We start from the raw sequence: 72,089 nt of genomic DNA, 5'->3' as shown, positions 1-72,089 counted from the left end.
TTGCACAGATAAAACTAATACAATGCTATATGTCAATTATATCTCAATAAAACTGGGAAAGGGGGGAAGTAACTGGTGCCTACAAATGTGCTTTGCAAACAGCACAACTTGTTCACAACTATTATTGTCATGATCCAGGGAAATATTACTTAAACTTTCTGTGTCTTTGTCTTCTCATCTGAGAAATTAGGAAAATAACAACTACCCCATAGGGTTATTGTGAGAATGAAATTATGTAACACAAATACAGCCATTAAAACAGTGGCTGGCATTGTAAAAGTGCTAAATCAGTGTGTTATCCTGATTATCTCCGTTTGACAGATAATGAAATGGAAGCTGCCTGCTGCTCATGAATGCAAAGGGATAAGGCCATTTTTATCCCAGCCTGCCTGCTTCAAATCTCATCTTCTTCCTCCCTGGAATCAAGGGCGAGACCCAATACTAGGGACTAAACCCACATGTGCAGTCTATTAGTTGGGGAATCTGAATGGGCATTCAACTAATTTTGAGAAATAAATTAGATATGATCATTTAAACAGTTGGAAATTCGACACACAACTCTAGACAGAGGACTTCTCTGTAAAAATGTGAAGTAGTCAGCCCACCTTTGGGGATGAAAACTGCCAGAAGAAGCTAAGTAATTGCTGCTTTTCTGGAATGTGGCCTCCAGCTCTCCACAGTGCATCCACGGTGTCCGCCACGCTTTGCTTTGTTACTTTACCAGCTTGGACCCTGCCAACACCGCGTTCGTGCTCCACACCCTTACCATAGCTCACCCAAGTATGCATCCCACACTTAACGTGATTTAACTGCATAATTAGCACATCTTTCCTTTACAAGATGCAGTGGAAACTTCAAGAGACCCCATTGAGCCGACTCTGTGCTGCCACAATAACAAAATGCACCAAATTCCTTCTATACCAGAATCTTTAACAGCTGTTCCAGAATTGCCTTGCTCCTTGCCCTGGCCACCATCAAGTAAACCGAAATGAAGGACCCTCCACAATTGCTCAGGTCATTTCTTCTGATAGCTTGAAGGAGGTTCTGAAAGTTCTCTAAACATATCCATGACACAGGTTTGGACACAGCTAAGGAGTCTGTGGTCATATTCATGACAGGTCTGCTTAAGACATTTTCCAGAATGTATTTCCTCGCTGCAGCAGGATGCTAACCAGCCTCCCCACCGCCAATTCCCACGGCTTCAATTCATCCTGGATTCAACTGACAGAATAATCTGCCTCCAACATCGATCTTATTACAACCTCACCTGCCCAAGACCTTACAGAGACTCCCTAGTGCTGTCTGCATCCAACACCCCCTTTCCAGTCCAGCATTCAAGACCCTCGTCAATTATGCTGTCCTGGGTGGAACACGGCCAGCCTTATCTCACAGTTCTCCTTGCCATGTCCCCTCTGCTCCAGATAAACCAGTCTGTGAGTCGTTTGTACTTCTGGCTTCCATTCCTGTTTCACCTGCCAGACGTCATCCTGGAATTTCCCCTCAGTCTCATCACACTTTTTATTTTCTGTGTTCCCTCATCCTGTACATATTTAATAAAGATTCTGTTCCTGAAATTGGCTCAATTTTCATGTTTTACCCATGGTTGTTTACCCATACAACCTACCCATACTCAAATTTCAAACTTTACCCATTTCATGTTATACCGCAACACATACCCATGCTTTGTGTCATTGACATGTCTTATTTACAGAGAAAATCTATACCAGCATGCACCATCCCCCACTCTTGTGCTCATAACAGACATTACTAATCCATCAAGGCACATTTTCCCACTAAGCTACTCACAGCTTCTGTATCTTTCTCCACACTAAGCTCCCGTTAACCACCACATGTCGATTGGAGTTGGATATTACTTGTGACCAATTTGCTGTCCCTGTTCCATTTTAGAGCATCACCATAGTTCTAGATGGTACAAACGGAAAGGTAGAGCAAGAGAACAGGGTCAAAGGAGATAGCCTGTCTATGTGAGATGAGTTGGTCATGATCTATAGAATCATTGTCCTCAAGATGGGTGGCTGCCCCTCACCAAGACATCTCAAGGCTTCTCAGACTCCTCATAGTGACCAAATGATTATAGCAGACCTGGCCCCTTTCATGTTTTGTTAGCTTCAAGTTCAATGGGAAAGAGCAATGGTGTTCTTTTCCCACAAGTCAGAGAAATTTTGTCACATTTCATCTATTCTGATTGAGTCACATGATCATCCTTGATCCAATTCATTTCGTGTGTGTTCCGGGCTGGGGTGTGGAGGGAGTGATGCAAAATGACGTCATTGGTCAGGTCTGAGTCTCATGTTCCACCCTGAAAGCTGTCAGAATCACACAAAAGAAAGTTGAGGCTGCTGGAAGACTTGAAGGGTACTGGGTAATAATTACCTAAGAAATGATGTGCTCAGATGCCACCAGAAGAGACCTCAGTCTAGGCTCTGAGGATACAGTAGTGAGCAAAACCAAGTTTCACCTGGAGCTTATTCTCACCTGTTAAGGTGACATTTGAAAATGAGGGAGCAAATTAGACGCAGGATACCTGAGGGAAGAGTAGTCCACACAGAGGGAACAGCAAGGATAGATGTGCTGAGGTAGAAGCATACTCGGAGAGTCTGAGGACCATCGCGGAGGTCAACAAGGCTGGAACAGAGGGCACAAGCAGAAGAGAGGCAGGTGATGAGGTCAGATGTTAAATGGTAGGAAATGGGACAGGGAACTGTTTTGGGGGTGGGGGGAATTTTTTAAGCCATTGTGAAAATTTTGACTTTGAGATGGGAAGCAATTGGAGAGTGTTGAGCCGATGGTCATATAACCTACTTTATGTCTTAAAAGAATCTTTTTTATTTCTCTGTGCAACCAGGGCAGGGGTGGAAGGGGTGAAGTGGAAGTGGACTGACCAGCTAGGAACCTACTACAATTTTTAGCCAGAAAGTTGTGGTGGCTTGTGCCAGGGTGGTAGTGATATAAATGTTAAGAATAAAAGGTTGGAACTGAGGGACATTCTGAAGGTGGCATAAATGATAAATGCTGATAGATTAGAAGTGAGGATGTGGAAAGAGAGGAGGCAAGGATGTTGCCAAGGTTTGTGGCCTAAGCAAAGGATAGGATGATGTTTCCATAGGGAAGACTGAGGGGAGAGTAAGGTTTAGGTTGAACTGGATTTGCATGTTTTGGATATTAAGAGATAGCAAGTCATTAATTGATATAGAAGTTTTTGTAAAAGATTTTTTTAAAAGATTTTTTGATGCAGACTATTTTTAAAGTCTTTATTGAATTTGTTGCAACACTGCTTCTGTTTTATGTTTTGGATTTTTGGCCCCGAGCCATGTGAAATCTTAGCTCCCCAATCAGCGATTGAACCTGCACCCCCTGCATTGGAAGATGAAGTCATTACCGTCGGACCACCAGGGAAGTCTCAGTGTACAAGACTATGAAGAGAGAGGTATGGGATGAAATTTAAGCTTGGAGGATTGGCAAGATGGTATTTAACGCTGTGAGAAGAAATATGGAAACCACGTTGTTTGTGTAGACAGATGAGAGAACACATTCCAGGCTGAGCCGTGCAGCACCCACCCCCCAGCAGGAACTGGGGCAAAAACCCCCATCCGCACAAATGGCTTTGTGTCTCTGAGTGCTAACAGCTCCCCTTCCCAGAGCTGCCCAGCTAGAATCATTTTTACCACTAGTTTGACTTTTTGCTGAACTCCAGGTTTCCTTTTTGAATAAGACTTTTCTATATCATTTTAAACTTTGTGAATGTTTTCCACGCTTAGTCCCCTAAATGTTGACACATCGGGAAGGTCAGCCTCAATTGAACTGCCAAGGCAAATGCTGAGATAGCCAAGAACAGAACTCTGGTTTATCTTGGAAGGCAGGACCACAAGGTCTTAGCTTTCAAGGCCAGACCGACTTGCACAAAAGAAAGAAGGCTATTGGCCCAGGATGGACAATGCCATAGCCAGGTCCTACCCCTGTCTGGACTCTTGCATGGGGCATGAGAAGGTCAGCTGGGACAGGGGTCCTCTCCCGGGGCCTCCAGGAATCTGGGTCAGCCTCCTGGTGCCTGTTTCCCAGGAGAGCAAAGAGGTTGCTCCATCCTCATTGGCCGGTCGGATTAATCTGGCGCCTAATCAGGCCCCTTTGAAGAGGAGGAGGAGTGATAAAAGAGCTACACACCTGTTTTCACTTGACTCCAATCCTGAAATAATTCCATGGCTCCTACAAGATTTGAAACAAATTAAATTTGAAAGGGCAGAGAGGGCAGCTTTGAATGGTTGGCTCTGTCAAGAACTGTGGGTTTTCGCTCCAGGAAATGGCTTAACTGAGAGATTGCGTCCTCAAGCCACAGTGGCTGTGGTGGCTGTTAGTACAGGACCATGACTCGGGCTTTGTGTGGCGGGTGTCCTTGCTCTGTTCTCTCCAGCATCCAGCTTCTGCTTTCTGGACACTGACAGTGTCAGAGAAAGGGTAAAATAGTCGTGGCGTGAAAGACGGTTGTCAAGAAGGGAAGGTATTCTACACTGTTTAGGGCAGGGGTCCCCAACCTCCGAGATCTAATGCCTGATGATCTGAGGTGGAACTGATGTAATAATAATAGAAATAAAGTAGACATTAAATACAATGCACTTGAATCATCCCCAAACCATCCCCCCACCCCAGTCCATGGAAAAATTGTCTTCCATGAAGCTGGTCCCTGGTGCTAAAAAGGTTGGGGGCCACTAGTTTAGGGAATCTGCATGTTGAGACACGTTTTGCCATGCAGGATGACAGTTACAGAGAAATCTTCAGCCCAACACAGGAAGGTTACTGTTAGAGTTATTTGGTTCAGGACTTCATGGTGGTCTAGTGATTAAGACTTCAGCTTCCAATGCATGGGCTGAAGGTTCAATCCTTGTTGGGAGACCTAAGATCCCACACACCTTGTGGCCAAAAAACCAAAACATAAAACAGAAGCAATATTGTAACAAATTCAATAAAACCTTTAGAAAATGGTCCACAAAATATATTTAAAAAGAATTATTTGGTTCATTCTTTCTTTTCACAAATGGAGAGACTAATGCCTGAAGGAGTTACTGTTATAGGCAAAGTTGGGAAATTGAAGATAGTGATTCCAGGCTAATCTACCTATACTTATGTTTCAGGTGGTCCCCAGGATAAATGATGAGAAGTATTGTCAGGAGAGTCCCAGACCTCCACCTGCCTCCATGAGAACTTGTACTTTATTCACTGGAACATGTACCTTATTGAGGATACTGGGAATGAAGAAGCAGGAGTAGAGTGGGAGAAAATTCTTCCCTCTGGGCCAAAGGCATGATGAGAAAGAGAAGACTTTTCCTCCAGCTTCTGGATGGTCTCTCCCGTCTTCTATTGCTCAGACTTTTACCCACAAGCACTCTTCTGAGCATCCCCACGTGCCAAGCAATGGGCTGCTAAATGGAAACTGACATGTGGGGCTCTGTCATACTTACAGGCCTGTCAGTTTGATCTTTGTCATAGACACAGCCAGATGTGACCAGCCTGGCCACCTGCCTCCTTGATCTGTTGCCAACAAGGGGTTTGACAGAAAAGTTGAGAGGTATGAGGTCACCGCCTTTTATGGTCTCTGTCATTAATACCTCTTTGGCAGCGGTCAGAATTTTCCTGCCTGGGACCTAGGGCAGCTGATTAAGCACTCCTGCTAGCCCAGGGTCTGGTCCTGTCTGATTTTAAGGCCTCCCTTCATCCCTTCCACAGAAAGAGAAGCTAGGAGACCTGATTGCAAGGCCACTCTGACCTTTGCTTCGGGATCCTTGCAGTCTGAAACATTTCAATCAGGCCAAAGCACAGAGCCCTCTCTAATGAGGATTTGTCAAGACCTTCTGTTTGATAAGGGGTGGATTCTGTCTCTGTGTCAATTTTCCTTCTCATTGATGTTCCTGTGGCCTTTGATAGCGCAAGATCACACACACATAGTTGTGTCTTTCATGCTCTGGAGCCTCGTGGGCAGGGGTCTGCCAAGCCATCATTAATATGCACCTCAGTGCAGCTGGTGGGGAAAGTGAGAGATATAAAGGAGCTTAGGTTCCCTTTTATGTGAACTCTGGAAACCCATTGTACACATGTGTTAAAATAGAGCTAGTTCTCCAGAGAAAAAGAGACCCACAGAGCAAGTTATAGTGACTTGTGTCAGTGGCATTTCAAAATTAAAACTATTTACTCTTTTCTTAAACATAAAGAATTCTCCTAAACATTACCCAGTCCTGTACCCTCTCTTCTCATCAGTCACTGTATTGTTGAGAGTTTTTTTGGTTGTGAACAAGAGAGGCCAATTCTGGAAAATTTAAGAGAGAATTTGTTTTTGGAGGCCAGAGATTAGATTTAGAAATAGGACAGAAACTAGTGGAGTTAGGTACAGACAGAACTATTCAGCCAGTTACACTAAGCACTGCTTCTAGAATAAATGTCCTTTATCAGTTTTCCCATCCTTGAATTTTTATGCAAGGAAAGAGAGACCCAACGACCCAGCTCAGGTGATGTGGGTACACTTTGGGTAGCGAGGGCTGGTACATATGATGGACAGGAGAGTAATTCTTCATAGGATACTGTGATGCTGTTCCCTAGAAGGACTGGTTATCAGACAATCCTAAAAGTCCACACCTGTGCCAGCATCAGTAACCCCACTTTCTTCTGAAGTCTCTACCTTCCTGCCCAGTCCGACTGTCTCTATTGTATTAAGGTCTACCTCAATAGGGTAGCTATAAGGGGCATAGGAAATATCCTAAGAAATTTCTTAGTGTAATGTCTAGCATTAGCTGAAGGATATTATTAATTGCTTTTGATTTTGTTTTTTTTTCCACTTATTTTTTCCATTATTTTTATGCAATAATTATCTTATTTATATTTTTCTAAGGACCAAGATTTAATCCACAATTACAAATATCAGCTTCTAGGCAGTGCCAGTGGTAAAGAATCCACTTGCCATTGCAGGAGATGCAAGAGACCCAGGTTTGATTCCTGGGTTGGGAAGATCCCCTGGAGAAGGAAATAATAACCCACTCCAGTATTCTTGCCTGGAAAATCCCATGGACAGAGGAACCTGGAGAGCTTCCATCCTTGGGGTCTCAGAGTTGGACACAACTGAGCAACTGACCACTATTAATATCAGCTTGAACAAACAGTGTATTTTCTTTATAGAAAGATTCTTTAAATTGCATTATGCTTTACAATTTTCAAAAGATATATATATGTATACATGTAATAAAAAGTTTTATTGGAGTGCAGTTGATTTAAAATGTTGTGATAGAAATAGACTCACAGATTTTGAGAATGAGTTTATGGTTGCTAGGGGGGAAGGATGTGGGGAAGAAATGGTTAAGACATTTGGAATGGGCATGTACACACTGCTATATTTAAAATGGATAACCAACAAGGACCTACTGGATAGCACGGGGAACTCTGCTCAATGTTATGTGGCAGCCTGGCTGGGAGGGGGGTTGAGGGAGAATGGATACGTGTGTATGTATGGCTGAGTCCCTTCGTTATTTACCTGAAACTGTCACATTGTTTGTTAACAGACTATACCCCAACACAAAATAAAAAAGCTTTTTATAAAAAATAAAAATGTTTTATGTTTTTAAAAATGTTTAAAAAATAAAGATAAAATTGTGTTAATTTCTGCAGTACAGCTAAGTGACTCAATTATACACATACATAGATCCACTCTTTTTTAGGTTCTTTTCCCATATCGGTCATTACAGAGTATTGAGAAGAGTTCCTGGTGCTATACAGTGCTTTTGAATTTGAATAGACTTTGTCAGTGACCTCTTCCTCTCATCTCCTCCTACCCTCAATCTATCCTTCATATCCCTTCTGGAATGAACTTTCTGAAACGCAAATCCAATCATGTCATGCCCATCTTCAAACCTCCCTGATGGCCCCCATTGCCTGCACAATAGTCTCAAATTATTAGCCTGATATAAGGCTATATATTTACTTCTGTATTCTGTAGTATCCTGGTAAATGTTTAATGACCAGTGCTTTGGGGGTGGGAGAGCAGGAGATACATATACATACCTTTGGGGTTTCCCTGATAGTTCAGTGGTAAAGAATCTGCCTGCAATGCAGGAGACCTGGGTTCGATCCCTGGTTTGGGAAGATTCCCTGGAGGAGGGCAAGGTAACCCTCTCCAGTATTCTTACCTGGGGAATTCCATGGACAGAGGAACCTGGTGGGCTACACAGAGTCAGACACGACTGACGTGATTAAGCAGCAGCAGCATACATACATTAATTTCTTACAAATTTTACTGATATGATAAATAGGTAGTATGCATGCACGCTAAGACGCTTCAGTCATGTCCAACTCTGCAACCATATGGACTGCAGCCTGCTGGGCTCCTCTGTCCATGGGATTCTCCAGGCAAGAATACTGGAGTGAATTGCCATGCCCTCCTCCAGGAGATCTTCCTGACCCAGGCATTGAACCCGTCTCTTGTGTCTCCTGCATTGGTAGGTGGGTGCCTTACCACTAGACAGGAAGAGTACTCTTTACAATTAGTAAAATAGGAAACTACTCAAAGGTGTGAATACCAGGAGGAGAAGATCAGGTGGGGCTGTCTTGGAGTCTGGTGACCACAGCTCCCTTCATTTTCCTTGTCTTTGGACCACTGTAGGAGAAGGTGAGAACTTTCAAGTTGCTTCAGATTTGGCCTTTGTAAATTAAATTTCCTGGTATGAATGAATGACTCTTAGAAACCTTGGTGCTATAACAGAAAAATACTAGTTGCTAAAAATTCAGATATGAAGAAGAGGTTTGCAAATGATGCAGCTGAAACTTTCTCCTTGGTCTCTAGACACACACACACTGTCACAGTTCTCTTGCTGCCTGTCAAATTTCCACATGGAAAACATTCTTCCTGAGCTCAAGTGAATTAACTTTTACTGGGTAATCTCACAGCTCTCCTGATCTAATAATATACATATATCCTTACAACAAGTGCATATTCTACAAAAGTAAGCACAGCTCAAGGGGCCCAGTTCTCTCTTGGGGAAGTTGGCGGGACCGACATCATTTTCTTCTTGCGTCCTGCGGGTATTTCTACTTGGTGAGACCAAGTGCCAACTTCTTTGCTCCCAGTCATGACAGCACTTGGACACCGGGAATGGTCTCATTAAATTGGAAAAGGCTGAGGTTGGAATCTGTGATCATGTCTCTGGCCAGCTCCCTTTACTCATCAAACTATTTATCTTCTTGCTTCCTTTCACTCTATACAAAGCTAGGGAGAACATATGATACAGATAAATTAAGAGCATGCAGGAATAGGGCAGCTCTCTAGGCTCTGGAAAGCTGCCGCATTCCTAACTGGACTGAGAGCCCCGCTGAGTTTCTTTCACCTCCTATGGGGCCAGCCATGAATCTCAGGCAAGAAGGTTCAAGACTGTCAACATTTAGAGCAAAATGCCGAGTTGGATTGTAGGCACTGGGCATGCCTTCATTTTGTGTTATTGTTTTATTTTGCTTCAGAAGACTTGATTCAAGATTTTCTTACAACGTTTAGTAAGCATCTCTTCTTTTCTGGGTAGATTCCCTGGTGGCTCAGATGGTAAAGAGTCTGCCTGCAATGTGGGAGACCTGGGTTTGATCCCTGGGTCAGGAAGATACCCAGGGGAAGGAAATGGCAACTCACTCCAGTATCCTTGCCTGGAAAATCCCATGGATGGAGGAGCCTGGCAGGCTACGGTCCGAGGGGTCTCAAAGAGTCGGACACAACTGAGCCACTTCACTTTCACTTCTCCGGCTAGCATCATCACTGTATTTTAATAAGCATTTACTCAGCATGCACCGTGTCAGCAGGAGTGAGAGGCACTGACAACATGAAGTTCATGTTCCAGTGGGATAGACATCTAAGTCGTAGGTGCTAAACCTGTGATAAACGCCGATGTCAGTGGAAGGTTAGTGGGAGACTTCACTGAGGAGATGATACCTGAGTTGAATGTTTGAAGAGAATAGTTCACAAAAGATGAGAATGCGATTGATAGGATCCCCACCACCTCCAGCATGTCCGAAAACAGAGACATATGGACCCCAGGGGAGTTTGGCGGCAAAGGTAAGAAGTGAGGCTTACTTTATGGTCAACCAAGAAAGGATTTGCAGCACCCTTTTGACTGAATTGCCCTACCTCTATCCTCCCACCTCATAGGAAGCCACCAAATTATGCTGTAGGGCCCAACAGCCACCTAGGAGAGAATTTAAGAACAACTACTGCGCACATTGGGACGCTCTGGAGGTTTTCATGTAGAAAAGTAAAACTATCATGTGTGTGTGAGAGAGAGAAGTAACTGGCGTTTAGCAGTTTGAGGTTTGAGAGCAAAACCAGCTAGAATGTAATACTCTATTAATATATAATATATACCACATAATATATAACTGAAATTTATTGCAGGATTTGGCTCACATGAAAATTAAGAAGTCTCATGATGCGCCATTTGCAAGCTCCAGAACTAGGAAAGTTGACAGTATAATTCAATCCAAGTCCAAAAACCTGACAAATAGGAGCACTAGTGTCCAAGAGCAGGAGATGGGTGTCCCAGGCAAGCAGAGAGAGAATTTTCCTTTTTGCTCTGTTCTGACCCTCAATGGATCAGATGGTGTCATCCACATTGGTGAAGGGAATCTTTATTCAGTCTCCTGATTCAAATGCTCATCTTTCCCAGAAACACCCTCACAGCCACATCCAGTTTTACCAGGTAGCTGGGCATCACTTTGTCCAGACAAATGCACATATAAAATTAACCATTAAGGAGGCTGGTGTGATAGCCCAGGCAAGACTCATGGGGGCCTTAGCAGTGGAAATCAGAGTCTATTCAGAATCTTATCTGTGTTCCCAGCTAAACCTGGGACCCCTTCATAACCTCTTCTTTGATGTCACTGCCCAGACTTGCTTGAAGACTGGGGGTAACAAAGGATCCAGTAAAGAAAGATAAAAAGTGAAGTCGCTCAGTCATGGCCAACTCTTTGTGACCCTATGGACTATAGCTCACCAGGCTCCTCTGTCCATGGGGATTCTCCAGGCAAGAATACTGGAGTTGGTTGCCATTTCCTTCTCCAGGGGATCTTCCCGACCCAGGGATCCAATATTTGCTGTTAGTTTGCTCCACCTTTATTTTCTACTCCTAATGAGATAACTATGACTCGGGGCAGCTTCCATCTGTTGTTTTTCTCACTGCTTGCGCTGAGCAACAAATGTAAATCCTTGTTTAGTAGCAGTCTTTTCATGTTTCCCTGTTTTCTCAGCTCAACATGTGTGAGGTTGTCAGCATGTGTCAGGCTCTGTGCTGTGTGGTAGGATTGTAAAATAAATAAGCCCGAACACTTGCAGAAAGTACTGCCTTGGTGGTGGTATTGGTGGGGGTGGGGTGGGGTGGGGGGCGCACAGTTGATAAGAAGTCAGGCTTATAGTAACACCGTTACTATGTACCTGTGAGGACACTGATTAAGGAGTCATAAATTCAGCCTGATGTTGGTGGTAGTGGGGAGGTAGCAGAAGTCGAAGGGAGATTACATTTTCTTGTGACTAAATAAATGAGTTGAATTTAGTTTGATGAACACAAGGGAGAAAATGGAAGGGGAAAATAAAAGGCAGAGGGAGCAAGGCTGCGGGGGCAAATGGAAGGCATGAGTGCTTACAAGGGAAGCCCATTTGCAGTTCCATGGCCCCTTCCTCCCACCCTCAGCCTGTGACATGGCAGGGAGCATAGCAGTTCAGCGTGTCCTCCTGACCCTGGTAGAAGGCAGGGCAAAAACCTTTGAAAGTATGACAGAGGCCAAGGACATGACATAAACTGATTAGAACCAACTAGGACCAAGATGGCAGATGAGTTGTCTTCCATTAGACCTTCCGTCTTGGGAAGGTTACCTAAATTTTCTCTGGCTTGGTTTCCTCATCTGTAAAATGAGGATATGACTATTGCCTTTGCAAGGCTGTTGTAAAAGTTGAACAAGTTAATGCATGTAGAACAATTAAAACAGTGCCTGCCACACAATGAGGGAACCATAAAGGTTCTTCTGGAATCTGGCATGCTTTAAATGTGTGGCTTATAAACAGCACGGTATAGAGTCTACTGGAATTTAATAAACAGTTCTGATGGAAGTGGGGGCTGATAGGATGCTGAAGGTGAAAGAGAGAGAACTGAAATTCACCCTGGTGACCATCCCCACCCCAGAAGGGTTATTACGACTTTGGTGTAAGCTGGTGAACATTTGGTGGTGGTTCATGAGGTCAACTCAGCCTAGATTCCATCATCCTGGTTTCCCAGGAGCTTTCCCAAAGATGCCTTAGGAGAGGCCCAGGAGCAAGCCGTTCTTCTGATGGCAGGTGGAGTTCCTGGCACAGGGAGTGTGGATTCCAGGAGAAGCCACGGAGAGCTGGAGCCTCTGGTGTTGGCATGTCTTTGAAGTTAAAACCTCTGGGCATCTGTGCACTTAGGCGGAGGCCAGAGGCCACTGAGCTGAGCAAGGTCAATGTTATCCCAGGCATGGGGACAGCATGCCCTTCTGGCCCAGGAGCCAGCCTTGCCTGAGACAGAACCTCAGCCATCAAGTAAAGCCACAGTGATTTTCACTGTGACATGGGAAAATGAACATTGAATTTGGAATCAGGAGCCCCTGGCAAATGTGATGTGAACCAGGCATTTGAACTCAGTGAGTCTGGGTCTCCCTTGCCTTCCCTGTAAAGTAGTCATACAGTTAACCTGGCCCCACCCTCAACGTGCTGTCTCTCCTAGAGTGGCTACAGGGATCCAGTGAGATAAGGAAAATGAAAGTCCTCGTGAAAATGGGAGACCATGCAGTCTCTGTAGGTACTCTTGCTCCCCAGCCTTACCTCAGTAATATTTTCCTACCATGTTGATCTACCTGTTAACATACCTGTTAATCTCCAGAAGTTTCTGTTCTTTCCTTCTCCTTTCTTCCCATCCTTCTCTCTTTTCCTCAGTCTTTGGAATCTCAGTTTAGTTTGTTTGGTTGTTTTGTTAAATATTTATTTATTTATTTGACTGAGCTGGGTCTTAGTTTCAGCACATGGAATCTTTAGTTGCAGCATGTGGGATCTAGTTCCCTGACCAGAGATCGAACCTGGGCCCCCCTGCACTGGGACCCCAGAGTCTTGGCCACTGGACCACCAGAGGAGCCCCTCAGCTTAGTTATTGCTTCTTGGTCCCTAAGATTGAGCTGGGTGTTGTTTCCAGGTCCTTCCACACAAAGTCCCCTATATTTTCATTATCTTAATACTTTTTACAGTCTATTGGAATTGTCTTTTAATTCACTCTCTCAGTGACAGGATTACCTTAGTTCCTCAAGGGTGGGATGACACCATGATTCCTGTAGTAATCCCAGAATTAGAACAGTCCGGGGGATCCATATTTCAATGATTGAATGAGTGAACCACTAAATTGTTATACAGATGTAAATAGTTTATCATAGTATTGTTCAACCAACATTTAGAGTGTGACTCTCTTGTTCCAAGTTCTGAATTAGGGGCTGGGGATACAAAGAAGCACAGGCAAAAACCTTCTTTTCCCTTCCCACTCACAATAAAGTAGGGAAGTTTGGTGTATAAGTGGATAGTTACCACAGAGTGCAGATCAATGGACCACAAGAGAATTACAGACCAGACTCCGTGAGCCTTTGGAATGCTCTGGAGACACGTGTGCGGTAAAGGTATGAGGTGTTGGCACTGCTTCTGGTTGTTGTTCAGTCACTAAGTTGTGTTCAACTCTTTGCAACCTCATGGACTGCAGCACAAAAGGCTTCCCTGTCCTTCACTCTCTCCCGGAATTTGCTCAGATGCCTTAAAGCATGTGATAGTGAAAACATCATAAAATGATTTTAAGCAGCGGAGACAACGTTGGTGTGTTGAGATGAAAATGCCTCCTGTCCAATTCTCCCAACATTCCCCTCCTCTCTTAAAAGTTTTCTTGTTCCTGCTCCTCCTCATAGAATAGACTCCAGGAAAAATGATGACATTGATCTATTTTAGGAAGAATGCCAAGGTTCCAGCATCCTCCCAAAGACCTGTTTTCAATTATGAAAATCTTCTTGATCAATCTTGCTTTCTCCACAACTCCATTGAGTTTTTTTACCCATTTTTTCTGTGGAGATGGAATGAACAGGCTCTGTATTGGGAGCCAGGGAACCTATTCTCTAAGCCAAATTATAATTCACTCTGTGACCTTCCACAAGTCACTTAATATCCCAAGAAGATTTTTTCATATACAAGCAAGGTTTTTGATTCTAGGTGTGGTTATAAGATCCCAGTGTGAGGCCTAGAGCCATCTTTAAGGTCTGATTTCCTAGTCATTACCATTCCCCCTTCACAGATACCATATAAAATTCTTGTTAATTTTTCACTTACAACATTTTCTGTAGTCACGGCCTTTTTTCTATCTCCAAATTTAAGATTTTACAAGTACCAATCCATCATTTTGAGGATCCTCTCAGTTAAGATAGGCCCTCAGTTAAGATAAAGAAAGGAAGATTCAGAGTCCAAAACAACATACAAAAAGAGTGTCCTTAAAGAAGTGTAGGCATATAGGATTGATCTGAGAGCCAAGAATATCTGGGGGTCCATGTAAGTGGCAAAAATTGCGATCCCTCTGAATCTCAGGAGAGTCCAAATTCAGACAAGTCTTAGTTCAACCCTGGCCCTGAGGGGTAATATATTGAAAGAAAGAAAGTGAAACAGAAAATGAAGATCAAAGCAGAGAAGGAAAATCACAAATATTCCGGCGTCACGCCTTCATACTCTTTGATCCAGTAAGACCTCACAGTTCCCTAGGAGACATGGATCTTTTTTTTTTTTTTTTTAAACAGTGACATCAATAGTTTAATGGGTGGATGGACGGGTTTACACTTCTGAAGCAAGGTCCTAGAGAGACACACCACCATGTTCTATGCACAGCAGGCTGGACCGGGTGGCAGTCTTTGCTTCCTGGAGGAGGTGAGACAGTGATAGGGGGAGTTGACATCTGGTTGGCTCATTGGTTACCAAGAAAACCAACAGACCAGCAAGCCCCTCACTGCCACCCTAGTGAGGGGCAAGCCCCTCGCTGCCCCTTGGATGAGAATAGTCACTAGCCGGGGCCTGGGGCAAGTACCCAGGAAGCTCAGTTATGTGAGGAGGGTGTAGGTGAAGCCGGCACGTAAGCAGGGGATGTACAGAGGGAGAGAGCAGCCATCCTGAGTGGCCTGACCATAACTTCCCCACAACGTACCCTGCACAACCCTTACAACTTCAATATGACCCTCTTCTCTGATGTCCCTGGAGTCAGGTACGTAGATGGGCCCCGGAACCAGATCCCACAAATACAATACAGACAGCTACCTTTGGTTTTCACAAACCCTGGGCCACCCCATGAGGAGGGGTGGGCCCCAGCTCTGAAAGAAGCATTCTGGTGGCCTAGCTAGGAGTCAGCAGTCACAATACAGGTCTGCCACTCCATGTTATGTTGGGTGCCATTAGGGGTGGGCCCATTAAGTGTTTGCAAAGAAAAAAATAGTCCCACTGGTTGGACTCGTGTGTCCAAAAGCCAGCCTAGTCCATTCAACACAGGACAGCCCAGAGTTGCTCACGGGCAGTCAGTTGCACGGTGACATTCACCGACAGGAGTCCTTCTAACGCGGAGATGTGGATTAGTATCTTCTTCATGCACTTGGCCCACGGCCATAGAGCTCCAGAGTGACAGGCAAGACTTGAATCCATGCCTTTAAACTCAGGGTTCTTTGTGACAGGTACACAAGCAGCATGACAAACACTAGAGACTCTTCTCCACATTCTGGCATCGTAAGAATTTTTTTCCCAATCTTCTTTCAGGAGGGTGCTGGACCTTTGTTGACTCAAGCTGACATAGTCCCATCTTTCTTTTCTCCCTTTTTAGAACGACAGGTCTGTGATCCTGGCATGGGTAGAAAGGCTGTATATTTCTGAGTCATATTCAATCAGGTGTTCCTCCTACATGCTTTTGTTTTTCATCAGATCTCTTGCTCCTGCTATGCCAGCTTTAACCTTATACTAATCTATGCTTCATTCCCTTAGGCCAGACAGATACATCTGATGAACTCTACCTGCATTTCAGATTGAAGCTAAATTAGGCATTGAAATATGGTTACATACGTAAGAGCACCTGCCTTTAGTCATCTTCCCGTTTTCAAATGCTAGCCTGAAGTCTTGGCTCTTATTTATATTTAAAACTGACATTGTTAAATGCATAAGCACATCTGAATTATTTATATTTAGGTTTATACAGTCTCCAGCTGCAACCGTATATTTCAATATCTTTAAATTCTGCGTTGCCATCTGGACCAGATTGCTGCTAAATCAAATCAGATAAACGTTACCTTTCCACTACCTCTGATTTATATCAACCATTCATTTCCAAGAGCACAGCCCTGTTAAATCCAATCTACTTTCAAAAAGCTTATGAAATTAGCTCAGTTTTGAGGATTTGATATTCGTTCTTTGCAGTTTCAGTTTTTAAAAGGCTATTTGGATAGATAGAAAAGCATGGTGAAATCAGCAGAGCTAGAAGCACTAGATTTCATTGATTATTGGGCAAATCTTCTGAGCCTGACTTCATCCAATTACTTGAGACTTTCTGTAATCAAGTTATTGTGAGCCAGTTTATAGACCACAGAAATAGAATATGCAGGTTTTAAAGTGTTAGGATGTTCCCTATAATTTAATCTGGCACCTCTCTGAGAGGGAGGAGGGTTTTAGCCAAATACTTAAAAGGTGGATGGAGAGATTGAACTCTTAGAATTGTATTTTTGTAGTTTGCTTTACATGGATACTTCCTCTCCTGGAGATAAAAAGGTGATGTTAGATGCTAAACAAATTAGTGTCAATCACTTTCCACTTTTCCTAATTAGAGTCCAGGTCTGAGATCCTTTCTATTGGTTAAAACAATGATGGCCTATAAGTTTGTCAATAAACAAAATTGACCGACCAATACCTCAGGTAAAGCATCAGAGTATTTCATACAGAAGGAAAGCGAGAAAAGAAGGAAGGAAAGAGGGAAGGAAGAAAGAGAAGGAGGGAGAGAGGAGGCTAAGTACAAAATATATTAAAGCAAAAAGGTAATAGTTAGGAACCTGGACGATGTGCTCGCATTACATATATTTATATATGGCTGCCTACAGATATTACCTTCCTCTTTCTCAACTCATATAATTCCAAGTCTGAACCCATTTAGCAAGTCTAATGACCAGAACATGAAATATTTTCCAAGTGGCTCCACTGAATGGATCTGTAGTCCATCAGCATACAGTTGGAATGATGTCATAAATGGTTACATTTAAATCCTTCCTGTATTTTCTAAATGGGAATGGTGGAGGGGGGTGGCAAGCCAAGAGAAATGGGCTGGCATATGATATTCTTAGCTTGAATAGCTGAATGTGAATCCTAAATGTAAGAATAGAGAACCTGTTCTTTTTCAGTATGACCTAATGCTAATTTTTCTTGCACACACCAAAAAGAAATATGCCAGTCTTTAATGGTAAATTACCATTTATTGTAAATGTGCCATGTGAAGGAAGCCATAAGTCATTAATATTGACCTATTGTGATTCATTCTGCTTTACCCTGAATTAAGTAAAAGTGTGCACTTTAGGATAGATAATACACTTTTAGTTCGAGTGTTCTTTTGCTCTCGTGTCTGCTCGGTTTTTCAATCACACAGTTCCGGGGGCAGACACTTGACTTGCAGAGCAGACACCTTATCATAATCCCCAGTCATCCTTTATTTCTGTCCCAAGCACAGGAGAGGGTTTGTAGTCTCTGATGCAATGGCCTCTCATTGTGATGTATGAAATTAAAACTTTCATCCAGACTAGAAGGAAAGCTGAGTCCCCAGGCATGTTAGCTTAGTGTGGAGTGTAGAATTAAGAAAGGAAAAACCAAGGAGAGAGGCTCATTTGGCTTAAATGGAAGGGGGATAAATTCAGACAATTTGGGAGAAAGATATTCTTGAAGAAAAGGTAAAAATTAGACTTCTTAGCTGAAAGTCAAAGCTAAGACACACTAAAACCTTTTGAGAAAGCAATAAGCCTTATACCAGGAGAGAGGATATAAACTCAAAAGTAGAAAAGTCGAGAAAAGGACTTAGTTAAAGAGAAGTTTATTAAAAATATTCAAGAATGTTAGTTATCTCTGGGTAGGGGTAACACAGATAGTTTTATTTTTATTTTCTTATCTGTGTTGTCTGAAATATTTGTGTTTAATATATATCTGCAGTTTAATGAAGTGTAGATATTTAAAGAGTTTTACAGTTTTTAAAGGGGCATGTTCTGGTGATGCACATCAGTTCAGTTCAGTCGCTCAGTTGTGTCCGACTCTTTGTGATCCCATGAATCGCAGCACACCAGGCCTCCCTGTCCATCACCAACTCCCAGAGCTTACTCAAACTCATGTCCATCGAGTCAGAGATGCCATCCAGCCATCTCATCCTCTGTCTTCCCCTTCTCCTCCTGCCCCCAATCCCTCCCAGCATCAGGGTCTTTTCCAGTGAGTCAACTGTTCGCATCAGGTGACCAAAGTTTTGGAGTTTCAGCTTTAGCATCAGTCCTTCTAATGAACACCCAGGACTGATCTCATTTAGGATGGACTGGTTGGATCTCCTTGCAGTCCAAGGGACTCTCAAGAGTCTTCTCCAACACCACAGTTCAAAAGCATCAATTCTTCGGCACTCAGCTTTCCTCACAGTCCAACTCTCACATCCATACATGACCACTGGAAAAACCATAGCTTTGACTAGACGGACCATTGTTGGCAAAGTAATGTCTCTGCTTTTTAATATACTATAAAGGTTGGTCATAACTTTCCTTCTAAGGAGTAAGCGAATTTAAATTTCATGTCTGCAATCACCATCTGCAGTGATTTTGGAGCCCCAAAAAATAAAGTCTGACACTGTTTCCACTGTTTCCCCATCTATTTCCCATTATGCACATACAACAGGTTAATTTCTTATACATATCTAACAATGTGACAAGTACCATGTGGAGGTCCAGTGTCTACACACAGGAAGAAGTGATTGGCAGCCTAAACTTGAAAAGAGATGACATTTTTGAGACTGGCTGCAAATGCACATTTCATTTCAGTTCATTTCAGTTGCTTAGTCGTGTCCAACTCTTTGCAACCCCATGGATTGCAGGCACCCCAGGCCTCCCTCTCCATCACCAACTCCTGGAGTCCACCCAAACCCATGTCCATTGAGTCGGTGATGCCATCCAATCACCTCATCCTCTGTCGTCCCCTTTTCCACCCACCTTCAAACTTTCCCAGTTTCAGGGTCTTTTCCAGTGGGTCAGTACTTCACATCAGGTGGCCAAAGTATTGGAGCTTCAGTTTCAGCATCAGTCCTTCCAATGAATATTCAGGGTTGATTTCCCTTAGAATTGACTGGAATTTGATCTCCTTGGAGTCTGAGGGACTCTCAAGAGTCTTCAGCACTACAGTTCAAAGCATCAATTCTTTGGTGCTCAGCTTTCTTTATAGTCCAACTCTCACATCCATACATGACCACTGGAAAAACCATAGCTGTGACTAGATGGACCTTTGTTGGCAAAGTAATGTCTCTGCTTTTTAATATGCTGCCTAGGGAAGTGGTATAAATGGTGCTGCCTGTCCAAAGCCACAAATTCTCTGTTCCAAGGCCAGAATGAGAATTGAAAAATATTTAAACGGTAAAAGCATCAAAACCAAGTAGCAACAGATAGAAAGAGCATAGGGTTCTGGTTACAAGGATCGACAATGATATTTCTATGAAAAAAAAAAAGTAGGGGGAAGGGAAAGTGGCAACCATTTTAGAAGCATAAAGTATTATTAATAAATGAAGAGCAAGAACTCAAACTATGTTCAGGGAAAATGAACAGTATGCCGCCCCTCCCAAGAACTAAATTCAAGTATTACCAAAGAGGAGGGAATGTTTCTAGGAGAAACAGAGGGTAAATAAAGGGCAGACTAGAAAAGTTATTAGTAGTATAAAAGTGTGTGTGTGCCAATTAGTAATAAATATTGTAGGAATAAAAATAGCCTTCAGCATGAAGAAAGAAGGTTACTTGTTAATTAAGGAAATTGAGAGGCTTATTGGACATCTAAAATATCGGGAAGGAGGATAATGAAAGCATAATTGCAGATAAAAATTATGAGTGTCAAAAATAACTGAAAAGCTCTGAAGTTGCAAATAAAATGGAAATATCAAAGCCAGGGAGATAACAGATTACTTGTGTCTTAATTACTGTAGGTAAAAAGCTAGGAGGAGCGTGATGACAGGAGAGGACAAGAAGCAGGGGTCAGACTTGCCTTTGAGAGGTCCTTGTAAGGGCAGAGCTCAGAGTGACAGCCCTGGATGGTGAGAAAGTATTCAAAGGTATTCACTCTCAAGATAGTTCATTTTTAAAAAACTGGGACAGTCTGAATGTGGTCATTTTTTAATCTCTCCCAGATGATAGGAGGTTGAAAATGAAAGTATTAGTTGCTTAGTGTCTGACTCTTTGTGACCCCATGGACTGTAGCCTGCTAGGCTCTTTCCTCTGATCATGGAATTCTTCAGGCAAGAATACTGGAGTGGGTTGCCATTTCCTTCTCCAGGGGATCTTCCAGACCCAGGGATTGAACCCAGGTCTCCTGCATTGCAGGCAGATCCTTTACCTGCTGGTATTCAACAGTTACTGAATCAGCTATTTCGAATGGCTCATTTAATAAAATGTTCAGAGTAACAACCGCTTCAAGTTAAGATTACTTGTTTGTAGAATATTTCTTGGAATCTCTTATGCAAAACATAATTTTGGAATTAAGGGAAAATAAATCATTTATAGCCCAAAGCTAAATTTTTAGCATATGTTCATTTCTCTGTCAACTCCTGAGGGAGGCTCTCTGTCTTTCCCATTGTATGTCCCAGGTACACAGACACACAAAAAACTTGTTTGTCCCTGAAAGATAATTAGATATAAGATCCCAAATAGAGTTTTTGCTGAGTTGTAAGGTGAACTATTTCTCTAAATGAAAACAAAATGCGAGCTTTGGGGGCAGAACCTGCAGTGTCCTGGCACACCTTTCTGGATGGCAATTGTGTGCAATGTTAACAGCCTTGCCCTGACATTCTCCCCATGTTGGAAGTTCCGTAATAATAAATAAAATAAACCACCAATACTGAGAATCATTAAATGAGTCTAATTCTCCTTGATGGATATTAACAAATATTTACATTAAGGGGAACATTTCGATATCCCTCAAGGGGTTATTCTAGAGACTAACAAGACAAGACAGTTATTTTCAGCAACAGCCAAATAATTGGTATTTGATAGAGTTGTCTGATTCACTGATAATTAAAATTATAAATGGGTCTTGTTTGGCCTGAGTGATTATGTTCATGCTCTGGTGAATCTGCCCTTTAAGTACTGGGGCATGTAATTAGACCCCTCTCTGACCTTTGAATATCATGGTGACCACATCTAGGCTGTGACATCCATGGCCTAGATAAGCGCTTAGAACCAGATGGTGTTTTCAGACAGAATTAACACAGGCTCCTATTACCATTCCTTGGCTCACCAGACACTACAGAGAAAATGACTTGGGAGTGTCACATCTCCGACACATTTATGCTACTGTATCAGAACCTACTTTAATATCATGAAAAATTTACTGATACACAGATGACTCAGAATACATTTTCTAAAATTTTCCTTTTTTCCTTCCTTAATTTTCTACTGTGTCCTGTATAATAAACTTTAATATTATATTAAGCTACTGTAGTGTGTGTGTGTGTTTAATAAGTCATTGTCTGGATTCCTCTAGGTTCTATTAGATTTAACCATGTGAGATTACCAACATTCAACTTGTATTTGTACTGCCCACCCACCCATTGTACTCCCTGTATGCATCTAGATTTAGAATCACAGGACTGTAGAAATTAATACCTGGTTATGAGAGCATATCTATTATGGAGAGCTTATCTACCCCAGCCCTTTGATTCTGTAGACGAAGAAATCAAAGTATACAGAGTTTAGATGTTAAAAGAAGACAAATGACATGCTGAAGAACACCCTCTGCTGAGTGGGATCAGGACTCAAATTCATCTCTTGCTTTCAACTTTTTAACTTGCTTTTTTCTGAAGATGGCCCATAGATGATCAGAGTGTTCTCCACAAAGTAACCTGAATAGCTCCTTCTACTCTGTTTCCTTAACTTGATTGAGTACAGTACTCTGTGAAGCTCTGGCTTCTGCATTCTTTCTCAGAGGTATTTACACACAAGATTACTTAGGGGTAAAATTCAGGACCATCTTAAGCTCCAACGTTTTAATGCTATAGGGTTTTAGGGGACTTCCCTGGGGGGCTCAGATGATAAAGAATCTGCCTACAATGTGAGAGACCCGGGTTCAGTCCCGGGAGGTGGAGGATCCCCTGGAGAAGGGAATGGCAACTTACTCCAGTATTCTTGTCTAGAGAATTCCATAGACAGAGGAGCCTGGTGGGCTACAATCTATGGGGTTGCAAAGAGTCGGACACAACCGAGTGACTTTGACTTCACTTTTTCACTTCCCTGGCTGTCCAGTGGTTAAGATTCCATGTTTCCAATGCAGGGGACATGGGTTGGATCCATTGCTGGGAAACTAAGATCCCACATGCCATGGGGTGTGGCCAGAAAAGAAAAGTGAGAGAGGGCTTTAGGGCATTAAGCAGTTTGGTAGGAAGGTGGTGGTTGGGTGTGTAGGAAGGAGGGGATCCATCTTCCTTCAAACCAGAACAGTTTCACTTTTATCTCCTTTGAAGATAAGGGGCTTCCCTCGTAGCTCAGTTGGTAAAGAATCTGCCTACAATGCAGGAGACCCGGGTTCGATCCCTGGGTCGGGAAGATGCCCTGGAGAAGGAAATGGCAACCCACTCCAGTACTCTTGCCTGGAGATTCTCATGGACAGAGGAATAGTCCAGAGGACTGACAGGCTACAGTCCATGGGGTCGCAAGAGTCAGACACGACTTAGCAACTGAACCACCATCACCACCAAAGATATGTTGAAGTTCTTCACTAGATTATTCTGGGAGGGGAAGTTCAGAAATCACTGAAACTCATCAAACTACGCAAGCTTCTAGGATATCATATTGGGAAAGGTTTGCCTAAGTCCAAGGTCTAACTAGAATAGCATCTCATGCTCTATATACTCAGTAAGTGCTCTCTGGGCCCAGAACAAACAAACGGGAGACTCACTGCCCATCAGCATCTCCCCTAGCTTTCACTGACTCTATGTGTATTCCAATCTGTGTGTGTGCTAAGTCACTTCAGTCACGTCTGACTCTACGATCACATGGACTGCAGCCCAGACCTCTGTCCATGAGGTCCTGTAGGCAATAAGACTGGAGTGGGCTGCCATGCCCTCCTCCAGAGGAACTACTTGACTCAGGGATCCTTCCCAGGTCTCTCACATCTCCCGCATTGGCAAGTAAGTTCTTTACCACTAGTGCTACCAGGGAAGCCCATTGGAGACACAGAACCTTATTACATTTAGTTTGTAGAATTCTTATAACTGCTTAGCCTCAGATATTTATTTTAAAAATAAAAACTAATTTGTACCACATAGAATTTAAAAGTTGGACAACTTTCTTTACTGCTAAATCTTTACCCATTCAAAAGCTTCATGCATTCTCCTGGAAAGCATGCCTGGGTAGCTCTTAAATAATCAGACTGTACATGAACTCAACAGTCGAAAGCCAGCAGTGCCGATGACTAGAAATTTCTATTTTCGCCAAGTCTCCCAATGTGGGAATCAAATTTGTATATTTGTGGATGTGACACTTTCTGAGAATATATATCATTTGAGACAGCCAGTTACTCCTGACTTCTAACAAGGAATAGGAAGGTTTGTACCCCCTGGAAAAGTGACTGAGGGGGATAAATATAAAACAAAGATGTGTGTGCTAAGTCATGCCCAACTCTTTGCGACTTTATGGACTGTAACCCACCAGGCTGCTCTGTCCATGGGATTCTCCAGGCAAGAATACTGGAGTGGGTGGTCAGGTCCTCCTCCGGGAGATCTTCCTGACCCAAAGGATCGAACCCGAGTCCCTTAGGTCTCCTGCATTGGCAGGCAGGTTCTTTAACACTAGCGCCACCTGGGAAGCCCATAAAACAAGGGTAGGAGATGGGAATTAGATGATATAAAATGACCTAAAAGGGCAATTCTGGAAAAAAAGGGTACATCCTGCCTCCCACATGACTCTTGCCAATGGCCTTGTTAGTTCCAGTGCTACCTCTGTGTGACTAAGCACCGCTGATTAATGCAATTTGTTGTCTTGACATTATAGCAGCTGAATTATGGTATGATGAAATTAGAGTACAGCAATATTTGAGGCATTAATTAAAATATTGACGAGGATGAGTTCTCTGTCATTGAAACAGTCCAAAATGAAAATCATATTTTAAATGCTCTAATAATGGAGTTATTGAGAGAAAATCTTAAATGATTGAGATTATTTCAAGATGATTTAATTTAAGTGGCAAAAATTAAGTTATCTGAGTGGGCATTATGTTTCTTTTTTTTTTTTTTTTCAGGTTAAGTAATACTACAAATATTATCTGATACAAAAGCAAAATAGAACATCAACTAAAAAAATAAACAAAAACCCTCAACAGAAAGGAGATAACTGAAAAAACAGGTACCATTTATAAAATATTTAATTATAATCCAGGCACTGTGCTAGCTGCTTGGCATGCATGAACTCATTTATTCCTCACAAAACTTCCTGAGATGGATATTTTATCATTAGCTCATATTATAGGTGAGGAAACAGGGACAAAAGTAGAGCAACTTGCCCAAGGTTACAAATAGCAAGTGAGGAAACGGGATTTGAATTTTGACTCATCAGTACTCTAGACCAGCATTGTCCAATAGAACCTCCCACACTGACGAAAATTTTTATACTGAATTGTCTAATACAGTGACTATTAGCCACGTGTAGCCACTTGAAATGTAGCTAGTGCCACATTTATCGTTCTTTCAATTTTACTTAATTTATATTTACATTGCCACCTCTGGATATGGGGAATGTATGCTTATCTTCGTGCTTTGCTCCAAAACTACTTCAGCTACTCTTCTATGCCATTTTATCCTTTCAGAATGAGAAGGGTCAGGCCTCAGCTATAATATAAATATGGCTTCCCTGTGGCTCAGCTAGCAAAGACCCCACCTGTCAACGCATGAGACACAAGAGACGGAGGTTCGATGCCTGGGTCAGGAAGATTCCCTAGAATGGAAAATCGCAACCTACTCCAGTATTCTTGCCTGAAAAATTCCATGGACAGAGGAGCCTGGCGGGCTACAGTCCCTGTGGTCACAAAGAGTCAGATATGGCTAAGCACACACACACTCACGCTACTGTGTGCCAGGCACTGAGAAGCAATGAACAAGACAAGTATGGCTCCTGCATTCACAAAGGCGGCGTTCTAGTGAGAGGGAAGGTAAGAAAACAAGATAAGTATGTCAAGCAGTGATGAATACTACCCAGGAATATAAAACAGGGTTGGGTTAGAAGATGTAGAATGGGGAAGTGGGGGTACCTAAGGCTTCTCTGGGGAGGAATTGTCGAGAATGTCTGCCTCATAACTGCCATTTGCTTCACAATCACTTCTGCTGATGCTTTCTTGGGCTGCCTATGGTCTGTGGCTGGAGGGAATTGGCACTGCTGTGGAAGGAGTGGATCTCTGTCATCCAAACTGTTTATTGCTCAGTCTCCCAATTCTGCTTAACTGCCTCACTTGGTTCCCAAAGCACAGTTCTCCAGTCCTTCATAGAACCAGACTATCTACATTTCTTGCCCTTCACCTGATGCCAAAAGCTCAGCCTCTCTGTGCACTGGTGGCAAATCAAATCTCAGAGAGGGTTTTGGGTGAAGTAGAAAAGAACAGCTTTATCACTTTGCCAGGCAAAGGAGGACACAGTGGGTTCCTTCCTCAAAAAACTATGTGTCCCAACCCAGGAGGATTTGATGAAGAGTTTTATAGCAATAGTTCAAGGGTGGTGCTGTGGGTCTCAGATGGTGGGTTACCTAATCTTGATGCCCTTCTCTTGTCCCTTTAATCGTGCATCACGTGGCTTGGCTGCTCCTCTCTTTATCAGCAACTGCCTGAATCTGCTCTTTGGAACTCGGAGAAGGTCACGGAGGCTGGTCTTGCCTACAGGAAATGGGGGACAATAAAAGGCCTCCATGCCCAGGAGCCCCACAGGGACCCACTTGACTTCATACTTTCTACTCTAAGGTATTCAAGCATTCATCTGGACTCAGTCCTTCTTCTACCCCTTTCCTCTCAGGCTCATTCCATTCTCCAAAGACAGCTCCTTCCTTCTTGTGTGCTGTGTGTTCAGTTGTGTCCAACTGTTTGTGATCCCATGGACTGTAGCCCTCCAGGCTCCTCTGTCCATGGAATTTTCAGGCAAGAATACTGCAGTGGGTTGCCATTTCCTACTCCAGGGAATCTTCCCAACCCAGGGATCGAACCCAGGTCTTCTGCATTGCAGGTGGAATCTTTTACCACTGAGCCATCTGGGAAGCCTTCTTAGATCAAAATTAAAGCTCTCCTTATCAGTTCAGGGTTCTGGCTGCTTTGACACAGGGAGCATTGTGTCCACCACCCAGGTACTCCCCAGGAAGAAGTACAGCCTCGGGGTAAGATCCTGAGATCGGAGCCAGAGTAGCTGGGTTTGATACTGGCTTTTCTCCTTGCTAGTTTTTTGAACAGTCTCTGCCTCAGTGTCCCTAACTGTTAAAGGAACTAGAAGAAAAGCTCTACCCTCGGGGCTCCTGGTGAGGATGAAACAAAGTTATACAGACCAAGTGTTTTCAATCGTGATTGACAAATAGTACATGGCAGAGTTGTATCACACGAATCTAAAAGACTTTCAACAGTGAGTTCATTGCAAAGATTCAACATGGATCCTTGTGTGTTAGATGCTCAGTCATATCTGACTTTTTGTGAGCCCCTGGACTATAGCCCGCCAGGCTCCTCTGTCCATGGGATTTCCCAGGCAAGAATACTGGAGTGGGTTGCCATTCCCTTCTTCAGGGGATTTTCCCTACCCAGGAATTGAACCTGGGTCTCCCACATTGCAGGCAGATTCTTTACCATCTGTGCCACCAGGGAAGCTTAACATAGATCCTAACTGATTTGAAATAAAGCAGAAACAAAAGATGACAGGAATCAAAATTTGACGGTTAAAGTCTGGGTACAGAGAGAGGGTCCTAAATGAAGCAAATTGCTACAGTGACCAGGCCTTGTTAGAGTAGGAGAACTTCCTAAGTATTAACGACTTGTAAAGACAAGGAAAACAGCCAATGAAAAGCAAGTTGAAAGTAAGTGAAAGTAAGAAAGCTTGCCTCTGAGTAAATCGCACATTGAACATTGTACATTTTTGTTGGGGGGCAGTTGGAAGAGTTTCCCTTAAAGAAATATTACGTGATTCACTCCTAGTTGGAAACCCCTTGGAAAAAGAGAAAAAAAACCTAAGGACCTTCTGGGTCAGTCAGCTGTCGATGTTCATTAAAAGTCATTGTGTGTTAAAAAATGTGCAACGTGAAAGTTATGAATTAAGTTTTATTTGGGGCAAAATAAGGACTGCAGCCCTCAAGAGAGCAACTCAGAAAGCTCTGAGAAACTGCTCCGAAGAGGCAGAGGAGAAAGTCAGTATATGTGTGATTTTGGTGCGTACATATTTTTCTAGAAGATTTTTGCTAATCTCGTGACAGTTTCTGCTAGTCACAAAGAGCAGTCGTTACTCTGAAGGATTTGCTTTTCTAGATATTAGGAGATACAAAAATTGGATTCATAAAGTCACCTCCTGAAAATATCTATCTGAAGACCTGTTCTGCCAGTATTTTTCCTGAGCACAGAGTGCCTCATTTCTGCTCTCCAGAAAGTCAGCAACTGCAGCAGCGCATGATTTGATCCTTACAGAGGTGGATGGCAGGTGCCCATGGCAAGTGCCAGTTTGTGGTTGACACGGCTATATTGTAGTATGTCAGTGATTTAAACTTGGTCTTTAATAAAGCTCATTTGCTCATTGCCCAGGTAAGCTAGCGGCCCTTTGCTTGGTAGTTTAACTTCTCTCTCTTTCTCTTCACTGTTTAAAGCCAGCTTTGCTGGTATAGACAAGGACTTATATCCCACCTTAAATGATGGCCAGGTGGGAGCTAGCCTCACCTGAATGGACTGGCCACCAAAAGGCATCAGGTCATCCCTGAAATCCCGCACAGAGAAACCAGCCCTTGGAGATTGCTCCCATTGTGTCTACTCGGTAACCAGATTGTCCTGAAGCGGTTTTCAAACTGTGAAACCCATAAAGTGAAATTTATTACACTTTGCTGTATTTTACTAGAGTTGGAGCATTCAGATAAAATTTACTGAGTAGATGTAAAACTCCGTTGATAGGAAAATGAACTATTTTCACAGGCACTCTCACTGAGTGGTTTTGTTCACTATACTGAATCAAGACCTTCCTAGAAGGCTATCCTCCCCTTTCAGCATAACTGAGGACAGGTAAATATAACAACTCCAGCTTTGCAGCCCTGTGGCCAAAGCTGACAGGCATAATCTGACCTGCCACTCAAGGGCCTCCACCAATTCTGCTCCTGTTAACACTCACTGTCAGAGATGAAACATGTCGCCCTTCTTCTGTTCTGAAGAGGGGTCACAGGTGGTGATGAGAAGCCCAGCATGCTGAGGAGGGTACCTCTGGGAAATGAAGATGGGCATGGGGGTGGGGTGGGAAGGGTAGTTGTGTGGTCACCCCAGTCCTTAAAGGAGCATTTAATTGGACAGGATTTTTAAATTCTCCTGGGATGTTGTCCTCATGATCAGAATTCATCAAAGTTCAAGAAAAGTTCTGTGGGGCTTTAATAAAGCCTTTATTTCCCCCAAGAGTTTTCCCTATGTTATCCTCATCAAAATCTCACAGAAAGAGTGGGAGAAAGGAAGGAAGGGAGGGATGGGGGAAGAAGGAAATGAAGAAAGGAATAAAGAAAGAAAGAAGAAATGGTAGAAAGAGGTGGAAAGAATTTTAAAAATTCACCTTTAGGAAGAAGTCTTCCTGATTGAATTTCTTCCATGATATGTATTTATATGTGCTGGACAATAAACATGGCTCATTTGAGAGTGTCTCTCATGCACTAAAGCAGTGTTCCCCAAGTGTAAAATGCTTGCTAGCGACGTACATGATGTTTTAGGTGAGACATGGAGGAATTTATGTTAGTAGTTATGATGTATTTTAATAAAGATTAGAAAAAATATTGGTTTTCCGTTTATAGCAGTGACAAAATCTATTTTTAAAAAGAAACATAGTAAAAAATAACCTATTTAAAGAAAAAATAATAATGATACATAATGTAAACCCTATTAAATGTGTCTGGAATGTCTGAAGTTCGTGACACTGTAGACATCTGGGAGAAAAAAAATGATATTATCTGTAACTTCATCTTTCATTATTTGTGTCCCTCTCCCATGTCACCACTCCTCGTGGAATAGATGGCACTGTGCATTCTCCACCCCATTTTATTTCTCTCTTGGGTCCATAAGAAGACAAGTCCTTGCCTTCTTTCTTCATAGTGAGGCCCTATGACTAATCTTGGTCATTGAAATGTAGCAAGAAGAGAAGTTTATCTCTAAACTATGATCCTCTACTTGTCTTCTCTGTTCATCAGACGACTGACCACAGAAAGTGTGGCCAATGATTTTCCAGGTATTTTTAAGGTTTCCCTAATAGCTCGTTGGTAAAGAATCTTCTTGCAATGCAGGACACCGTGGTTCAATTCCTGGGTCAGGAAGATCCGCTGGAGAAGGGATAAGCTACCTACTCCAGTATTCTTGGGCTTCCCTGGTCGCTCAGCTGGTAAAGAATCTTCCTGCAATGCGGGATCAACCTAGGTTCGATCCCTGGGTTGGAAAGATCCCCTGGAGAAGGGAAAGGCTACCCACTCCAGTATTCTGGCCTGGAGAATTTCATGGACTGTACACCCCATGGGGTCGCAAAGAGTTGGACACAACTGAGTGACTTTCACTTCACTTCACTTCATTTTACTGTCGTATCCTGGGTAAAACCATCACAGGAGCACTTAACAATACCACAGGACAGATTTATATATATGCCCCAAGGAGGTAAAGCAGTAATGTCAAGGGATTATTGAGGCCAAAGGAAAGTATAATAAAAGCAAAGGCAGCAGCAATGTTTATGCAGTGTGCATTACCTGCCAGGAGTTGTGTTAAATCCTTCACTTGCATTATCTTCTACAACCCTCACCATAGGCCAGTAAAGAAAGAAACTAAAATTTCAGACTTAAAATCACCAGCCCAGGCTCTCTTTGCTCTTGTCAGACTCAGAACTTAAATATAGGAAACTCAAAGTGGAGGTCAACTCAACTAGGATATGCCATCTAAATAGATTCAGGGATGGGAAAAGTAGAAGCAAAGCAATAGAGAGAGAAGTTCAAGATGGCATCACAGTGTCCCCCCACTCCAGCACACCAGGTAAAAGGAATATTCATCTTAACCACAACACAGAGTACTTGGTATCCTGGTGAAAACAAATATTTCCATTATTATCATGTTGAGTTTATGATGCTGGTGGATCTCTGGTTGAAATCAAGTACCTAGAAATTCTAGTTTAGTCTGCTCAGAAATAAAGATTCAGGAGTCATTGGCCTTAAGGAGGTAAATAAAACCAGAGAACAGGTCAAAGTTATTTAGGGAGAGACCCCAGAGTGAGGCTATAAGAACACCAGTGACAGAGCTTGAAGCCACCTTTTGCTTTAAAGAGAAGAAAAAACGAAGAGAAGGAATCACAAAGAAACTTCCAAAGAATTAAGGGATACTATTTAGATTGAGTGTAAGTCAACTCGTTAGATATTTTTTCAGTGCCTGTTAAGTGTAAGGCACCATGCTAGGTTCAACGGGTGATTCTGTCTACAAGACAGAATCCTAAATTCCTAAATACTTTTCCTTCTATCCAGGAAGAGCATCCTATAAGTATGGTAATACAGGATGAGAAAGAGAGAAAGTATGCACAGTCAACTTCAAAGATGGTTTTACCTCCAGCTGCCCTTTGAGATTGGATATACACAGGAGACCACTCAGATCAAATGGATTAAATGAGCTTAAATAAGTAAGTAGGAAAATCAGTAAATAACTATTCCCACCAAAATTGCCCTACTTTTTATTCTTTTTCCTTTCTTTCCCAGATTAGTTACATCAATTGCTCTGGCAGAAATGCCTCCCAAGCCTAGGCCTCCCAGATGGGTCTAGTCGTAAAGAACCCACCTGCTAATGCAGGAGACATAACAGATGGGGGTTCAATCCCTGGGTCAGGAAGATTCCCTGGAGGAGGGAATGGCAACTCACTTCAGTATTCTTGCCTAGAGAATACCATGGACAGAGGAGCCTGGTGTGCTACAGTCCATGGAGTTGCAAAGAGTTGGACATGACTTTGCATGCATGTAAGCCTAGACATCCACCTAAACTATCTCGGAGAGCACTTGTTTCCGTGGATCTAAAGGACCATAGAGCTATGAGTCATTGTGTCCCAAACTACCTATTTTTACAGATGTGGAAAAACAAATCAATGGGGAGCTGAAATGAGTGATGTACTCAGATTGCTGGTGATAAACCAAGCCGGGAATCCCAGGCTCCTGCTTTCAAATTCAACACGTTCTCTCCTACCACACTTTCTCTTTGTCCACAGCTATTCAGCTAATCATCTAGTCTCCCACAAGAAATATTTCTAAGTATTTTCCTTCTATAGATTCTAGTTACCTACTTTAAAGAATACAATAATTGATCAATCACTGGGTCAGGTTCAGTCCTTTTATTTGAAGCCAGATCATGAAACAAAATTTGGACCCAGGCTGTTCCCAGAGAAGCTATTATCTAACAAATAACATACTATCTATTTTTAAACTTTAGAATCTTTTTCAGGATTCACAAGTTGGGGGTTTATGGGCAGAAGGATGGATAGAACAGAAGGCATCAGAGAAGATCAATACTTTTTCATCTTATAACCCTTGAACTGAGGATGTTGTATCTTTTTTCTTATTTACCCACAGTAATTACTTTAGCAAAGGACACGATTTCTATTGACGCAGTAATAACTCATGAACATATATTATTAGAGGATGAAAGCTACATTGAATCAAGTGGTGTTGAATTAAAGGGAAAATGGTTAAAGAAATTCACTCTGGGGCTGAAAGATTATATGTCAAGCTATAGCCTAAAGTGAATTTTTATAGCTAAGTTATAAACCCTTGGAAATACTGAGACACTTTACTGCAGCTGGCATCTTTACGATTAGATCAAGAGAAGTACCATCTTTAGAAACTACCAGATTTTCTCCAGCAGCAATAGCAGTTTGGGGCACATCCAAGGAAATGAGGGAGAAAAGTTGTGATGAAAGGGAAACTCCATGCATTTGAGACCATTCTGTGAATAAAGCAGAAAAATGAGCTCAAGACCCAAACAAAAGAAGTGGGGATGGTAGGGTGGGGATAAGAAACCAAGGAGTTGTTGGGTAAGAAAGAGGGAAATATGTGACTAGAAAAGAGATTAAGAAAAAGAGGAGAATGAAGCAGAAGGACAAAGGAAAATATAAAAAGGCAGAGACACTGGGGTCATTTGAACATCAAAATAATAGCAGATTAGAACCTATTTCAGACACTATTGAATAAGATAAGAATCCATGAGTTTCTTCTGATACAAATTAGTAAGTACATAAACAGGGGAAAAGGAAAAGCTCTTCCTTATGATAGAATGCCAACTAATCAATTTGGAACGAATAATGAAATTCTAAAAACCACCATTTGGCAACCATCATAGTACTAATTGATACAACTAAGAATCATCAATACACTGGCTAAAAAATGCAGCATAAGATTTTGATAGGAAACAGCATTCTCATAGTGAATTATGATATTGTGATTTATAATAAGAAATATATAATTAAAAATAATAAGAAATGTGAAAGTGTTTAGTCACTCAATTGTGTCTGACTGTCTGCGACACCATGGGCTATAGGCTCCAGGCTCCTCTGTCCATGGAATTCTCCAGGTAAGAATACTGGAGGGGGTAGCCTTTCCCTTCTCCAGGGGAGATTTCTGACCCAGTAATCGAACCTGGGTCTCCTGCATTGGGTCTCCTGCATTACAGGTGGATTCTTTACCATCTGAGCCACCAGGGAAGTCCGAATAAGAAATATATATAGATTCACTTATGGCATAGAGCTCCTAAAACCCTTCGAATTTCCCAAGTGTTGAGAGGGACAAGTGTATCTCTCATTGTGTTAGTGAAGTGAGTTTTGGATCCCATCTAAGGATGGGGGATGGCTGCTGGGGGGAAAAACCTGGAATGAAATGTTGAAACTTTTAGTACCACCCCCCTGACTTCAGGGGAGGGGAAAGGGGCCTGGAGGTTGAATCAATCACCATTGGCCAATAGATTAATCAGGAACGCCTATGTAAATGAAGCCTCCATAAAAATCCAGAAAGAGGGTACCTAAAGATTCCAGATTGGTGAACCAGAATGCTTCCACATGCCATCATGCCTGGCCCCAAACTTCACAAGGTGAGACGCTCCTTTGTGCAGGCCCTTGTGCGTGTATCTCTTCATCTGACTTTTGATTCATGAGTAAACTAGCTGCCTAAGCTCTGTGAGCTGCTCTAGTAAATTAATTCAATCCAAGAAGGGGATCATGGGAACTTCTGATTTTTAGCCAGTTGATCAGAAGTACAGGTAACAGCCTGGAACTTGTGATCGAAGATGGGTGGTCTTATGGGACTGAGCCCTCAACCTGTGAAATCAAATGCTGTCTGCAGGTAAATGGTGTCAGAATTAGGTTGAGTTGTACCACATCCAGCTGATGTAGAAGAGTTGCTTGATGGTGTGGGGTTAAATGAAATCATAGGGGCGGAGCCTTAATCCAGTAGGACTGGTGTCTTTAGGAAGAGGAAGAGACACCAGGAGTGTGCATGCGTGAGCAAAGGCCATGTGAGTACACTGCAAGAAGGTGGCTTTCTGCAAGCCAGGAAGAGATTCTCAGCAGAAAACAATCCCAATGGCACTTTGAACTTAAACGCCCAGCCTCCAGAACTGTGAGTAAATAAATGTTTTGTTATTCAGGCCACAAGCCTATGGTATTCTGTTACGGTGGCCTGAGGACACTAATACAGAATATACATTGAAAAAAAAAAAAATTAAGACGTTAGTCTATGTACCATTTTGTATCTTTCCTTTATGATTGCAATTCTGCCAGATTTTAAATATTCTTTGAAAATCTTATTGTTGAAATAAATATATAATATTTACATCCTGGATTATTTGACTAATCTATTGGATATTTATGGTACTTTCAATTATAAAAATAATTTAATAAGCATTATTATAAATTAATATTGGCCTGTACTTCTAATGTTTTATTTATAATACATTCTTACAGGTAAGGAAAAGTCTACAATCTTGATATAACTTGTAAAATTGCTGTCCAAAATTATTGTATCAAATTTTATTTCCACATAAATTATTTCATAATTCCTGTTTCACTGCACATTTTCCTCCTTCAAATATCTTTAAAACAATATTTACCAACCTGATAGGTGATATTTCTTATCTTATTTTGGTTTCAATGTGAATTTGCTTCATTTCTAGTAAAAGTAAGACCTTTTTATATGTGTATTGATCATTTGATTTCTTCTTTTGTAAATTGTCAATATCTTTTTACCATCTCTCTAGTTGGTTGGTTTAATATTGATTTTTAAGCACTCTTTACATATTATAGATAGCAACATTTCTCTTGTTTGCTATAAAACTTTACTTTAAATGTTTTTTAAAAATAATTTTGTATTTATTTAATCCTGTTATCCAACTAAAAGCACAAGTATATGTTTCCTTATAATGAAAGGGATTGTATTTCTCTCTGTTCTTTTGATCAACTCTAATGTCCACAAAAGGTCTTCTATGTACTGCAAAACCTTGTTATAACTTGATTCATTATTGCCAAGATTTTAAGGTAAGGTAGGTCAAAGCATGTTCCCTGAACCAAGCTTTGTTCAGTAAAAAACTGATATAGAATTAACCTCTAACCTGGTCCTAATTCTGTTCTCCAACTCCATCTTATAGGAACACTGCAGTGGTTTGAAGTGTTGAGTTAGATATGTCTGGAATTTCCAATTACTGTGAGAGGAACTCAACCCAGCACTTTCAAAGCTTGACATCAAATGACCACCTTATTTGAAAAGTGCTTTTTAAATCTCTGTCATTGCACAATTTGGAGTCTTTGGCCAAGATAAATAATTATATTTATTTTCTGTTGTGGAGACTTTGTCTTTTATGAAGGAATTTTGAATCTGTTCCAAACATATTTTGTGTTTCTAAATCATCCAACTGTGATATAAAAATAACATATATTAACTTTATTGGATAAAATGATGAAAACTGGGTCAATCTTAAAGAGCATGTAGTAATTTCAAATAATGATGTGCCAAGTTTTTCATCATGATCTAAAATCCTAAAGATTCTGTATGTTTTGCATACTTTTCACATATTTAAAAAATTATAGCTAGGCTTTTTTTTTCTCTGCCCTGTTTATGATTGGATAGACATAATCACATTTGAAAGGAATGTTGTTTATGCAAACTACATCACAGAGAAGAGTTTTAAAAAATAAGGGGAAGTGTGCATTACTTGGATATATTGCAAAGTACCTAAATTGAAGAATTAGAAGATGTATGTACATATTCAGCAGATGCAATTTAGCCTTAAGTGGATTTCTTTACACCTCTATTTTCAATTTTTATTCATGAAGCTGGGAATAATAGTTGTTTTATCAAAGAAATTCAGTGAGTATTACAATTCTTATGAAAGCACTAATAGGGCTTACAATTTATTACATCTGAGAGAGTGGAATTTGTCCTGTAAATAGAATTTATTTTGTTTGGAAGGTGTTAAAAAAAAAAAAAAGGCTGAATCTGAGTATCCTCAGACAGACACACACCTAGTTGGCATTCTCACTTCTACTTCTTATTGTCTTATACCTCTCCAGCTTTACACATAATGTCTTTTGGTCTATGCAAAATTTGTGTGTGGGACCATCTTGTTGTTCCAGATGCTGTGTGCAGACCACTATGTATTAGGTGTTTTTGTAAAAAAGCAGTGACCTGGGTCTTAACTTGGACCTATTAAATCAGAATGTCTGGAGGTTGGGGCCTGGGAATAGGTGCTTTTAATAAGAACCCCTGGACAAATGTGAGAGACTGTTATTTTTCATCTTTAAAAGAGCAACCATGACACATTCACAGAGTCTTCAGGGAAATTAAAAACACTCACTTTTATAACCATAGGCAGAATGATCTAGAAGAATCTAACTTAAACTCTTGTTTAATTGTATACTTTTCATGAATAACATTAAATATAAATGAAATAGGCATGGAAAATTTATTCCATCTTCCTCAGTTTCCCCCTCTGCAACACAAGGGGTTGGATCTTTAAGACTGCTCCTGCTCCAATGCTTATGACTCAATAGTCAATTTCCTATTGGAATTGTAAGAGATGGTGCACCCAGATTCATAATCAATGTGTGGACATGCAGACAGACTGCTAAATTTAAATACTGCACTTAGATGCAGTGTTGAAAAATACTGATTCTTGCCCTCTGTGGTGGACACCTGTTGTTTTGCCTTCCTAGCATTTCTTCTTCTTGTGGTGAAAGAGTCCCAATTGGACTTTGGGGAACCATCATTCAAGGTGAGACTGGTCATTAAGGTCCCGTGACCCAAGCTTGGCCAATCAGATGGTCTCTTCCTGAAATCGGCATCTTAGATGACGTAACTCTGGGGCAGAAACTGAAGTGAAGTGAAGTGGTAGTCGCACACTCATGTCCGACTCTTAGCGACCCCATGGACTGTAGCCTGCCAGGCTCCTCTGTCCATGGGATTCTCCAGGCAAGAATACTGGAGTGGGTTGCCATTTCCTTCTCCGGGGTCTTCCCAACCTAAAGGCTGAAGCTGGGTCTCCCACACTGCAGGCAGATTCTTTACTATCTGAGCCACCAGGAAAGTCAGCTTATTCATGTAGAAGGCAGTGCCAGGAAAAGACTGTCCATAGCTCCTGTTACAAAGACCTGGATCTATGGACAACTGCAGATCTTTTCAGTTAATTTTTTTTTTCTTTCCATTTGAGTTATCCAGTGACAGCTTCTGCTCCCAAAGAAATTTAATTCATTCTCCTGCAAACGTCTTGGCCTCCTCTGTCCTGGCATTTACAGAGCAGCATCAGGGAGGCTCTGGTGAGAGAAGTGGCTAAAAGAAAGCTCACCTGCAGATGAATTTTACCTTCTCAGCTGATGCCTTGATTTAGCCTGGCTTTATAATTCTTGTTCAACTCCCCTGATGCGGTCTGACAGTTTGAGGAGTACTGTTTCTCCACGATAAGAAAGCGTTTGCCTTAGGAAGGAGGGAGAAGATTGAATGGAAGTGTTTTATATTCACTTGAACCACAATTATTTTGCTGACACAGGGCAAGGTATTAACAGGGTTTTGCTGTTGGGGAATTAAAAGCCATTTGGCCTGTCCCTTATTCAGACATTTCTCATTTTTAATATTGTGGTGTAAATGCAGTAACACATGGTTAAGAAAATAATGAAAATATGCACCCCGACCTATATGGATAGTAAAATCTCTGTGTGATTGTGGTGTGTGGGAAATATCCCAATTTGAAAGGTTTCACATTCAGGCTCCCAGCCATCCTTTATACTTAATCTCCCTTGATCCTCTCACACCCTCCTTCTGGGACTATCTATTAATGTCTGTCCTATGGACTTCCCAAGTGGCTCAGTGGTAAAAAATCTTCCTGCCGACACAGGAGATGTGGGTTCGACTCCTGGGTCAGGAAGATCCCCTGGAGTAGGAAATGACAACCCACTCCAGTATTCTAGGGTGGAAAATCCCGTAGACAGAGGAGCCTGGCGAGCTACAGTCCAGTGGGGTTGCAAAGAGCCGAACGCAACTGAGCAACTGAGCATGCATGCAGGCACGCATGTGTTCCATTCTATAGTGTTTGGTTCTCATCCTTGCACGTGGAGTTTTTCAAAATATTGATTTCTCACCCCAACCACACTGCTTTAATTGATATGGGGCATGGTATGGTATCAAGATTTATGACCCTCCCCCAAGTGATTCAGGTATATAGTCAAATTTAAAAGTCCTTGTTTTAGGGTAGGTGTTAGCAAATATGACCCAACAGATATGGCCAAGTCCAACACCTATTTTGTAAAAAAAGGTGTGCCTACTGGTACCTTCTTGTTACCATTGCAGTTAAGTTGTCATGACAGAGACCTCATTGGCTGCAAAGCCTAAAATATTTAGAGGTTTTGGTTTTCAGTCTCTGCTCTGGAACAGTGGTCCTCCAACTTGCACATGAATCAGAATCACCTTGTAGGCTTGGGAAAACACCCTTCTGGGCCCCACCTTTGGAGTTTCTGATTCAGTATTTCTGGGAGACGGAGGGGCCTGAGAATTTGCTTTTCTAACAAATTTCCAAATGGAGCTGATCCTGCTGGTCTGAGGTCTCACTTTGAGAATCACTAGATGGCTCAGTAGTAAAGAATCTGCCTGCCAATGCAGGAGATGCAGGAGATGTGGGTTCGATCCCCAGATTGGGATGATCCCCTGGAGAAAGGAATGGCTACCCACTCCAGTATTCTTGCCTGGACAATTCCAAGGACAGAGGAGTCTGGTGGGCTATATAGTCCATGGGACTGAAAAGAGTCAGACATGACTGGGCAACTAACACTTTCACTTTTAACCCTGAATTAGAAAAATGCAAATTAAAATAAAAAATGAGATAACATTACATACCCAGCACATTGGTGAATACATATTTTTAAAAAACTGACAATCAACTTGTTGAAAATGATATGAAGCAATAAAGGCTCTAATAAATTACTGGTTGTTGTAAATTGATACAACCACTGGCAGGTTGGCATCATCTCATATTAAAAATACGTGGTCTGATTTGCAGTCAGTTCTACTCCTAATTATATGTTCTAGAAAAACGTGTGTCCATGTGAATCAGAGCACATATTGAGAATATTTATGTAGCACTCCCACCATGCAATTGTATACTCGCCTCCCACTCATATGTTGAAGCTCTGACCTTCAGTGTGACTGAAGTGTATACTCACCTCCCACTCATATGTTGAAGCTCTGACCTTCAGTGTGACTATATTTGGAGGTAAGACCTTTAGGGAGGTAATTAAGAGTATATGAGGTCACAAATGTGGGTCTTAACCCCATAGGGCTGGTGCCCTTATAAGAAGAGGAGGAGACACTAGAGCCCTCTCTTTCTAGGCTAAGAGGAAAGGCTGTGTGTTAAATTAGTCAAAGTTCTCTAGAGAAACAGACCATATACATATATATGACTATTTTTTAGATAGGCAAGAAAATTGATTACCATAAAAGACACGATAGTGATTTATATACAGAGTGACAGAGAGGGTATTGTGATAAAGAAGGAAGACACAGGGGTCTTCTGAGTTGCTGGCAATATCCTATTTATTGACTTTGGAAGAACTTACACAAGAGTTCATTTTATAAGCATTTATTATACTGACATTTATGATTTATGCACATTTCTGTATGAGTTTTATATTTCACATTTAAAATATATTTACAGGAAGGCTGGGAACATGGCACCCTGAATGTGTCCCAGCTGTTCACTAATCTCAGTTGCTATCTAACCAGCCATCCTCCTCCCCCAAATCCATCTAGCAGGCAGAGTCTGTCAGGCAGGAGTGTGGCTTTGGGCTCTGTAGATCCAGATAGAGAATGCTGGGGCCAGGCATTTTCTTCTGGCCTTCTGGGCAGAGCCTGGAACTATGGAGAATTCTGGAGGAAAACTCAGCACATCTATGATCCTGGAGAGAACACAGCCATCAGAAATCTATGGGACTCCAAGAGGACTAGTAGTGCCCTCCCCCAGAGTATTCCAGGGAGAATTTCCCTTTCTTGTTCCCTGGGAGCCTCAGCTATGAACTGGTACCTACCGGCTGTTACTGGACTAGCCCCCCAGGCGGAGACATCTCTGTGATTCACGAGTCACAGAAATGAGCACCACATGAGCCCCGAGCCTTCTGACTAGGCAAAGAAAACTATAATTTCTGTAAAGAGTCCTAACATCCATAGACAGGAGGAACACTCAGGACACCCAGAAAATGTGGTCCTTAGCTAAAGAGAGCTATGAAATAGAAGGCAGCTACTCAAATAATACAACAAAAATAATACAAATGCTTAGGAGATTCAATTTCAGCCTCAAAAGAAACTGTAGATCTAGAAATCATGACTTTTTGAACTAAAAATATAATTTATAAATTGAATGAAAGGACCTTTACAATGGTTGAAATACAAAGGAAAATAAAATTTTTAAAAATAAGGTGGAGGCAAATAATTAATTGATCAACAATTAATAGAAAAATATGTACCACAAACTTTGCATTTTAGAATTTAGCAAAAATTTTAGCTCTGAACTTTCTTTCTCTTTTTGACACTAATTTTCCCAGATATTTTCTTTTTCTACGGTCCATGTAGTTTTGTTAATTGCCTTAAATAAGTTTTATAACAAGATATAGTGCATAGTTTGAAAAGTCTTTGATAATAAGATGTAGGATGTTTTTAAGAGCCTATACACAAAAATATTTTAGAGAAAACTATGACAAAACATAAACACAAAAACAAAATGAAAAGAAACTTGAGAGTAAAGGAATGGACAAAGAGATAACAGGGAGAGCAAACAATAAGAAAAACAGTGACTATTACAGTTAGATTATAAATTCAGGTAAAAAACCCTAGACAGAATAAGATAGGCCCATCAAATGCCTTCATACATCCAAATACATAGCAACTTAATATAAAGCAAAACTGCATAAAAAGCAATTAAAACTTGATTAAAACATAAAGTGGTACCCTTAAATCTTCCTATTTCAGAATTAGATAGTTGTGTTAGACCAAAAATGAGGACATACAAAAAAGAACTGAATAATACAATTTTATGATTTTTTAAGTATCTGAGTCTTTGCAACCCCGTGGGCTATAGCCTGCCAGGGTCCTCTGTCCATGGAGTTCTCCAGGCCAGAATACTGGAGTGGGTAGCTGTTCCCTTCTCCAGGGGATCTTCCCAACCAAAACCAGGTCTCCCCTATTGCAGGTGGATTCTTTACTCTCTGAGTCACCAGGAAAGCCCAAGAATACTGGAGTGGGCAGCCTATCTCTTCTCCAACGGATCTTCCCAACCCAGGAATCGAACTAGGGTCTCCTGCATTCAGGGGGATTCATTACCAGTTGAGCTCCATGGGAAGCCCCACAATTTCTTTAGCCAAGTCTAATTAATTCTTATAAAGATTCTATGGATATATATATATATATATATATATGGATATATATATATATATATATATAGGCTTCCCTGGGAGCTCAGCTGGTAAAGAATCCACCTGCAATGCAGTTCAATTCCTGGGGTTAGGAAGATCCGCTGGAGAAGGGATATGTTACCCACTCCAGTATTCTGGCCTGGGGAATTCCATGGACTGTATCATCCATGGGGTTGCAAAGAGTGGGACACGACTGAGCAACTTTCGGAAAGAAGCCGTACAGGACATGCTCTGTGACTTAAATGATACAGACGTAGGAATGCTGCTGCTGCTTAGTCACTTCAGTTGTGTCCCACTCTTTGTGACACCTTGGACCACAGCCTACCAGGCTCCTCTGTCCCTGGGATTTTCCTGGCAAGAAAACTGGAGTAGGTTGCCATTTTCTCCTCCAGGGGATCTTCCTGACCCAGGGATCGAACCCATGTGTCCTGCATTGCAGGCAGATTCTTTACAAATGAGCTACCAGGGAAGCCCCAAGTAAGGAATCAGTAATTTTTTTAAGTAGAATGAAATAATAATTAACAAAATACCTTGGATTAAAAAAGAAATCAAATATGAAATTACAAATGGTCTGGAAGGGGATGAAAGTGAAAATACTACATCAGATTTAAGGACCATAATAAAGCTTGTATTTAGAGGAAAATGCATGGCTTCCAATGCCTTTATCATCAAAGAAGAAAGGCTAAATTGGGGAAAGGGTGAAAAAAAAAACACTGGATATTTACTAGAAATTTTTTAACATACTATTAGAAAAGGCTATCAGAAAATCTACCAAAAAACAGCAATTGAAATTAATAAAGACAAAGCTAAAATTGACTAAATGACAAAAACAAAGAACACACATATCCAAAAACTGATTCTTTGAAAGATCCAAGTGTTTTTTTAAGCAAGAAAGCCCAATTTTTTTTAAAAAAGCAAATATATACAAGATTAGAAATGGCATGCAAGACACAATTTTAGAAGAAAAAGAAATCCAGAGAATACTCAGAAAGGCACTTGCAACCCTGGCAACAAATCAGAGGAGAGGGATGATTTATTTCTAAAATGTTAAGTCCTTAGCCCAATACTTTACATATGAGTTGAATAATATCATCTATCATTATTATTGTTACTAGCATATCACATTCAAATATTTCTATCACTTCATTATAAGATAAAGGTCAAGCTTTCCTCTCTGAGAAAAATCTCCAGAAACGATCAAAGGATGATCCTCATCCTCATTATTAACAAATATTTGTGAAGCACACATTATATCCAAGGCCTATGACCTTTCAGTGAAATATGAGAGATGACCTCTACCCGCCAAGAACTTAAAATCTTTAGGAGCTGATATGTGCACACGAGTAGCTATTTTAGACTCTCAAGAAGAAGCGCCAAACAGGCAGCTGAGGTAATGCCTGTTACGGGAGAACAGGGGAAGGATAGATCCCTTTTGGTAGGGTGATGGCAGAAAGACTTCACGGAGGTGGGGTTCAAGTTGAACCCTGAAGGGTGGGCTGGATAAAAATAGATTTTTAAGAGGAAAAGGGAGTGGAGGCTGGAGAGAAAATGAGAAAGTCAGTTTATAAATTGGCCAGTTTGGTCAGAAGAAGGGAGTATATTTCATAGGAAGCCAAGAGGTGAGGAAGATAAGGATATGTCAGAACAGATGATGAAGAGCTCCGAATTCAAATCTACAGAGTCTGGAATGTCTCCTGTTGGCAGTACATTAGTTCTCAGAGTCTTGAGCAGATCGTGACATAATAAACAGCAGTTTGGGGAAGGCTTGTTGGCAGCCGTATGCTTGGTGGGCTCCAAGGGGAGTAGCTGTGGCCACGAGAGCCCACAGCACCCTGGTGAAATCTAGAGAGGCCATCATCCCCATTCTGCAGATGGAAAACCACACAGTGACTGATTCTGAACGGAGTGAGAGGCTGCGTAGGGCAAGATAAAGATGCTTGCGGCAAGACTAGGGGGCCATCTCTTTAGCTACACGGCCGCACGTCGCCAGCTCTGCACTGACCCACCTTTGATGTTAGAACGACCCTCATAATTTGGGGCAAAACTTCTCAGCTCCTCCAGAGATGGCAGCCTGGGAGAGAGAACTTCTTTGTTGTTGCCAGATACACATTAATTTATACATCCTGCAGGGGGCAAATTTTCCAAAGGAGTTTAGCTCGGGGTTTCATCCTCAACAAAGTGTAGAGCCCTCTCCCCCCAATGCGACTTCTCCTCTGTGGCCTGTATCCTCTCTAGAACACAGAGAGTTAACCTTTGCAATCGGATTTGCTCTGTGCTACACAAAGTGTCACCCAGGAAAGCAGGGTACAAGGCGTCTGTGAAATGTATGAAAAGAAGTCCAGGAATTCAGTTAATTAACCACATCAGTTTCTTAACGTGATCAATTTTAATTAAACTGAATTTTAATAGAGATCTGTGTAGTCTGTAGAGACCAATTGCTAATTCTACAAAGCATGTGCTGCTTTTCAGTTCAGATTTGCTCCCATCTAATTAATATGGATAGAGCATTAAGCCTTTTTGGACTCTGGTGGTTTTCATTTCATGACTATTAATGATTTTAATGAACTGGACTAATTCAGTAGTTTTCATCCCAGTGTTTCAGGGCTTTGTTCATCACAAATTTCAGGTTTATAATTGGTTTCCAGGTCTTAACAGTGGTCATTGATCAGCTTCAGCAGTTCCTTTTACAACTCGGAAAGCGCTGGAGACTCAGTTAACCCCTTGCTGCCCAGAGATGAGATGAACAGTGCAGCACTTCAGAGCAGTAGCTTGGGAATTAACTACCAAGCTAACACAGCTACAGAGGCAGAGGAGGACTTAAAATTCATATGGCAATGTGAGCACAGGACAGAACAGGAAAGGTCACACCAGCAATACAGACACTTTAGATTAAAAAAGAAAGAAAGAAAGAAAGACTGGTAATGAGCTATATTTTTCAGCTTTAATTTTCATTACTCCAAGTGAAAAAAATACATCATGAAATTAGCTTTCTCATTTTGGCAAACCAGACTTTCTAACCACCCATTCACCCCTGCCAACCCTTAGCAGGCATCTTTATCAACTCTCAAACAGCCAGGACTGAAGGATAAGAAAATGGAAAACTGCAAAGAGCTGATGAAAAACAGAAACAGAGATGCTGGGCTGAGGGGAGACATAGCTTGTGAAAACTAACACAGATAAAGAAATGAACACGTTGATGAATACATACCTTGCCTTCTCTGGATTCAGCTTCACTATTGGAGTGTTACTCATGGCCCTTGATTGTCCTGAAAACAAACAATAGGATTTCAGCTCCCCTCCCACTTAAAACAAAAATTAAACCTTTTAAAATATTCCATATCCAGAGTTGTTATTCAATATCTTCATTGATACTGCTTCTGAAAAGTGACAGGCAGACTAGACATAGAAAAGTGTGAGGTAGAAAAAGGCAAAATCTCTGATTCAGGCACCTGTGTCTTTAATCACCCAAGAAAGATCAATATAAACATTCAAACCGTAGCCCCAGCTTTCAGAAATTTAGTTCAAATCACTGGAGATTATGGACAAGCTTATTTTTGTGGGCCTACCTAGAAAATTTCCTCCAAGCCCCTTATCCACCATCTAAAGAACATACCAGTCTTTGCAGATGTGCAGGCTTGAAATTCTCAAATATTCCAGGGACTTGTTTATGAAGTCATTCTGCCACAGGTTGAGTTAATTTAGATTTCAAATCCAGTTGGAATCTCTTCCATAATTTTATTTTTGAAAAGACCTTTCTCATCCAGTAAGGTTCTTACCAAGATGGTGATTTTTACATATTATCTCTGATCCAAAGAACAAATGAAACTGATGTCATCACCGACATAGCCCTTAAAATAACCTAAGAAGAAAAATTTTATAAAATTGAGAAATTTGATTTAGTTTTTATTTTGCTCACTCCTGTTTCATCAGTGGTACCTGGTTTCTTTGATAACATTGACTGATAGATTATGTTTCAGATCAGTTAAATTCATTTTCCTCATATAGGCTAATATGTTTAAACAAGCTGCCAGTCATAATAAAGTTGTCTCTGCATCTTTAATTCCTATTCATCTCTAAATCCTTTTCAGTCTTGCTTCTGTCCCACAGAGCTGCTGAAATGCTCTGTCTTCTATAAACTGGTGATAATAATGGCTTTCTTGGAGGGTCATTGTGTAGATTAGCTCACTTAGCAAGGTGCCTCAATAAATTATGGCTGTTATTACTGCTCAAGTCACCAATGACCTTCTGATTGACAAATGGCTTAAGTCTTCATCTGCCGTGCTGTCTGAAGCATTTGACACCATCTACCATGCTGCTTGAAACTCTTCCAAGAAGCCACTCGTTCACACATTTGTTCTTTCAGCAATTATATATGGAACATCTGTTATGCGTCAGGTAGTGTTCTAGGCTCTGGGGATCCTGTGGTGAGCAACGCAGAAAGTCCATGTCCTCTTGGAGTTTTTATGTTTCTCTATTGAGGAAAATAGACATATATGAATAAAAAGTAAGGCTTACAATTTATTGAGCCTTTAAATTGCACCAGACAATATTCTCAGCTTTTTGCCTATTTTAACTCATCCAGCTCATTTAACCCACTGGACATGGGTGTTATCATTATCCTCATTTTACAGACAAGGACACCAAGGCATGGAGAAGGTAAGTATCTCAGCCAAGGTCACAAACATTTATAAGTGATGGAGCTAGTGTTTTGACCAAGGAATACAGCTCCAGATTCCAGACTCTTAAACCCAATGCTCTTCTGAAGAATAGAAAACAGTGATATCACACAATGAAAGTGACTTTAGATGTGAGGGAAGGGAAGCCCTCTTTGAAGAGGTGATATTTGAGTAGAAACTCAAATACTGAGAAAGAATAGAAAAGTATCAGTATGTTGTCTTAGCAATCAAGTACTTTGGACTGAATTGTTTCCTCCCAAATTCATGGATTGAAGCCCTCATCCCTTAAATGACCATATTTGGAGCTAGGGCTTTTGGTGGTGCAGTGATAAATCATTTGCCTGCCAATGCAGGAGACCCACAAGAGGTGAGCTCAATCCCTATGTTGGGGAGATCCCTGGAGAAGGGAATGGCAACCCACTCCAGTATTCTTTCCTGGAAAATTCCATGGACAGAGGAGCTTGGAGGGCTACAGTCAATGGGATTTCACAGAGTTGGACATGACTGAGCACCTATGAACACACAAGTTTAAATGAGGACAGAAGAGTGGGGTCTGATAAGATGGGTACTCTATTGAGAAGAAGAAGAGAGAATTCTCTCTCTTTCTCTTCATACACAGGCACTCGGGAAAGGCCATGTGAGGACTCAGAGAGACGGTAACTGTCTGCCAGCCAAAAAGAGAGCCCTCACTGGAAACTGAACCCTGCATGAACCACGAGCTTGAACTTACCAGGCTCCAGAACTGTAAGAAAATAACTTTCTGTTGCTTAAGCCACCTAGCCTATGATATTTATTTTGGCCGTCAAAGAAGACTAAGACACCAAGTAAAATCTAGAAGCCTAGAAAGATAATGCTTCTGAAACATTCCATGCAAGAAGGCCAGAAATTCACTAGAACGTTCTGAGATGAACCTTGACAAGAAGTGTTGAAATTGGTTCAGGAGACTGAGGGAAAGGAAAACAAATACAGACAGCTTTTTCAAGAAGATTTGTTACAGAGAGAAGCAGAGAAATGAGTGGTAGATGGAGAGAGCCATCACATCAGAGAACTTTGAAGATGGGAGATATTATAGGATGCTTGTATGCTGATTGCATCCAAGTACTTCATTTCAGACTCTTCTGTTGACTATGATGGCTACTCCATTTCTTTCAGGGGATTCTTGCCCACAGTAGTAGATATAATGGTCATCTGAGTTAAATTCACCCATTCCAGTCCATTTTAGTTCACTGATTCCTAAAATATTGATGTTCACATCTCCTGTTTGACCTCTTCCAATTTGCCTTCATTCATGGACCTAACATTCCAGGTTCCTATGCAATATTGTTCTTTACAGCATCGGACTTTAATCCATCACCAGTCACATCCACAGCTGGGTGTTGTTTTTGCTTTGACTTTGTCTCTTCACTCTTTCTGGAGTTATTTCTCTACTGATCTCCCGTAACATATTGGGCACCTACCAACCTGAGGAGTTCATCTTTCAGTGTCCTGTCTTTTTACCTTTTCATGCTGTTCATGGGATTCTCAAGACAAGAATAATAACGAGGTTTGCCATTCCCTTCTCCAGTGGACCATGTTTTGTCAGAACTCTCCACCATGACCCGTCTATCTTGGGTGGCCCTACATGGCATGGCTCACAGTTTCATTGAGTTAGACAAGGCTGTGGTCCATGTGGTCAGTTTGGTTAGTCTTCTGTGATTGTGGATTTCATTCTGTCTGCCCTCTGCTGGATAAGGATAAGAGGCTTATGGAAGCTTCCTGATGGGAGAGACTGACAGAGGGGAAAACCAGGTCTTGTTCTGATGGGCGGGGTCATACTCAGTAAATCTTTAATCCAATTTTCTGTTGATGGGTGGGTGGGACTGTGTTCCCTCCCTGCTGTTTAACTTGAGGCCAAACTATGGAGTACTTTCAGTAGTTGGATGCAGTCTCAAAAATGATCAGAATGATCTCTGTTCATGCACAGAATGATCTCTGTTCATTTCCAAGGCAAACCATTCAATATCACATTAATCCAACTCTATGCCCCGACCAGTAATGCTGAAAGCTGAAGTTGAACAGTTCTATGACCTACAAGACCTTCAAAAAAAGATGTCCTTTTCATTATAGGGGACTGGAATGCAAAAGTAGGAAGTCAAGAGATACATGGAGTAACAGGCAAATTCTGCCTTGGAGTACAAAATGAAGCAGATCAAAGACTAACAGAGTTTAGCCAAGAGAACGCACTGGTCATAGCAAACACCCTCTTCCAACAACACAAGAAAAGACTCTACACATGGACATCACATGATGGTCAACACCAAAATCAGATTGATTATATTCTTTGCAGCCAAAGATGGAGAAGCTCTATACAGTCAGCAAGAACGAGACCAGGAGCTCACTGAGGCTCAGGTCATGAACTCCTTATTTCCAAATTCAGACTTAAATTGAGGGAAGTAGGAAAAACCACCAGACCATTCAGGTATGACCTAAATCAAATCCTTTACAGTTATACAGTAGAAGTGACAAATAGATTTAAAGGATTAGATCTGATAGAGTGCCTGAAGAACTATGGACAGAGGTTCTAACACTGTTCAAGAGGCTCTGATCAAAACCACCCCCAAGAAAAAGAAATGCAAAAAGGCAAAATGGTTGTCTGACAAGCCCTTACAAATAGCTGCGAAAAGAGGAGAAGCTAAAGGCCAAAGAGAAAAGGAAAGATATACCCATTTGAATGCAGAGTTCCAAAGAATAGCCAGGAGAGATAAGAAAGCCTTCCTCAGTGATCAATGCAAAGAAATAGAGGAAAACAACAGAATGGGAAAGACTAGAGATCTCTTTAAGAAAATTATAGATACCAAGGGAACATTTCATGCAAAGATGAGCACAATTAAGGATAGAAATGGTATGGACCTAACAGAAGCAGAAGATATTAAGAAGAGATGGCAAGAATACACAGAAGAACTATACCAAAGATATCTTAATGACCCAGATAACCATGATGGTGTGATCATTCACCTAGAGTCAGACATCCTGGAATGTGAGGTCAAGTGGGCCTTAGGAAGCATCACTACAATCAAAGCTAGTGGATGTGATGGAATTCCAGTTGAGCTATTTCAAATCGTGGAAGGTGATGCTGTGAAAGTGCTGCACTCAATATGCCAGCAAATTTGGAAAACTCAGAAGTGGCCACAGGACTGGAAAAGGTCAGTTTTCATTCCAATCCCAAAGAAAGACAATGCCAAAGAATGCTCAAACTACCACACAATTGCACTCATCTCACATGCTAGGAAAGTAATGCTCAAAATTCTCCAAGCCAGGCTTCAGCAATATGTGAACCGAGAACTTCCAGATGTTCAAGCTGGGTTTAGAAAAAGCAGAGGAACCAGAGATCAAATTGCCAACATCCAGTGGATCATCGAAAAAGGAAGAGAGTTCCAGAAAAACATCTATTTCTGCATTATTGACTATGCCAAAGCCTTTGACTGTGTGGATCACAACAAACTGTGGAAAATTCTTAGAGATGGGAATATCAGGCCACCTGACCTGCCTCCTGATAAATCTGTATGCAGGTCAAGAAGCAACAGTTAGAACTAGACATGGAACAACAGACTGGTTGCAAATCAGGAAAGGAGTACATCAAGGCTGTATATTGTCACCCTGTTTATTTAACTTATATGCAGAGTACATCATGCCAAATGCCGGGCTGGATGAAGCTCAAGCTGGAATCAAGACTGCTGGGAGAAATATCAAAAACCTCAGATATGCAGATGATACCACCCTTATGGCAAAAGCGAAGAACTAAAGAGCCTCTTGATGAAGGTGAAAGAGGAGAGTGAAAAAGTTGGCTTAAAACTCAACATTCAGAAAACTAAGATCATGGCATCTGGTCCCATCACTTCAAGGCAAATAGATGGGAAACAGTGGAAACAGTGGCAGACTTTATTTTTTGGGGGGGCTCCAAAATCACTGCAGATGGTGACTGCAGCCATGGAATTAAAAGATGCTTGCTCTTTGGAAGAAAAGCTATGACCAACCTAGACAGCCTATTAAAAAGCAGAGACATTACTTTGCCAACAAAGGTCCATCTAGTTAAAGCTATGGCTTTTCCAGTAGTCGTGTGTGGATATGAGAGTTGGACCTTAAAGACGCTGAGTGCCGAAGAATTGATGCTTTTGAACTGTGGTGTTTAGTAAGACTCTTGAGATACTCTCAGACTGTAAGTAGATCCAACCAGTCAATCCTAAAGGAAATCAGTCCTGAATATCCATTGGAAGGACTCATGCTGAAGCTGAAACTCTAATGATTTGGCCATCTGATTCGAAGAACTGATTCATTGGAAAAGTCCCTGATGCTGGAAAAGATTGAAGGGAGGAGAAGGGGATGACCAAGGATGAGGTGATTGGATGGCATCACCGACACGATGGATATGGGTTTGAGTAAGCTCTGGGAGTTGATAATGGACAGGAAAGCCTTGTGTGCTGCAGTCCATGGGGTCACAAAGAGCTGGACACAGCTGAGCGACTGAACTGAACTATATGCTCATGGGTTGATTTAATGCACAGATAACACATAAGAGAGACTTCCCTGCTGCTCCAGTGGTTAAGAATTTACCTTCCAATGTAGGGGAGACAAGTTTTCAGTTTCTTTCTCTTTAAGTATATACAATGTCTCATTCATATGCAAATGCTGTTAATAGTATCTTCTTCCTTATACGGATGAGGAAACTGAGTCCTAGGGAAAGCAAGTAACTGGCCCAAGTAGTTCACTCAACTTCCCAGGTGGTGCAGTGATAAAGAATCCACCTGCCAATGCAGGAGATGCAGGAGACTCGAGTTCAATCCCGGGAATAGGAAATGGCAACCCACTCCAGTGTTCTTGCCTGAAAAGTTCCATGGACAGAAGAGCCTGGCAGGCTACAGTCCATGGGGTCACAAAGAGTTGGACATGACTGAGCCTGTGTACAGAGAGCTCACTCAGAGAGTGAGCAGCAAAACTAGGATTTGAACTAAAACTTCCTCTTTCAATTGACATTTTTTCTTGAATGAAATAAAAGTCACCATCATTAGTTAAAAGTGAAAAGAAAGAAGCAAATTGATTAGTAGACTCTAGTAATAGTCTTTACTAGGATTTCAGATGATTTTTTTTTGTTATCCTACTTTATGTTTCTAAATAACATATGTACATTGTCACTTCTTGATTTCCCAGTTTTGAGTATTATTTATTGACTTTGCACCTTGAAAGAAGAGGATTTTTTGTTTTTCACACACACACACACACACACCCTGAAACCATTCTGATCATTTATGTGAATTCCATTTTTTCTTTCCTGAAACTTGTTAAAAAAAAAATCTTTGGTCTCTAGTGTTTGAAATTCATTATTCTGAGTATTTGGTGGACTCTTTCCATTTGACTCATGCTCATTGGTTTGGGAAAATTGTCTTGATTTATTTCTTTGAGGCTAGACAGTCCTTCATTTTCTCTCCTGCTGTTTTGATATTGGGATTTCCTTGGTGGCTCAATGGTAAAGAATCTGCCTGCCAATTCAGGAGATGCAGGTTCAATACCTGGGTCAGGAATATCTGCTGGAGAAGGAAATGGCAACCCACTCTAGTATTCTTGCCTGGAAAACCCCATTGACAGAGGTGCCTGGTGGGCTACAGTCCATGGGGTCACAAAGAGTCAGAAACAACTTAGTGACTAAACAACAACGTTTCTAGTGTTGGGATGTTGCTTGGTCATCTCATTAAAATTTTTTTTTCTCTCTTTACATTACATTTTTTCATCCTTTTTGCTCTAAGGTTTCAACAGTCCCAGAGGAAGTTTTCGGTTAACTTCTTAGTTTGGTTTTCCCTTATTACACGTGAAAAAGAAATTCAGACCTTTTAACCTCCTTTAAAGTAGGATCAGCAGTTTCATTTCTTAAAAGTACTCCTCCTACTGTCCTCCATCTACATTCTATGATAGACACAAGCTTCTTATGGCTTCCCAGAATAAGGGGTCCAAATCCAAGTTTCTCTTCTATAGTTCCTCTTCTATAGGCAGGATAGTGTTTTGAAGTCCTTGGAGTTATAGACTCCATATCCCTTTTGGACCCAAAGATGGGTCCTATCCCTCACAGGGGGATAGGTCCACATCCCTCAAACATCCATTCTCATACTGTAGGTACAATACCTTATCTGAAACCCATGCAGTGCCAGCCCCATCTCACCACTCTGGCTCTGATTTCCTGCCTAATTTCTGGCAACTGGCTTTATTTTAATTTCAGCTATGTGGCCCCTGAAAAAGGTAGCTTAAGTATAACATTTCACTCAGAACTCCGTCCGTTTGTGGTGGAGAAAACAAGCAAGATTCTAATATTTCCAATGCCCTTGTCCTCACATAGTGTCAACACTTCCTCCCTCTGCACCGTCCTGGTGACCTATCTTGCCTAAATACTGTAAGTTTCTAGTGTTCTTCCTGCTACCAGTCACTGTTTCCTTCTTCTTTCTACTCTCAGGGTTATTGGCCTAACAATCTATCTGATTTTATCATTCCAATCCTTAAAAGCCGTCTTTACTTCATGATAACTTTCAAGATCAAGGTTACTTGCCAGATCAGGTCACAGTCAAGATTTTTCAAAACTTGTTCCCAATTGTTATGGACTGAATTATGTCCTCTCCAAATTCATATGTTGAAGTTCTAACTCCCGGTATCTTAGAATGTGATTATATTTGTAGATTGGGCCTCTAAAGATAATGAAGATTAAATGAGGTCATACGAGTGGGCGCTAATCCAATTGGATTCTTGGCCTTATAAGAAAGAGAGAGAGCCACCAGATATTAATGCACAAAGAAAAGGTCATATGAAGACACAGCAAGAAGATGGCCAACTGCCAGCCGAGAAGAAAGGCGCCAGGAGAAACCAAATCCACCGACGCCTTGCTCTTGGATGTCCAGCCTCCAGAACTCTGAGAAATAAAGTTCTGTTGTTTTGACCTTCCAGTCTGTGGTGTTCTGCTATTGCAGCTCAAGCTGACCAATAGACCAATCTACCCTGCTAGTCATATGTCCCAGTACTTCCCATCTGTGTATTCCAGACAGGGTAAACTAATAACCATTCCTCATCCCGGAAAATTATATTCCACAGCTGTAAACCCCATGGAATACTGCCCTTGCCAAATGTGATAGGCTGAATAAGGGCTTCCAAACATACCCAGATCCTAAACCCTGGAAGCTGTCAATGTTAACCTATAGGGCATTTGCAGCTGTGATTATGTATTTTGAGTGGGAGAAATCATCCTAGATGATTTACATGGGCCATAAATGTAATCACAACGGTCTTTCTAAAAAGGAGACAAAGAAAATATGAAGTAGGAGATGTGATGGTGAAAGGAAGAGGGTGGAGCAATTTGAGGAAGACGGCACAAGGCAAGGAATGTAGAAAGCCTCTGGTACCTAGAAGATGCAAGGAAATTGTTTCTTCGGTAGAACCTCCAGAAGAAACCAGCACTCTTGACACCTTGACTTTAGCCCAGCAGATTAATTCTAACTTTTGTCCTCCAGAACTATAAGAGAAGACATTCTTGTTGTTTTAAACCACTGAGATTGTGGTGATTTGTTACAGTAGCCACAGGGAACTAAGACACCAGGGAGTTTTCTAGCCATCTATCAGGAGTCAGATTTCCTGTCATCTACTTTGTGAAGCCTTCCATCATTCTCTTTATAGGATCAGTCTCCTTATTCAGTTATCTTGAAAAAGTCTGCTCTGCTCTAGTATTGATCTTATCATGCTGGATTTTTTTTTACTTTTTATTTTCTAACAATTATAAACTCACAGGAAGTTGCAAAAATAGTAGCAAGTACCTGTCTTCAACTTTCTCAGCTCCAATGATGACATCTTACATAACTTCAGTACAATATCAAAACCTAGAAATTGACACTGGTATAATAACTGTTAACTAGACTAAATACCTTCTTCACTTTTCATCAACTATGTTTGGTTTTGAGTATTTTTATACTAGAGCTCTTCAAAGTCAGGGACCATGTATCTCATTCATCTTTACACTGTTAATGTCTAAGAAATACTAGAAGATCAGTAAATATTTTTAGAATGAATGAGATGAAATAGAGGAGAGAGGCAAGAGAGGAGATAAAATTAACTAAATTTGGGCTTTTTGGCTCATATCATTTAAACAGTTACAGGTGTATCTTTGAGTGGAGGACAGGATGTAAATGAAACAATAGGCTTTAATGGCATTACAATTTTAGTGAAATTTAAATTCTGTACTCTGACTCCTCAATATTTCTAGTCACATTTTTAGAACTTAAGAACACATGCATTTTCACTACACATGTTGCACATCACTTCAATTAAATATTTCTTTCAAACAGCGGTTCAGCAGTTCACATATTGAGAACTTTTATTCTATCTAGTATTTTTGTTAGTATTTCCATAGGAGTAGCTTAAAATAATAATAAAAGAGATATTTCTGGCTGAGTTTCACACCCACTAAAATTCCACGTTCACGAAAACATGTCTCAATGAGAAACAAAGAACAAGGTGACACATCTGAAGGGTTTATTGATGAAATTTGGGCAGTGCATGCTCTTCTATTGCTACAGCTGGAAAATGAAACATTTCTATTTGGCAATTTAAAGTCAATGAAATATTTTATTTCCCAGTTAAGCTACATCTGTGCACTTTAAATGATGTATAAGTCATTCCACGAAGCAGAAGAGTTCAGGGACAGGTCATCAAAGGTCAGGTAATATGATGGCTGGAGGAACCTCAGGAAAGAGAGCTCATGCACCCAATCTGTCTTCCAGCCATAGTTGACCTTATTCCATAGGTCAACGCAGGGGACTCTTGGAAGAAAAGAGAGGGGTGACCGCCGTAATTTGCCTACTATGCATGTGTTACTTTAAACACAGTATCCCTTTTAACCCTTCCCATAACCTTGCATTGTAGGTTTTATCAGTCCCAATTTTACAGGTAAAGAAGCTGAAACTTAGATGAAGCAATCTGTCCAAGTGAAAAACCTATTAACAGAATTCAAATCTGTCCTGGTTTGGCCTCTGACCCCATACTCTTTCTTCTACAGGTGATGAATTTCTGCAAAAGCAGTGGTTTTCTACTTTCACTGCACATTAGAATCACTTAGTTAACTTTCCAAACCCCACAAAAAGCTCAGGCTGTACCACTAGGGGTGGGACCCAGGCTTCTGTATTTTTAAGGCTCTCTGGGGCATTCCAGTATGCAGAAGGGTCTGAGAGTGATGGAGACACGTCAAAATAGGCTGAATGGAAAGCTGCCCAGATCATCTGATTTAAGAAGCATGAAAGGACTCCATGCCTAATAATCTCTCCCAAAGTGGCCATCTATCATGCCTAATATTCCTATCATCTACATCATTTCTTTGGACAAAGATATCTGTTCTCCACAAGGCCACTGTTAAAATGCAAATCAGTCACCTAATAGGAAAAGTGCATTAATATATTTTTTTGTCCAAGCCTAGATTACATGACTCTGTCTTGGTCAACATTTTTAATCACCACCTTGGAGAAAGTCACACAAGGCTTTCTCATTAAATTTGCAGCAGACACAGACCTGAAAGAGTTCATTTGTCAGAATCTGAGATCAGAACATTTCACTCTGTCCCATTCCCCCGAAAAAAGTCTCCAGATGTTGAAACACTGGACTCAGATGAAGAATTGAAATCCTTAATGCAAGTTCAAAATGCAAATGACACAAAAACCTGATTTCAAAATAACCCCAATGGAAAAGATTCTTAGATATACTTTAAACCATATATGGACCTCATATGACCTGGCTGACAAAAACGCTGATGAAATATTAGAATAGAATAAAATAAACAGAACCACATTCAGGTATACTATTTTAAAATATTAAGAGATTTATGTTTCCCAAGAAACTGAAAAACTAGATAGTGTCCAGATGAGAGGTGGCAATGAGACCATGGGAGGACTTGCAAACTACATCAACTTAGGAAAAAAGGCAAACTAAATGTCACTTTCTCTGTTGGACTTTCCCATATAGCCATGTAGAATGATTCCTCCTGACAGATATGTGATTCTTTGTACATTTTTATCTCTTACACCATTAGAGGGTAGTTAGCTGTGAGTATGTTTTTTCCACAATAGACTGTGATGCCCTTGAGGCCAGTGACTAAGTCACATTCTTCTTCACTTCCCAGGCTCTCTCTAAGAGCAAATATTATTAAATCACTCTTATGGTATCCTTTGCTAACTGGTTGTATTTTCTTGAAATTTTCTAATTCAATTTGCCAAGGGCAATAAATTGCTTGGCAGAAGTTAGGTAACAACATTTCAGAGATGGGAAAAGCTAATTTGGGTGGCAGCTTAGACTAGATCATCTTGTTTCAACTGAAGATTCCATGATGAATAGATTCCTATAATTCATGATTGGTTTAACAGTTGGTAAGCAGAGAGTACAATCTTGAAGCAATGGGAGCAAAGGAGATATACTTTTAGTGGACTAGGTAGATGTTTAGCAGCCAATTTATAAAGCTGATAGTCTATGGATCACGAGTTCAGAAAAGACACAGTAGTAATGACTCTCCTCTATTCCTTGATGTCTGGGTTTTCAGCTGGGAGTCACTGAAACCTCTGAAATCTCTGGTAGGCAAGAAGCAGTAAGGTGGAGAGATCAGCTTCTGAGATGGCTTCTTCCTGCATGTATATGGAACCATGTATATGGAACCTGGGAAGGGACCTCTAAAGGACAGGATGAGACAGGAAGAACCCTGCCCACAAGAACCCCTATGTGTGGTCTAGCCAATACGGAAATCACTTGGATATTTTATATGGTGTTTCAGGGCTTTAAGGCAAGTGTTCCAGGATTATGAGGCAGAAGTTGAATGATCATTTACAACTTCTGCTGTAATCTGTTGGTTGAAGCAGTTTCAAATTTGTCCGAATTTAAGGGGTTGGGGTCATAGACCTCACTTCTCAATAGGTGTGGGATTAAAGGATTTATAGCTATCTTTTAAAAACCACTGCAGTAACACTTTGATTTTTTGAGACATCAATGGTTAACTAGACAGGGATCTTATGCAGAGGTCCTGGAGCAACACCACATACCATGTGCGGCAGATGGCGGGCATGACATGGCAGCTATCTTCGCTCCTCAGTGGAGAAGGAGGCTACCATTTATAGATGGAATTGATATCTGGTGGGCTTATCAGTTACCAGATACCTATAATTAAGAGGATTGGATAGTCACATGAATGAACCAGGGACAGGTCAAGCAGGGGATGTACAAAGAGCAAGAAAACAGCCATCTTGAATGGCCTAACCATGCAACCCACCCCTACACACCCTGCACGACTCTTAGAGTCTTGGTCTGCCCCACTTCCACAATATCCCTGGTGTCAGGTATGTAGAGGTACACTGCAACCGAACACCACCAATGCAATAAAGATAGCAGCTTAAAAGACATCAGGAGTCTGCTGCTGCTGCTGCTGCTAAGTCGCTTCAGTCATTTCCCACTCTGTGCGACCCCACAGACGGCAGCCCTCCAGGCTCCCTTGTCCCTGGGATTCTCCAGGAAAGAATACTGGAGTGGGCTGCCATTTCCTTCTCCAATGCATGCATGCATGCTAAGTCACTTCAGTCATGTCCAACTCTGTGCGACCCCACGGACAGCAGCCCACCAGGCTCCTCTGTCCACGGGATTCTCCAGGCAAGAATACTGGAGTGGGTTGCCATTTTCCTTCCATCAGGAGTCTAAGAGGTGGGAAAAATTTGGAGCCAGGTGCTTATGGGGGTCAATTTTTCATGGACGTCCAGAGAAGGATGACATTGTATCTCGCTGCAGATCCACCAATTAAACTCATTTCACAACAAGGCCACTGTTTTTTCACAGTCTGAAAACAGGTTCCCTCCTCTCAGACTAGGGATGAAATGTAAGGTGTTTGACAGGCACAATACAGGGAAGATCATGACCATTAAACAAAATACAATCAGAAATAACATTCTAAGATAATATACCACCCCGCCTGTAGTTTGTTTTGGGCCGCAATAGCATACTGCCTGTCCACCCTCAGTCCCCACAGTCTGTGCTATTGTGTTAACTAGCTTCCTCTCGGTTGCCATGGTATAAGAATGAAGACATTGCCCCCCTGGATGTGCCCACATGTTGAGAGTAGATTTCGCATCTCAATTGTTGTTTAAGTAGTCCATTCATCCTTTCAATTAGCCTGGCAACAGTGGGGTTGTAAGTCAGTGGAAATGCCAATATATATAATTTTTATCAGTCCATTCCTGGACTTCATAGCAGATTAAGTGAATTCCTTGGTCACTACTGATGTCCGTCAGGGTCCTGTGTGTCACACAGCTGTTCTAGACCCCAAATAGTGGGAGTTTTTTGCATTGCTTGATGACTTGGGTAGACCTTTTGTAATGCCTTCCACCTGTTGTAATGCACTGTAGCCTACCTATAAGCTGCTATTCCATCACACCAGTAAAAATTCTGAGGATGACGGTCAGAGCATGGACAAACTAGAGGTAATAGAAGTGTGGAAAACTGTGATGTAATCTTGAACTAGTTCAGTGCCTGTTTGGATTAAAGTTATCTGCTCACCAAGAGGATAAAATTAACTCTCTGTAGAAGGATATAGCATCAAGAGCCTCTAATACTTACTAAAAAATGTCTTTCCATTGATAAAATATTACCATGTATGACAAGAAAAAGAACCAAGAGAAAAACTGACAATAGAAACAGACCTGCAGATGATCCATTTTTCAGTGTTATTAGAAATGAACTTTAACACCACCGTAACTAATATGTTCAAGATAATAGGTGTTGAGGTGGAGAAATTCACTAGATACCTGGCATTTATTTTAAAAAATAAATTACAGGATTCAAATGTCATAGCAAAAATTGAAGTCTCAATAGATGGGTTTATTAGCAGATTAGACATAGAAGGAAAAGTTGATTAACAAGTTGAAAGACTGATCATTAGAAAATATCCAGGGTGAAGCCTAGAGATATAAAATGATAGAAGATAGAAAAGAGCATAAAGACATATGGGATGTGGTGAGAAGATAGGAGAAATAGAAAATGAAAGAAAAAATATTTGAAGGGTTAAGAGTAAACATTTTCCAAGACTAATAAGAGATGCGGGCTACAAGAAACCTTATGAAACTCAAGAAGGATTTATGGACAAACAGAACACCTCTCACCAGGTTCAGAATATAAAGTTCCTGAAAAAAACAAAGAGGAAATATAAAAAGTAGTCAAAATTTATATATATATATATATATATTCCTAAAGGTTCTGTATGTAAAATAATATGTAATATAATTATATGAATTACGTATATTATTATATAATACATTATAGCATAGAAGTGAAGTGAAAGTCTTTCAGTCATGTCCAACTCTTTGCTACCCCATGGCTATACAGTCCGTGAAATTCTCCAACCCAGAATACTGAAGTGGGTAGCTGCTCCCTTCTCCAGGGGATCTTCCCAACCCAGGGATTGAACCCAGGCCTCCCACACTGCAGGCAGATTCTTTACCAGCTGAGCCACCAGGGAAACCCTAGTATAATTTGTCATAAAATAAATAGTTACAATGAAACTTCCAGGTTACTCCTCAATAGACATGATGAAAGTCAGAAGACAGTGGGAAAATATCTTTAAAGTATTGAAAGAAAAGTGCCAACACATCATTTTATAATTAGTAAAAATATTTTTCAAAATTGACGGTTTCTGGACACAATAGAAATTGAGTGAATTCATCAGTAGGAGACCTATGCTAAAATAACACACAGATGGTAAACACTCCTAGAAGGAAACATGGAAATATAGGAAAGGATGAAGAGCAAAATAATGGTTAAATAGGTGAATAAATATGTGAATATCAAACATACAGAATAGTACATGGGGGTTAAAAAATACATAGAATAACATATTGCTGTGGTTTAGTCGCTAACTCATGTACAACTCTTTGTGACCCCTTGTACTGTAGCTTGCCAGTCTCCTCTGTCCATGGGATTTCCCAGGCAAGAATACTGGAGTGAGTTGCCATTTCCTTCTCCAGGGGATCTTCCCGACCTAGGGATCAGACCTGTATCTCCTGCATTGGCAGGAGGATTCTTTACTGCTGACCACCAGGAGAGCCCAGAAAAACATAATTAAGTACCAGAAAAGTCAGAAGGAGTTAATGAAGCTAAAGTACTCTAAAGTCTCTGTGTTATCTGTAAGGTCAAGAAAGAACTTACATTAAGTTTATTAAAGCAAAGCTGTACATTAGGAAAAGAATATGTTAACAAAGCAGCTTGTAGAAAGGGAAGACATAGGCTACAAATGTTGGATTTATTCAAAATAAATCAAGAAATGAGAGGGAAAAGAAAATAAAACAGATGAGACCAAGAGAAAATGAGTAGATAGGAACCCAAGAATAAATAGACATAAATCCAAGATTTTTAAATACTCCAAGTTAAAAATGAAAATTAACAAAACCCAGCTGCATATCGCTTAGGCTTTAAGTAAAAGGACTCAGAGAGTTTGAATGGGAATGATGGGGAAAGCTATACCATTCAAATCAGATAAAATAATAGCCTGTAAGGGGTTTAAGAGACCATTTGTTTTCCAAGACTACTTGTTCTTCTGCGTTAGGAACCACAATACTGAGGTCCAGAGTGGCAGCAAGACCATCTGGGATGAGGATTCTGTGGGCTTCTGATTCTCAGTTCTGTCATTTTCAATACCAACACCATAAAATGGAAATCGTTGTACTTTTCGTCATTTCTCGTCGATTCTCAAGTCAGAATGCCGTGTTCCTCTGAGTAGAGCCCATTTGTGAAGAGCTGTATTTGGGGAGAACAGAGCCCTAAGAATATATTTCTGAAATGGTTTCCTCTGTGGAAGCTGTGAGAGTCTTTTGATTTGTGTAGTATGATTTGTAATCTCGGCTGCTCAGCTCCAAGGATGGATGTGTGGGGAGTGAGAGATCCTTTCCCATGCTTCTTTTTTTTTTTTTTTTCATTCCCTTTTCACTCTCTTCTCCATCAAAGATTTACAACTGGGGAAAAGATAAAAGAAAAACAAATGCAAACTCTAAGCCAAGAGAGTCTTCTTGACTGTATTTCAGCTCTCTTAACAAATTGCCTGATCAAGTTCACCTGGCTCAGTCAACAAATCAGATGGGAAACTTTAACCCATTGCCCACCAGGATACATTAAGGATAGATGATATCTATTGGTTAATATCTATTGGTTAAAATTAGTTATGAATTATTGTACAAAATGAAAATATCCTAATTAATTGTAGCAGGTGAGGCATTAGTGTGGTTATCCATTTAAAACAATCACAACAAAACTATCCGTACCTTTTCTAAGGCCAAAAAGATAGCAACAGCATAATGGAAGCCTCTGACTTGGTCTTTCTGCTTTTGACTTGTCTCACTGCCCTCATCTGCATTCCCTGACAGACCTGACCGACAGCCTCAGGTTTGCCCCAGTTTCTGGGTTAATTGGAAGTAGCATAGAAAGCATACATAGCCTGAGGCTTTAGAATAGGTTATATGGTCAACCAGGCTCACTAGCTGTCACAGCAGAGATAGCCCAAGATATGTTTAAAGCCTCTGAATTATAACATCCCATCCAACCAAGACTGTAGATTTAGGCACTTCATCTGTTTAGGCTGCTATAACAAAATACCACAGACTGGGTGGATTATAAACAGTAGAAATTTATTTCTCATGGCTCTGGAAGCTCGGAAGTCCAAGATCAAGGCACTGAAAGATTCAGTGTCTAATGAGAAACTGCTTCCTGGGTCACAAATGGCCATCTTTGTACTACGTCCTCACATGGCAGAGAGCTCTCTGGGGTCACCTTCATAAGAGCACTAATCCTACTCATGAGGGTTCCACCCTCATGACTTAAGCAACTCCCAAAGGCCCCACCTCTAGAATTTAACCTATGAATTTGGCTGGGGGTGGGGAGGAGGGGGTTGAGGGGATGCAAATCTTCAGTCTATAGCTGGCAACTACCTCTTTCCATAGGGTTTCCTGTTAATATAATAGCTAACATTTATTAAACACTATGTACCCAATACCTTAAATCCATTTTTTCATTTAATCTTCATAAAACTACATAAGTACTGTTTTTACTATCACTTTACAGATGAGAATACTAATTTTTTAAAGGTTTAAGCAGTATATAAGCCAATATCTTAACAAGTGGCAGACATGGAATTTGAATTGGGTAATGTGGCTTCAGCACTCACATGGTTAAAACTGCACTGCTTAGCAACCCATCTGTCTGTTGGACCAAAACTGGCTTGGATTTTATCTGTCTGATTCTCTGATCGTTAACTGAGCTCTCCTTTCTTAGAATCCCAACCTGAGATAGGAGTCTTTCTACATTCACTACAATACCAAGAATCATGAAAAAATTCTACCTTAACTGGTTACAACAACCAGCCTGAAATTTTCCACTCTGGACTCCCTCGAACAATTGTCTAACTGCTTCTAAGCCTCCTTGGACATTGTGTTTCAAACTGTAAAATTGCTTGTTTGAGTACTAGTTGACAAACCTCACTGTGTTAGTGAGGGATCTTTAGAGAAAAGGAATCCATAAGAGATTATCTATCTATCTATCAGTTCAGTTCAGTTCAGTCATTCAGTCGCGTCTGACTCTTTGCGACCCCATGAATTGCAGCACGCCAGGTATCCCTGTCCATCACCAACTCCCGGTGTTTACTCAAACTCATGTGCATCAAGTCGGTGATGCCATCCAGCCATCTCATCCTCTGATGTGCCCTTCTCCTCCTGACCCCAATCCCTCCCAGCATCAGGGTCTTTTCCAATGAGTCAACTCTTTACATCAGGTAGCCAAAGTATTGGAGTTTCAGCTTCAGCATCAGTCCTTCCAATGAACACCCAGGACTAATCTCCTTTAGGGTGGACTGGTTGGATCTCCTTGCAGTCCAAGGGACTCTCAAGAACCTTCTCCAACACCACAGTTCAAAAGCATCAATTCTTCAGTGCTCAGCTTTCTTCACGGTCCAACTCTCACATCCATACATGACCACTGGAAAAACCATAGCCTTGACCAGACGGACCATTGTTGGCAAAGTAATGTTTCTGCTTTTTAATATGCTATCTAGGTTGGTCATAACTTTCCTTCTAAGGAGTAAGCATCTTTTAATTTCATGGCTGCAATCACCATCTGCAGTGATTTTGGAGCCCAAAAAAATAAAGTGAGCAGTGTTTCCACTGTTTCCCCATCTATTTGTCATGAAGTGATGGGACCAGATGTCATGATCTTAGGGTTTTGAATGTTGAGCTTTAAGCCAACTTTTTCACTCTCATCTTTCACTTTCATCAAGAGGCTTTTTAGTTCCTCTTCACTTTCTGCCATAAGGGTGGTGTCATTTGCATATCTGAGGTGATTGATATTTCTCCTGGCAATCTTGATTCCAGCTTGTGCTTCCTCCAGCCCAGCGTTTCTCATGATGTACTCTGCATATAAGTTAAATAAGCAGGGTGACAATATACAGCCTTGAAGTACTCCTTTTCCTATTTGGAACCAGTCTGTTGTTCCATGTCCAGTTCTAACTGTTGCTTCCTGACCTGCATACAGGTTTCTGAAGAGGCAGGTCGGGTGGTCTGGTATTCCCATCTCTTTCAGAATGTTCCACAGTTTATTGTGATCCACACAGTCAAAGGCTTTGGCATATCAATAAAGAAGAAATGGATGTTTTTCTGGAATTCTCTTGCTTTTTTGATGATCCAGCAAATGTTGACAATTTGATCTCTGGTTCCTCTGCCTTTTCTAAAACCAGCTTGAACATCTGGAAGTTCACGGTTCACATATTGCTGAAGCCTGGCTTGGAGAATTTTGAGCATTACTTTCCTAGCATGTGAGATGAGTGCAATTGTGTGGTAGTTTGAGTATTCTTTGACATTGCCTTTCTTTGGGATTATCTATTTATCTATCATCTATTATGTCTCCATCTATTTGCATGTGTGCTAAGTCACTTCAGTCGTGATAGTCTCTTTGTGACCTCGTGGACTATAGCCCACCAGGCTCCTCTGTGCATAGGATTCTCCAGACAAAAATACTGGAGTGGGTTGCCATTTCCTTCTCCAGGGAATCTTCCTTACCTAGGGATCGAACCGCGTCTCTTATGTCTCCTACATTGGCAGGCAGATGCTTACCACTAGCACCTCCTAGGAAGCCTCCATCTATTTATGTATCATCTACCTATCGATCATGTATCTAGATATGAGTTTTTTGTAAGAAATTGGTTCATGTGATTATGGAGATTGAGAAGTACCATGATGCCAAGCTGGAGACCCAGGAAAGCTGGTAGTATAAATTGCAGTTGAGCTTGGAGATCTGAGAATCAGGAAGTGTCAATGGTTTAAGTCCCAGTCCAAAGGCAGGAGATGAACAATGTCTCAGCTCGGTCAGGAAGAAAGGGACAGTTAAACTTTCCTGTGTTCTTTTGCTCTACTTAGTCCCTCAGTGGGTTGGATGATGACCATCCAAGTCGGAAGGAGAAGTCTCCTTTACTGAGTCTAGCGATTCAAATGCTTTTTCCTGAAACTCTCTCACAGACACACCCAGAAATAATATTTAACCATAGATGTGGGTCTCTCTTTTAGATCCGGGAGTTTTTGTGAACCTCAGTAGAAATTTTGGTTCTCCTGATCCTGGCATGCCTTTCTCCTGCTATCACAGTACGTGGGTGCATGTTTAACTGGAGTACGGAATCATTTCTTGGTAAATGCCTAATAAGGCACTCCCAAGAGGATCAGCCTGTCAGACCCATATTTCAGACCGCCTTATGCTGCCAGGTAGAATTATGAACTGTTGCTGTTTTCTGGTTTTCGGTTAGTTATCTCTTGCCACTCTAAATCACTTAAATGATCTGCAGATTTCTTTTTTTTTCTTGATGATGTATTTCTCCTTTTCTTTTATTATTATTATTTTGAAATAAAACTCCTTAGACTTAGCAGGAAAGGCTTAAAATTAAAACCCCACAAAACTGAATAAATGAGAAGCATAGATTTGTTTCAGCGACCTTCTGTCATTCTCTGTGCATTAAGCAACTGTGCATTAAAGCTTAATAACTTTCGGCTAATGTTCATAAGGGACAATGGATGCCTTGAAAGTGACACTGTGAATATTGAAGTCCAAAGGGTAAAGAGAATGTGATATCCCTCTCATGGCTGATGAGGAAGCAGCCTCATAAAAGGGAAATGAGGGTGTTAGTCTAGATGATCACCAGGGTCCCTCACAGTTGTAAAACTCTAAATGGTCAGTGGGGACAGCCCAAATACAATGGGTTAAAGAGTAAAAGTAATCATTAAGAACCATACTTGGCCCTAATAATTTATCTGCCTCTTATTGATCAAAATGAATATATTGCCATTAATTCCCCAGAAATAATTTTCAGAGGGTCCCTTGAAACTCTATTATAGATTTCACTACCATGGAAAGACTATGGGTTATTTCCTGGCCAGTTACTCATAAAAGTGAGAGCTAATATCAGTTGAGACTCTTGGTTGTAAACCTTAGAAACTAATGCTCTCTACTTAGTGAAAGAGAGTTTATTGCAAGGAGAGGTAAGTTCACAGGATCAATGAGGGGCTTGAGGACCTGAGTTAGGAGATGGATCTAAATGAAGAGGCTCTTGGAGCTGGAGATGGGCTTATCCACAGGCTACATCTGTGCTCTGATGAGCATAACCTTTCAGAGCAGGCATCTGAAGGGCACCTTGGTCATATGACTGTCTCCTGGCTGTACCAGGATGGGGGCCTGAAAGGGAATGATATGACCTTCTAGGCTTCTATAGTTGGGGGGTAGGTGAGAACTGCCCTCCCATTAAACCGACATCCAAAAGGAAGTTAGGAAAGAATGTGACTGAATACCAGACAGCCAATGAACAGTTAGTGTCTGCTATATTAACTATACATTATAATAGTGTGTACAACCTGAGTATGTCAATCTATGGTGTGTGTGTGTATATATATATATATATATACACATATATATATACATATATATGTATATCTATATATCAGTTCAGTTCAGTTCAGTCGCTCAGTCATGTCCGACTCTTTGCAACCCCGTGAATCGCAACACACCAGGCCTCCCTGTCCATCACCAACTCCCGGAGTTTACTCAAACCCATGTCCATAGAGTCGGTGATGCCATCCAGCCATCTCATCCTCTGTTGTCCCCTTCTCCTCCTGCCCTCAATCCCTCCCAGCATCAGGGTCTTTACCAGTGAGTCAACTCTTCACATGAGGTGGCCAAAGTATTGGAGATTCAGCTTCAATCAGTCCTTCCAATGAACATCCAGCACTGATCTCCTTTAGGATGGACTGGTTGGATCTCCTGGCAGTCCAAGAGACTCTCAAGAGTCTTCTCCAACACCACAGTTCAAAAGCATCAATTCTTAGGCACTCAGCTTTCTTATAGTCCAACTCTCACATCCATACATGGCCACTGGAAAAACCATAGCTTTGACTAGACAGATCTTTGTTGGCAAAGTAATGTCTCTGCTTTTTAATATGCTGTCTAGGTTGGTCATAACTTTCCTTCCAAGGAGTAAGCGTCTTTTAATTTCATGGCTGCAATCACCATCTGCAGTGATTTCGGAGCCCAAAAAAATAAAGTCTGCCACTGGTTCCACTGTTTCCCCATCTATTTACCACAAAGTGATGGGATCAGATGCCATGATCTTAGTTTGCTGAATGTTAAGCTTTAAGCCAACTTCTTCACTCTCCTCTTTCACTTTCATCAAGAGGCTTTTAAGTTCCTCTTCACTTTCTGCCATAAGGGTGGTGTCATCTGCATATCTGAGGTGATTGATATTTCTCCCGGCAATCTTGATTCCAGCTTGTGCTTCATCCAGTCCAGCATTTCTCATGATGTACTCTGCATATAAGTTAAATAAGCAGGGTGACAATATACAGACTTGACGTACTCCTTTTCCTATTTGGAACCAGTCTGTTGTTCCATGTCCAGTTCTAACTGTTGCTTCCTGAGATAGGTGTGTATATATAGTATATTTAAAATAATATGAGATTTAAGGTCAGACAGACTTGGTCAAAAGGCTAGCCCTGCCACTTTCTAGCTTTGTGACTTGGCAGATGCTCTTTTAGTTTTCAGATTCTCAGAGAATCTCAGGATTCTCTATCCTACAGTTGTTTTCGGACTAAGGGCCTAATCCATGCAAACCCTGGCACACAGTAGGATTTATTATTTTTTTTTTCTTAAAGGAAGATACGTTCCTCATTTTGAATCTTAAATGGTCAATAGCCTACCAAGACTTTTCTAAAAGCCTTTGACAAAGAGTCTTTGAAATGAGAAAATGACATAAAACAGCAATTAGTAACCTGCAGCTTGAGCCCTATTCTGCAAACAGGAAACTCGTAGCAGGACCTGGGAGGAAGGACCCTCTTCTCAGCACGTGTCCTAAATGAAGGTGCATCCTTTGCCTCAATAATTGGATGTCTCTCCCTTAGACTGAGAAATAGATTGCCACCCCCCACCCCCGCCACCCACCTCCACCATACTTTACTCTTCCATTTAGGATGCTGCTTTGTCCCTGAATTTTGCAAGTACGTTTGCTTAGAATTAATACCATCATCATAAAGGACCAGTGTCTTAATTTCTTTTCATGCTAAGTTAGCAAGAGAGATCAAAGTCCTTTCTTTTTATGACTGAACTGCTCAAGCATCTAAAAATGCCTTTAGGACTTCAGAGAAAAGCTACCACAATGCATGACACTCACATTCTTTTTATAGACTTATAGGTCTGTAAGGTTTTGTGCGTGTGTGTGTGCAACCTAATACAGCTAGCTACTGCCTAGTATGGCAAATGAAACGAAGAGGACTGCTTTCATGAGCCACATTTTCTTAACTAAAAATGTTCAGATCACTATGCAGTAGTTGGTTTTTTTTTCCCCCATCAGAAAGTTTGACCTAATTTTTTTTTTAATTTTAGGGTCTTTTAAAAATTATTCAGCATTAATTTCAGTTAAGCAAGAATGAAATTGACATTTCAAAACTGGATTTTAGGATATAGATGAAAGCTTCTGATGTATACTGGTGAACTGAGTCAATTTCATTAAATTCTCAAAGATCTGTCATCCTCCAAACCTAACTATGTAAAACAGCCAAATATTAATAGAAAATCCCTAACTTTAAGTTACTGGTGTCGGAAATGTTAAATAGGGAAAGAATAACTTCACAGATACTTTCCCTACCAAAATAACCCAAAGATTTGATTGTGACCATGTTGTTTACAATGGAGAAAAATTGAAAGCAACCAAAAAGTCCAGGTTTAGGGATTAAACAGATAAAATGGGGACTATTTTTAATAATAGAAAGTCTTATCATGGAAAATAAAATGATAAAAGTTATTTAATGTGACACAGAAAGATGCTTGTTAACTAGTGATAAAGTTCAAAGCAGTACATTTAGTAGGATTTCAATTCTCTAAATATACACAGATACAGACAGGATGACACAGCAAGTGCAGAGTTATTTTTTTCTAGATGATGAATTTATAATTGGTTTTTATTTTATTTTTGTTTTGTACATATGTATTTTCTAAATGTACAGTAAAAAAAAAAAATTCTAAACAGTAAGTTATTTTAGACAGTAATGGGCTTCCCTGATGATTCAGCAGGTAAAGACTGACTGCAATGCAAGAGATACAGGAGACTCGGGTTTGATCCTTGGGTCAATAAGATACCCTGGAGGAGGAAAGGGCAATCCATTCCAGTATTCTTGTCTGAAAAATCTCATGGATAGAGGAGCCTGTCGGGCTACAGTCCAAAGGGTTGCAAAGAGTCAGACATGACTGAGCAACTAAGCACTCAAGATAAGATGGATATTACTCTATTTTCAGACTTAGTTTCAATTATCAAATCTGTATCAAATATTGGAATTTCAAAGTCATGGAGCAAATGGGTGAATATGATGCTTACAGATCTTGAAGGTGTTCTCTCCCACCACTAAAAATTCTTTAATGTCATCTCTAACAGATTAAAATCTGGCTAGATGGTGCTGACATGCTTGTAGGTATTTTCTTTACTGAGTTTAGTTTCAGTTATACCCTTAGTTAAAGTGCCTAATTAATGCACAAGTATCTGAGCATCCCCACTGCTATTAGTAGTCAGCAACCCAAAACAGGGTTATTAGATGATAAATAGATTCCCAATATATTCCCAGTATATATAAAAGTAACTGAATTTTCCCCAGTCTCCAAAGTGCTAGTTAGTATTTATTCTAGTTTCAGGGGAAAATACATAATTCCTGCACTGGTGATTTGTTTTTGGCAAAAGAAACCTTGAGTCCAAATGGAGACTATCCTTCGGCATTCTGATGTGCTGGTGAAGTGAATGGCTCTGGGATCAGAATGCCTGAGTCTGAACTTTAGTTCCTCTGACTACTAACAAGTTATGGGCTTTGGCTAAGTTATTTAACTTCTTTACATTTCAACTTCTTTATCTATAAGAGGGGGAAATATTGGTGCTTTCTCTATGGGGTTGTTGTGGAGATTGAATTAATACACATAGAATTTAAAACAATGGCACACAGTGAGTGCTTTATAAAATCAAAGACATACTGTCCATTCTCTGCCTGCCCTCCCTACCCCCTCATAAAGCCATCCTCACACTTCTCTGGGCCCCAGGAGCTGACCTCCATGCATGCGTGTTAAGTCACTTCAGCCGTGTCAGACTCTTGCAACCGTATGCACCATGGCCCGCCAGGAGTGAGTTGACATGCCCTCCTTCTCGGGATCTTCCTGCCCCGGGGATCAAACCCACATCGCTCATGTCTCCTGTAATGGGCGGGTTCTTTACCACTAGCGTCACCTGGGGAGCCCACTGACGTCCATGGACCGCCCCAAACTCTCTCAGCTCTGGCCTTCAGCTGGGCATAAGGAGACAGAGGATTCAGGATTTATTCCTCCCTGACTCCATTCCTGGCTCCTGGCGGTGGCCACGTCCTTCTACGGCTTCAGCTCCTGATGGCAGCCCCTCCTCCAGGACACCGATTTTTATTAGATTTCTCCACAGTGTTTCCTTCTCCTCAGACTTCACGGGTAGTAACAGCTCCCAACAACTGCTCATTTCTGGATGCTTCTCCATATTTTGTTGCTTCCCTTAGGGCTGCTCACTCCTCTGTAAATAGTCTCTTCCTTGAACACTACTTAGTTTATCCATTTTGAACGAGCCAAGTACTTCCTGCTGACCCCTGACCATAAACAAATGACCACTTTTAATAAATGGATCCTCCTGCTCATAACAGTACTGCAGTCAGAAGAGATTGATTGTCAAGCACAAAGGTAATCATTTTATTGGGCATGCAAGGCACCAGACAACTTTCAGATTCTTCTGAATTATGAATGTCTCAGGTTTGCTAAACCATCCGAGAATCACACAGGTGAGATCTAAAGGATGGAATTTTTAGTTGCCATTTTATTTATGCACTAGGATATCTGCTGCTTAGCAATCACACCAGGCTTTGGATTCTTTTAAGATTCTTATCTGTTGATACATTTTCTTGATCCAAAGAGTACAAGATGAAGACCTGGTTTATGATTTCTGTTAAATTTATACCAGGCTCTATCATTGCATCAATTAACTATTCATTCATTCATTTATTCATCACATATAAATTGAGAGCCCGCTCTGGGCCAGAAGAACATTGTGCTGGAGGAAAGCATTATAAGCAGAAAGAAAACAGAGGCAGTCCCCAGTCTCATGAATTTTCTAATTTGGGGAAGGAAATTTTAATTCTATAATTAGACATGTGCAAAAAAAAAAAAAAGTAAAATTGTATCCATGACAAATGCTATGACAGGAGGTGCATGATGTCACAAGAGTCTTTGATAGAGAATTTGACCTCGTCAGGAGATCAGGGAAAGTTTTCCTAAGATGGTGATATAAGCTGAGACCTGAAGAATAAGAAAGAGTTGATAAGAGAATTTCAGAAAGAGGAAATAGCATGTGCCAACACACCCTGTGGTGTGTGAGTGGCTGGGGGTCACAGTGAAACCTGGCCAGGAGAGAAGGCAGTGTGACCAGAGCACAGAGAAGTAGGGAAAAGAGGGCATATGTGATGAGGCTGGGAGGAAGCTGAAGGTTGGACAAAATGGGGCCTTTCAGGCCATGTTCAGTAGTTCGTTTTATCCCTAAGGCATCAGGAGACCATTAGAGGATTTTTAAGCAGGGAATGATGTGATTGGCCTTGAGTTTTTCAAAGATCATTTTGTGCTTCTAAACTCCAGGATTCTAGACCAAAAAAAAAAAAAAAGTGTTGAAATAAGAATAGAGAATATTCACTTCTTTCTTTGCAGGTGATTAGATTGGAACTGAATTAATTTATCCTAATCAAAAGGATTCTTCTCAAGGCCTCATCAGTGACAGGTAATTTCAAGATGTGATCGTTATACGTGTCTGTTTCTAATCAATCCCTGGTACTATATTTCAGCAAGTCAACACTGCTACATATTTTTGTAACTTTCCAGTAATTTTCATGTCACAGTTGTCACTGGGCTCCCTGCTGGACCCAAGTACACATAACTAATTAATCAATCAATCAAGAGGGAGAGAAAGTCATGCTTAATGCTGCAACAAGAGCTTGCTAAATCCTACAACTAGTTCCAGACGAAATAAAATAGGAGGGCTCCTTAATGGGAGGCAGAGTTTGCAGATTTAAAGATAATTCCTAAGACTAATGGTCTCTGTAATTTGGAGCGTGGGCACCGCTGTTGCTTAGCTGTTTACTCCACATTATCGAGGGAAGCAAATCTACGGCTGGAACTCCCACTGCTTCCACTTGTCATCAGTGCAGAAGGAGGTGGGAGGCAGGGAGAGAGAACAGCAGGCAGAGGGAAGAATTCCTAGGTCCGGAGTCAGGAGAGCTGGCTCCCAGCTCTAACCCACTGTGTGCAAACT

This window comes from Cervus elaphus, chromosome 1 (assembly GCF_910594005.1).
Source record: "Cervus elaphus chromosome 1, mCerEla1.1, whole genome shotgun sequence".
NCBI classification, from domain to species: Eukaryota; Metazoa; Chordata; class Mammalia; order Artiodactyla; family Cervidae; genus Cervus; species Cervus elaphus.
This window is presented reverse-complemented; position numbering follows the sequence as displayed.